The sequence below is a fragment of the Podarcis raffonei genome, chromosome 13, assembly GCF_027172205.1.
Source record: "Podarcis raffonei isolate rPodRaf1 chromosome 13, rPodRaf1.pri, whole genome shotgun sequence".
Lineage (NCBI taxonomy): Eukaryota > Metazoa > Chordata > Lepidosauria > Squamata > Lacertidae > Podarcis > Podarcis raffonei.
The window spans coordinates 32,936,949-33,003,955 of record NC_070614.1 but is presented as its reverse complement, the minus strand read 5'-3'; the positions used below and the strand labels follow the sequence as shown (position 1 = coordinate 33,003,955).

Below are 67,007 nucleotides of genomic sequence, written 5' to 3'. Positions count from 1 at the left end.
TTTAATAATAATAAGGCTGCCTGCTTTCCAGACTGAGGATACATTTGATGAGCTTGCAGCATTAACACCCAAACAGCTCTCTCTCTCTTCCCTCATTAGGTTTTGAGGCAGGGGGCAAACACAAAGCCTTGGACTCTTTGCACAAAGAGCAAGTCAAGCTGCCATGTCTTCCCAGCCCCAGATAAGACCAGACTGGACCCTGGCCTGCTGTTCTCCTTCCACTCAGGATGACATCACCTCCAGCCGGGGATTAGGCAGCGGCCTGCCCCCATCTTTGGGAAGCATCTTGAGCTCATAGTTTCTATGACAACACACCTGTGCTTGGCCAGCTCTTTTCAGTAATGCAAGGAGATGCTTAACAGACTTGGCTCAGGCAATTAATTTAACAAAGAGAACCAATTCAACTATTTCCGGCAGTTCCTTCTCTCCTACAGTATCCCACCATACAGATTCTGAAGTCTCTCAGCTTCAGATTGCTGCCTTCCATGTCTTGAAAAGTGACAGAAACACCAATGGCGAGGGGCAAATCTAATGTGTTTGGTCCCCACTGCCCCCTCTCACGTGTTGTAATGCTTGAATGTGGTTACAGTGATCAATGCTGGCATGTAGAAAACAAGTTACAGTGACCTCCATGTGTGGCCATATCATATTTACTGCCATGATCAAACTGTTTCTCTTTCACACATACGCTCATAATGGTCAGGTAGAAAAAGGGACAAACAAAATGGTTATTTGTGGGGAGAGGGGATTAGATGGGACAGAAGCAGTGATGTGTGAATTTGCCTTCTTTATTCGACCCACAGAATTCAGATTGCTTTTAACACATGGAGTCAGAGAGCACAAAGTATCCATTGCCCTCACTATGTGAGTGGCCTCACATAAAGTAAAATGAGTAAACCACCCAAGCTGAAACGCTTTGATTAAAACTTTCTAATCTGTATTGAGAAACAGCCCCAAACTCTGGTCTAACTTTGTGAGTGGCATTTACTGTAACTTGTGTTTACCTGAATGCCGTTCTTGCCATTTAGTGTCGGTTCCCAAAGGGGCTCCTCCCCCAAAGCGGAAACCAAGCCAAGATCCTGCAATTAGGCTTAATTGTCAGAGGCACCACTGGCGACAGGCTCAATTAAAAGGTGTTGTCAGGTGCACAAACTAAGTTTGGAATGAACTTTGCCAAATAGCTGATTATCAGGTACGGCAGCTCTCCAGTCCCTTAGACACAGCTGCTGCCTCTCAGCCATCTCCGTTTAATAATACCAACAAGCAAATGACACAGCTGGTGTCAGAAGGGAAACACAGAAGCATTCAGGGCAGAGGAGGGGGGAGTTTCAAACTTTTTCTAGTGTGTGTGATTTCTCATGGTATACTCTGTACTCCGAAACGCAGGCAAAAAAATATTGCTAGACATTAACCTGGTGCAATTGTAGAAAGCCAAACTAAAAAAAGGCCTTCATAGTGTGAATGAATGTTTGGGCCTGTTTGGCATTACAAATCAATTGAAACAGCAAGTGCTTTAAGCCTAATCTACACACACACATAAAACCCCTCACTTGTGACTTGCTATAGCAGAGCTTTCCAGTCTTTTCATGTTGGTGACACACTTTTTAGACATGCATCATTTCGCAACACAGTAATTCAGGTTTACTAGCAAACCGGAGTTTAACTAACCCCTTTCCAGCTCCAGGAGTAGTGCAGGGAGTGTTTCGCGACTCACCTGCACACTGCAGCTGACACACTAACATGTCATGACACACAGTCTGGAAAGCTCTGTGCTATAGCTAGAGGGCTAGCAAATGTCCAATTGAATGCGTACAAGGGCCAGGATTGACCTCGGCTGGAATTTAGAGGACTGCACTGTGAAATAGCAGCAGTAGCATCCTCTGAGTGGTAGTGCTATACTTGTCAGGATAGGGGTGGGGTGAGGTGAGGTGGCAGCAAGGTCAGTGCAGCGGCTCCAAGTTGGTGGCAGGGCTCTGTGGGACTGCTGCCACCAACCTGAAGCTCTCCCAGCCTCACCACTGCTACATCCCTTTTGGGCCTAAGAAGCATAGAACCACTGCCACAAAGAGGACACTAGTGTTGCCCGCCTGCTATGAGCTGTTGCTGCTGTGAAGTTTGCTACAGATTTGGCATCACAATTATACTAAATCTGCCATCCTATACACACTTACCTGGGAGTAAGCTCTATTGAACTGTGTCTAGAACTACAGTGGTACCTCGGGTTACATACACTTCAGGTTACAGATTCCGCTAACCCAGAAATATTACCAGGTTAAGAACTTTGCTTCAGGATGAGAACAGAAATCGTGCAGCAGGAGGCCCCATTAGCTAAAGTGGCGCTTTAGGTTAAGAACAGTTTCAGGTTAAGAACGGACCTCCGGAACGAATTAAGTTCTTAACCTGAGGTACCACTGTATACCATAAGATTTCCCACCCCCGCCTCTGCTTAATACAACAGCACAGCAGACTGCATACAGCTAGTTATGGTCATAATTGTCAAATATACTACATTTCCTATGAAATCATATGCGCTCTCTTGCTCTCTCTTGCTCCCTCTCTGTCTTTCTCACAACCTAGCCTACTTTTCAGTGCCACTTGCTGTTCCCACGTTACAGAGGCCGAACAGATCTCCACTAGAAGTGGGGCATTGAATGTCACCAGTCCTGTGCTGTGGAGATTCAGCAACCACCCTTGCTTTTCATTCTCAGGCATCTCTCCAAGACCTTTTAATATAGACAGGTTTATGTAAGATAGACAGGTTTATGTGAGATATATATATATATATATATATATATATATATATATATATATATAAAAGCTACTCATTTTAATGGTCTTTTTTACCATTTTATGATGTTTCCCATTTTATTGTATGTATTGTTGCCCACTACCATGATATACAGTGGTACCTCGGGTTATAGATGCTTCAGGTTACAGACACTTCAGGTTACAGACTCCACTAACCCAGAAATAGTACCTCAGGTTAAGAACTTTGCTTCAGGATGAGAACAGAAATCGTGCTCCAGTGACGCAGCGGCAGCAGGAGGCCCCATTAGCTAAAGTGGTACCTCAGGTTAAGAACAGTTTCAGGTTAAGAACGGACCTCTGGAACGAATTAAGTACTTAACCCGAGGTACCACTGTATTTATCAACTGGTGATATTTAAATAGTTTTCTAAATAAATAAATATATTACTTCATTCTCACAGCCTGAAAACTTCCCTCCCATCTATAATACATCAGCAATCCTCTTTCACCATATAGTTTATTAATCATATCTTGACTCATTCTCGCCATGTATCTATTTATTATATTAATATATTAGTGTTCCACCTTTCTTCACCCATGGAGCTCAATACATAAGAATTATCCCTTTCTTTCTTTTTTTTACTTCTGTGTGAGGGCAGTTAGGCCCCGGGACAAAAGAGATGTGCTTGCCTTGATAAACATTCTACATTTATTGCACATAGTTACAATATACTTGTCATTTGTACTGGTGTACAATTACTTAGGTGTTCCAGTTTGCATGTGACTTCTACATGTGTGGATAGGCTTGCCTAAACAAACCTGTTTTAAGCAGGCGCTGAAAAGAATACAGCCTAGTGTCAATAAGCAGGTGGGTCCAAAATACAGGTGCTGGTGTGGCACAATAAAAATATCTATTCCTTCTAAGTGTATCATTGTGCTTCCATAGGAACTGATTGTTAGAGCATTTTCCTTTTTTTTTTTTTTTGACTGCCCAATAAATACCTGAAATACCTAAGAATGGTGTGATGTCTATGTGAAGGGAGACTGCAGTTTTGAGACAATGGCTAAGGAGAACTGAATTAGTGTAACACCCTGCTTGTGGTTAACGCTTAGCTGGAATGAAATATTCAACGCAGCAATAGAGAAATTAAAATAATAATTTATTTGTCAGACAAATAAATGATAGGCACAGTGGTATATGGTTACCAAAGCTCTGCCTGCCCTCCAGCCCTGTTGGCCAGCACTTATATTTCCTCAGCCCAGCCCCCTTGCTCTTCCTTTGGCTGCCTCTGTCCAATCAGCCTGGTTGAAATTCCTATTGGCTGTTTGCTAGAACCAATCATAAAAGATACACCCATTTCCTATTACCTTTTAAGGGAGACAAAGAGCTATATTTCCTTCTATCCATAAATGGCAGACAAGTAGCCATATATCTTACATTTGCCTCGACAAGGCACCTTAATTACCAGATCACCTTTTACCACTACATTCCAAAACAAATGGCTAAAACAGATGGCTCATGGTATTAAGTTCTATCTAAACAGTGATCTTGGGTTCACATTCTCACACACCATCAATGAAATAAGAATCTAACATAAGAATCTAACATTTCTTACTTTCTAGATCCTTTGCCTACTACATTAGGCCAACAAATATCATACATAACATAGCTTTTTTAAAAGAAAAGGCCTTTGCAGAGTAAAAAGGAACTCAGTAAAAAAAACAGCTTAAAAACCTCTTCAAATTACCCCCCTTTCCCAGCCACCCCCTTTCCCAGCTAGCTGCTTTTCCCATTAGCTCTTAAACCTTAGGAAAATATGGCTCTTTGTCTGATGGGAAGCACATGGTATTATTTTCTGTTAAACAATAAATCTTACTATTTACCAACTCTTAATTAGTGTTTTTGCAGCTTGATTGTATTCTGTAATATGTAGGGTCAGTGTAACCTTTGCTCCCAGCCTGTATTTCCCTTTTATGACTTTGAGAAACCTGTCTCCTGTTACTTGCTATAAATCAGAGGGGCCCTTGTCCAGGAGGATAAACAACTGCCAAAGTACTTAGCCACCTGCTTTTCTGCCTGGCATGAAACATTTGCAAATCTTTAAGCTCATTTTAAAATACAGGCCTTGATCAGATGCCTCATTAGGGTACTGTAAGCTAACATGGGTGGTGCTGTGGGTTAAACCACAGAGTCTAGGGCTTGTCGATCAGAATATTGGCGGTTCGAATCCCCGCGATGGAGTGAGCTCCCCTTGCTCGGTCCCTGCTCCTGCCAACCTAGCAGTTCGAAAGCATGTAAAAGTGCAAGTAGATCAATAGGTACCGCTCTGGTGGGAAGGTAAACAGCGTTTCCATGCACTGCTCTGGTTCGCCAGAAGCGGCGTAGTCATGCTGCCACATGACCCAGAAGCTGTACGGTGGCTCCCTCAGCCAATAAAGCGAGATGAGCGCCACAACCCCGGAGTCGTCCGTGACTGGACCTAATGGGTCCAGCTAAAAAAATTTGGGAGGCTGTGTGATGTGGGAGGTAGTATTAGAATTTGGCTGTTGAAGTTGCTCAGCTGTTATATTTGTAAATTAACATAAGAATTACAAAATGCAAATAAGCCTCCAATGACTCCTTTGCTAAAGGAACCAAATGTAAGCATCATGCCCCTGGAATCTCTCAACACTCAGAAAATAGCATTGAGTGTAACAATGCACCTTTTAAAAAATAAAGGTCTTACATTGCATTTCCTCTGGAAAGGCCAACTATAACCTCAGGACAATTCCAAAAGAAGCCCTGTTTCACCCGCATGCAATCTAATATTCTTTCTTCTGAAGCCTCTCGATACTGTTTGTGGTTAAAAAAAAACAAAAACCCCCAAAAACAGAGGAGACAGGTTGTGTATACCCAGGTAGGTCTTTTTAGTAAGCAAAATTCCAAACAGAGAGATAGCTCAAGTTACTACATCTCATTGAGGAAAATTCTCCCTTTCTACCCTGTATACCTGTCTGTTCCCTCAGTACTGGCAAAAGCCTTGTTTTCTTCTCCACCACCAAATGGAGTTAAATACCTCTGACTGTAGAGTTTCGAATGCTCTATTTTATTTGTTGCCCAGGTATTTTTTTTTCCGCAATTGTAACATAGGCAAACATCTACCTCCTGAAAATCCCAGTGAGATAACAGTAGGGATTATGAATTATGCCCCGCAAACCCTCCAAAGGAAAACCCTTCTCACACTTTTTACTCCTTTAAGAGGCATAGCAGCAACAGGCATTTTCAAATTGCAGAGACCAAAAATCACACCTGTTTAAGTTGTCTTTAAAAGTGCTTTTTATTATGTGGTTATATCAAAACCCTGACAGATAATTCAGAAAATTATTTCATACACATCTGATTAAGTGGTTTTACAAATCGAAGCCCCAAAATCAAGCTGTGCAGGAGATTATTATGCAAAGCAAAAGAAAAGAAGAAGAAAATCAATGTACAATTCTATACCCGCTTAGTTCCATTTAACTCAATGGGATTTACCTCTGTAAACAGATATACTATATATATATAGAGGATATGTAGATATAGGATTGTGCCGTTAATCTGCTTTAGCTGGTCTTCAATATTTATGCACATGTCTTTAGATTAAGGCTCAGCCAAAAATTATCTGGGTTGAAACTGGGGTTAGGGGGAGAGAACATTTCCACCACTTGCCACATGGCCCAAGGGGAAAACATAAGTCATTGTCATGTATTTTCATTCCCAGAGAATGTTGGGGGGGGGCAGAGGGAAAAAATTTGGCTGCCAGCCATACAGAGGGGCATTGCAACAAGCAGTGCATTTTCAGGGGGTACTCTAGTGTACGCAGTACCGCCACCTCTCTTTTTTTGTTTTTGTTAAAAAGTGTAACACTTACTGCAACAACTTCATGGTGAGTACTGGCACCTATTTTTCTAGAAAAAAAAGTACTGGCCACAAATAAGGCCTACATCCCCCACTCCCTTTGCCCTCTTTTTGCAATTCTCAAATAGTGGTGAAATATCTCTCCCCTCCCCACATTTTGCTACCTGTAAAAGGGAAAATAAAATTGCTGTGGAACATTTGGGGCAAGCATTCCTTCAGATTCTTGACCCTGCATCTACAAATATAGACATAGACAATGTGGAAAGGCCACAGAGATTCTTGCAAAGCGTAATTCTTGGCAGGCCACAACCTAACATCACTGGGATGATGAGGTCTCAGAAATACAGCACTGTGGAGGAAAAGACAGAAGATGCATTCAAAAGTTAGTAGGGCACACCCTGATGTGGTTTCAGTCTCACATTGCAAAGCTTTAGGGTTAGCAGAGAATGTGGCTAGTCCACCTACAAACTAAAATAATGTAGCTCTTGCTCCATGACAAGAGCTATTCTACATGTTTAGAAAGGGGGGAATTGTGTGCAACAAATGTGGAAAATAAAGGTGCACTTATTGAGCATTAGAAAACCTGATGATGGAGGAATGCCCTGAGGGAAACAATGGGCAAAATGCACAGGAATATGCTGTTAACCTGCCTGTAAGTGACTTCAGCAATGAAGTGTGGACTATTATAAACTATTTCTCTCCTCCTCCCTCTCTATCTGATGGCAGAGAGTCTGCAGGGAGGAGGAAGATTGGAGACTGCTGCCTGAAACAATGGTTTCATGAGTTTTTTATGGTGAGTTTGATAATGGAGACTATTGCTGTTATTCTTTACCCTTCCTTGAAAAACCAATAAAAAACTCTAGCTACTGTGAAATGTGGTGTTTGTCATAAACATAAGATTCAGAGGAGTCGAACAGTACAAACTGGGAGTTTGCAGGCCCTCCTTCCTTGGAGGTTTCTAAGCAGAGGTTGGATGGCCATCTGTCATGGATGCTTTAGTTGAGATTCCTGCATTGCAGGGAGTTGGACTAGATGACCCTTGGAGCCGACTCTACAATTCTGTGATTCTAGAATTGCAAAGTGTGGAGATGCATTTCCACAAGTACACAAGAAGAATGCAATCTGCTCTTGAGAAACGTGACATATCCCTCTAACAAAAGAACAACATGGGTTAAGATACAAGCCACATTCACACCATACATTCTTAAGCACCGTGATACCATTTTGAACAGTTGTGGCTTCCCCCAAGGAATTTGTGAAGCGTAGTTTGTTAGGGGTGCTGATAGTTGTCAGGATACTTCCATCCCCTACCCAGAGCTACAATTCCCAGAGAGGTTTAATCTCTCTTCCCAGGGAATGCTAGGAACTGTAGCTGAGGCCCTCATGCCAAATGTGACTCTGTGGATCTCTTTATCCAGTCATCCCTGGGCCACATTCCTCACCAGCCCTGCTCATGAGTGCTTTTGCCTTCCTGGAATGTGTACTTGAACTGGGCTGCTGGTACCTCTTGCTTGCCTGATGGAGGATCGAGAAGTGTGGTTATGGGTGTAGAAACCTCAAGTTTTTTGCATGGTTGGAATGGAGCCAAGTGAACAAAAGTAAGAGTCTCATCCATTGCAGCACGGCCCACTTATGCTCTTGAACCCTCCCATCACTGGTATACGGCCTCTAGAAGGTTTCCCAGGAGGAATGTGGCCCCATGGCCCCCACCTCTAACTATCTTCTTTTGCAGGCTAACCTTTCTTGTGCTAAGGAATCTAGGGATTCCAAAAACCACACCATATAGATCCATTTTAGTCATCCCCTCCACCACCAGCACCAAGTTTTAATTCCATCTCAGGCTGTCACGTACCTTGATGTCCAGGACAGGCTTGGTTATTATCCCAACCTATAGAATAGAGAGAGAGAAGTATTTTTCCCCCTTTAAACAACCATTCTCCCAATTCCCATCTTATAGTCTGAGAACCTTAGAAGGGGCAAGATTCTGTATTTCTGTCTCTCCAATTTGTCTAGTTCAGTGTTTCCCAAAGTGGGTGATACTGCCCCTTGAGGGGTGCTAGAACAATCCGGTGGGGGTGGTAGTAGCCTCAGGTTGGTGAATAAAAATAAGGGAGCTGTGGAAGGATAAAGAAAGAAGATAAGAAAATTTTGAAAAACTGTTCATACATGTTTCATCTGTTGCCTACCTGATGCCAACCACCAGGTCAATACCTCCCCTGAATCTGGCGGTCGTGCTGGAGGTGAGAGGTTTGGGTGAACCCTTTTTGGCCTTATCCAGGCCCAGGATGTAGATCACGGCTTGCCTGCCTATTGGGCCAATGGCAGGTGGTCTGTGACACCAGCCCCACCCCATGAGCTTTTAAATGCTTAAAGAAGGTAGATTTCCAGAGGCCACTAGAAAAACAATTTCTGAAAAGGGGGTAGTAGGCCAAAAAAGTGGGAACCTCTGGTCTAGTTCATAGTGGGAGGAGGATTTTAGAACTGATTATATACCCTATACAGAAAAGAAAACATGTTTTTCCTTCATCCATTTAGGATGGTATTGGATGAAGAAAAAAAATAACACATCCAATTTCTTCATGAAATTTACTTCTGCCCACCCACCCAACTACGCCAAACCCAGCCCAGACAGGGAGGGATGGGGAATTAGAACTGGTGCCCCACAAAATGAAAAGACCAGTAACTTCCATTTGGTTACCTTTCCCCTCAAAAGCACAGTTGTGGTAGCTGCAAGTCCCCACTGACTTGGCATCTACGGTCTGGCCATCTGGGGTGTCTTCAACTGACGTGACCTTGAAAATCTCATAGGGAGGGACCAACACCTCCTCTTCTTTCAAAAGTGACATCTTACTTATATCAATCCCCTCGCAGGTGAACAATTTGAAAAAGGTTACAGTCTGAAACACTTCAGCCACAATCGAGTTCTCTGATGTGGAAGTGAACTGCCCAAACCTGAAGAGGTCATTGATGGAAAACTTCACACCAGTTCCCCTGTAGACCTTAACACATTTGTGGTCCTTTCGTTTGAATGACAGGGTTGCCTGGGTTAAGAGGAAATGCAGGGACTTGAAAGGGTAGGCCTCATATTCCTTAGGCCCTTTTCCTGCTGTGCGGGTGGCAGCATTGAACTTCCTGTAGAGTGAAGGGTATGCTCCAGTGTATGCCCAGATAGCCACTTCAGAGAGCTCTTCCATATTCTTGGGGTATAACTTGGACTGGTTCTCCTGCCAATTAAACAGTCCTTCCTCCCATGCTTCCTTATAGATCTCAGACATATTCAGCTCACTTAGCATGAGAGACTTCAGGATGCTCTGCATGCTCGCCAGGCAGCCTTCGTACTTGTCATCGAGGGAGTAATGTGCCATGTTCAATATCGGTTGGGATCTATTTGTTGACATTTCACTGGAGCCAGCCTGGAGCAAATTGATAATTGCATCAGGTGAGTCATATGGCCTCTCAGAAAACATGTATGACAGTTTGCTGTTCACAACACAAGGCTCCCAATCCATTATGCAGACAAGAGGCTGCATCCTATGCATTGTTGGCTGAATGGTGAATCACCTCCACCACGTGGCCTCACCTCAAGCAGAGAATGGATGAGCTTAAAATGTTCAAACAGGCTGGCCTCATTTGAATCAGGAGCAGGAGACTGGTCCAACCCAAAATGGGCTTTGGAAAGGGTAATATGCAGAGGAGAGCAGGAGCCTGAGCCTCTCCTTGTTTGTAATTTACATGCTCTGTATATCATTACTTAATGGGATGCAGCATTATTAAAAGCCCCATGATCCCTGGAAGATAATAATGCACATCACACATCACACACAGCCAAGGAGAGGTCTTGCATGCATATCATGTTTAGGAACTGTAGATTATATTTGGAGACACATTGACGGGTCTCTGTGGTGTTGCCTCAGCTTTGGAACTCCCTACCCCTTGAAATCCAGGTGATGTCTACATTGTATTCCGTTAAACACCAGCTTGGAACATGGTTTTTTGTGATTGCTGTTGAGGTTCACCTCTGATATACTTTGGCCATATATTTTTATGGGTTTTATAGATGTGATTTGATTAATTTACTGAAGTTGTGTACTTCATCCGGAGATCTTCAGATTAAAGGAGCAATACAAATGCTTTAAACAAATAAATAATGTACAGTCAAGGAGATACCTTGCTGCTGCTCTGTTTTTCCAAATTATGTGCCCTGCATGTAATTTCCTGCCAAGAATCAGGGGCTTGTAATCCAGCACGGTGATGTGTATTCCATTAGGAAATGATGTGTGACGCACCAGGTACAGCTGAGGTTAGACTTCTCATCTTCTCATCCACCCTCCACTATCAACTCCTATATCTCCCTTGTCTGAGAAAAGTGGGGGCATGACAGCAGCATAGGTGGTGAGAATTTGACTTGAAAAAAAGTCCCGTTAGACAGCCTGCTCATTCCTAACAACACCACCCAGACAGCTTCAAAAAAACAAAACAAAGGCTATTGTCTTAGTTTGGTCAGTAGTCATATAATGCAAAAAGAAAAAAGAAAGAGGCGTGGGACATATAAGCTGAGACAGCTCACAACTGCATACTCCATTCTCTTTCTAAATTCTGTTTGTCTCTCAATTTCACCATCTTTAAGAATCAGTTGTGAGTAAAACAGAATAAGACTCTGGAAGAGCAAGCATTTGATCACATATTAATCCAATGGCAAGATATAGGGAACTTTTGCTGAACCCATGGACCTTCTTGCAAGGCCTAAGTGCCCATAGCCATCTCCTTAGCACTGCCAAGATTTACCACAGTAGATTCCTTCCAAACTTGGGGCCACCCTTGGGTTAGAGAAAGCCTAGCTTTCTCTAATTCAGGAGTGGGGGATCTTTGGCCCTCCAGATGCTGCTGAACTACAACTCCCATCAGTCCAAGCAAATATGGTCTGTAGCCAGGAATGATGGAAGTTGTAGTTCAGCAACATATGAGGGGCCAAAGGTTCTCTGCACCTCCTCTAATTAGTCATTCTTTGTTCATCAATAGCCACACAAAGCAGGGAAGGACATAGGACTTACCTCGGCAGTCCCTTGAGCAGATGACACAATGAAAGCAACTAGCAGAAATGTAACATGCTGTGGGTTCTCCATCCTGATGCCCCACAGTATGTCCACAGTTGTACAAGAACTGTGTCAGATAATGTAAGTTGACTGGAGCAGTGGATATCTTTGAGGCTTTCACCTATCTGGAAATCCTGACCCAAACTGAAGGGACAGTATTGTGACAAATGAGGATCTTCCCTCTTTGCCTTCCAAATGTAGCTTCATGGTGCTATAAAGCTGCAGTACAGCTCATATGACACAAGTTAGAGCCGTTAGGAAGATTACAAGATAGGTAGAGCATGTGTGCTGATAAAGCCACTTCCTCATGACATGGGGACATTGTATATTATCTCAGTGGTCTCTGACCATGTGCTTGTCCGTGTTTTCAGAAGTACTTGATGCTGCTCCCTAAAATGGCTCCTTTGCACCATCATGGCTGAGGCCTACTCCAAGTTAATGCAAGCAAAATGGTAGTGAGGCAGCGAACCATTTCTTTCAATTAGCCAGTCCATCAATACTTTTATTATGGTCGTAAGACCATAATAGGTCAAAATTCAGGTCAAAATACATAAAGCAAATAGCTGTATACAAAATATGCAATTTCTCCAATTTAACTAAGATAGTCAGCTTCATATGGGCATGCCAGTTAGGAAAGGTTAATTCACCTGTTTGGTGATCTGTTGGACCTGATAAACGATACATTGTCATTCTTTCATCCAGACACCCTGGCAAACTAGTCAGAAGAGGGTAAGTTATATGACATGTCACATTGGAATAAAACGTAGTATATAAACTCATGAACTCCCACCTTATTGGGGCACAATCAATTTGGAAATTGAATATTCAAAAATCTGCTGATTTATTTATTTATATAGGCTTATACACTGCACAATAAACAAAGTATCTTGGTGGTAAGAATCACAGCCATAAACCAGCATCAGAATGCTTAGTAAACGTCTTGACACTGATACACAATAACTGGTGGTTGAGCTATATAAACAGAATTGTCTTAAATAGGCTTTTGAAACAAACTACTGATGGTGCCTGCTTAACATTAATAGGCAAAGACTGCCACAATCTAGGTGCACTGCAGACACACTAAGTACCCCATTTTTTGTAGAAGCGAAGGGAACGCAATGTGGTATCCTTAATAGTAATTAAAAGGTTTTCTCCTTTGGCATTTTGGTAAAAGAATTGCTGTGTTTCCATGTATCATGTGGTTCACTGGCGATAAAAAGTTTACATTTCAGGCGGAAGTTACTGTTGTGGAATCACCTTGTTAAATACAAACATAGGGGAGGCAGGTGCACTCTGTGCATGCTCATGGGATATATTTCTGACACTTGTAATTCTTAATCATTTCTCCACTGTGTCAAGTTAAACTCCTTAGGCTGCGTCACACTTTGATGTAGAATATTGCCTGCATGTTTTCTTTCTCAGTCAGTGAACTTTTAAAAACAAACAAATCATGCATTGGTTGGCATATATAGTTGTATTGCATTAGATCAGGCCCCCAACCTGCGGCCCTCCAGATGTTTTGGCCTACAACTCCCATGATCCCTAGCTAACAGGACCAGTGGTCAGGGATGATGGGAATTGTAGTCCAAAACATCTGGAGGGCCAAAGGTTGGGGTTGCCTGCATTATATTAAGTCCTCCATTTTACATGTACCTTATCACAAATTTATTCTTGTCATTTATTGGTCCATGACTTTGTTATTTCTCTTGAGTGGCGATTTTAACACTGATTTTCCGGGGCCTACCTTATCCCACAACACAACACAACACAACACAGGATTGCTATGTTTGCATGTATTGGATGCTTTCTCTCTCTCTCTCTCTCTCTCTCTCTCTCTCTCTTACACACACACACACACACACATGCCTCTGGTAACACCTCCAAATCTGTTAACATATCAGCACATCATCTCATGGGGTGCATAGAGGGTAGTGATTTTAAAACGGTCACTGAGATGGACAGATTGCCACTATCACTTAAGCCATTATGCTTACCCGTTCCTCCTCCTTCTGTTTCCTTTGTTGATTTCTATCCGGGGGGGGGGGGATTGGAGGGCAAGGTAGAGATCTAAATTTCCCCCCTAGAAAGTTACAGTGGAAGTAGCTAAACTGTGGCTGACCAGATGTTGCTGGACTATGACTTGCATTAGCCCCAGCCAAAATGTTCAGGAATGAAGAGAGTGGTAGTCCAGCAACTCTTTGGTTCCTTGGGCACAACTGCTGCCTCTCACACACTTTTGTTTAATAACATCCACTGGCAAGCATCACAGCTGCTAACAGACGGCAGCCATAGAAACAATCAGGGCAGAGCTGAATGGTGTGGAGAAAATGGAGGGGATCAAACAAGATGTGCATACAAGGCCTGTTCCAGCTTTGGGGGGACCGTCAGCCAAGTTCTCACAAATACCTGCAGTGACACTATGTCAGGGACATTGTGTGACATTGAAATGGTGGCTTGCAAACTCAGATACCGGAACAAGTGTCAGTGCCAGGGGGCTGGGCCTGCGTGCACTTGTTTATTAAAGAATTGCTGGCCCATTTGAGTATAACAGGGGATGGAGGAAATCTATCAAAGGGGGCACCTAAGGAATGGGAATGACACTGACTCCACCTTTCCCACTCATTCTTCCACCACCTTACCTTGCCACTGATTTGGGATGCTTTAGTCATTTTCCCTCAGCCCAGGCAGCAATGTTCTAAGGAGCACCAAGTTGTTTGTGTCTATTGACAATTTTATATTTCCCAGTGTTGCTCTAAAGCAGAGGTGAGGGATCCTGTAGCCAGGGGCGCCAATTATAGGGGCTTCACCCACAATATTTTTGTTCTGGATGCTCAGCACCCACACTGCAGGGCCCCCACACACACAACTTCCAAGGTCTTGCAAGGTCTCAGAACCTGACTTCCAGTGGCACCAGAAGTCAGGTTCCGAGGCCAGGGGGCAGGCGTGACGTCATGATGTCATGTCGTAATGTGATGTCACACCCACTGGCCACCCATAACCTGGGGCCCAAGTTGGCTCTCCTACCTGTGGCCCTCCAGGTAGGAGGATGCAATTCCCATCACCCCCAGTCAACTTGGGCTGCCCAAATAGCATTTGGCCTGTCAGGTACAGTTTTCCTCTGGTCAATATTGTCTCTTGAATTGACCAGTGGCAGCCTGTACCTGACAAGCCAAATGCTATTTGAATGAAGAAAATTTCAGAAGGTGGAGAAGGAATCCTACAGCAAAGGCCAGAACTCTGGAGATTTGATTAGGTACCCTATCATTGTCAAAATTACTGTTCTCGTGTTGACCACCTGATGTCAGTAAATTATTCACAAGGCCAACATTATCCACACCTGAAGGATGCTATTTAAAAAAAGCCTGTTGTTTAGAACCAAATCCAGGGGTAGACAGCATTTTGTGTGGTCCTTTCCCCTTTATATTTCAGGCTTGATTTTTTCAAGTTGATACCCCCGTGGTCTATAACACAGAAATACATACCTGTGACTCAAGCACATTTGATTACATCTGTAGGTGCAAAGCTATCAGTGAGAATTGTTTCAAAAGGCACCTGCACTGAGCCTAAACATCCAGTCATCCTGAGTGGAAAATGTGAAAAGGTGAAGATAATTTGTTGTGCTGAGGCATTGACTGACAGGAGGTAACAAAATGGAAACAAAGGCACTACAGCAGGCAGAAGAGACTCTTAACTGGCCAGTCTTTCCTTCTATAACCTGACAAAACTGATGCAGGACAGATAATATTTCATAGATGGAAACATGGGGCTTCACATATGGAGGGGATGTTTTGCCTTCCAGAGGGCGCTGCCACTCGTGTTGCTGCTTTTTCTGCTGTGCCATAGTATATACAATGCACATTCTATTAATTGCAGCATATACACCAACCCAATCCCTATTCCTCATGAATTTTATCACCCAGGAGACCTTGTTATTGGTGACATTGCTGCTCACATCTTCTTCTTTTATGAGACTCCCTTTTTCAAGGAACAGCCAAGACAGACTATGATTGGCAAACCGGTGTAAGGAAATACTTTCTCCCTTCGTTTTCCTTCTGTAAAAATGTTACACTCTTGATATCTGAGAGCAGAAAATCATTTAAGCACTATGGTACTTGAGAAACACTTGGTCTAGCCTTCAGGGTGAAAAGTAGTGTTCCAGGGGACATTTAGTTTGTTCTGTCATTTTATTTTATTTCTCCTGCTTTTTTCCTTTACCATCTGGCACATTTTATGAAGAATTTCTCTTACAGACCCTGTGCATTTTTAAGGGGCTGATGCAGAAAAGCCTGTCTCAAATTACTCTTTGATGCACCATTCTTGCACTTTAAGAACATTGACGAAATGGAGTGTGTCCAGAGGAGGGCAAACAGGATGGTGAGAGGTTATTGCATAGGCCTTATAATCAATAGATTTTATTGCATTAGCCGTGTGGCCATAGCATGATATACATAGAAATAACAACATAAAATGGGGGTGGGGAGGTAAAGGTAGATATCGTCCTGGGCAAATACTTAAAGGGGGGGGGGAGAAGAAAAAAAAGAGAAAAAAAAGAGATAACAGAAGCAACAGGGGATTTAAAACATCGAGTGACCGATAGTACAAAAACAAAAAGACAAAAAACTGCTGAGGCTGGAGGAGGATCGTTAAAGGGGTCCTTCAGCTCCTCAGATTTGTCCTAGCTCCATTGTCCTTGTACAATAAAGCTACTTGGAACTTCGTTCGATTGTGCAGCGTATCGACTGCAGCTGTGGTGTTAAAAAAGAAGTTAGTGCCGCTTTCCTCTTCATCACACTGAGCAGGAAGTTAGCTGTCATCTCGGTAATCCAACAGTCAGAATCCTGCAAAAAAAGGGACACTATCCAGGGCTGGATTGGGAGATGAAGCTTGTTCATGAGAGGAGTTAAAAACCGAGATCTTTCATCTGTCCAGTTGGGACAGAAGAGCATTACATGTTCCATAGTCTCCAGAGCCGTGTCATTACAGGTGCATGTTCTGTTTGCAATGGGGACTCTGGAATAACGACCCGACAGAACTGCTGTAGGAAAACAGTTGAGACGGGCACAGGTAAAGGCCCTTCGCTTAGCCTCCGAAGAAATTGTGAAGCAGTATAGAGGGATTCCTTCAGGGGGAGGAATAGCTAGGGCTAGGCCTGAACACAGCCCTCTTGCATCGGCAGCTGTGTTAGAGAAGTCAAGTTGCTGTAGCTTCTTTTTAATTGAAGGTAGGGCCGCCGGACTGATACACTCTAATTTAAGAACAGTTTTGCAATTCAGATTGAAAAGAGAGCGGAGTTTGAGGTTAATTGTAGTTTTCCAGGGGGAATTATGAATATCTCTTAGGATCAGATTGGAAAAACCACCTCTAATTCGAGCATCCGATGCTAGTAGGTGGGAGCTATAGGAAATGGCTCGACACCATGCTCGTTTTACAATTGAGGGCTGGGCGAACTCAAGTCGTAGGGCTGCACCTGAGACGCATCTCGGGACACCGGAAAGAGATCTCAGAAACATATGAAGTGGGTGATCCAAGTTACCTGATATTGCTGTAGTCCATACTTCACAGCCATATAATAATTTAGGAACAACTTTGGCATTAAATATTTGAATTGCTGCTGGAAGGTGTTTGCCGCCCTTCTGGTGGTAAAATCGGACAATGGCATTGGAGGTCGTGGTTGCGGCGAAAAAGGCAGATTGTAGATGGGTGGTCCAGGAGAGATTATAAATGAATATTAAGCCTAGATATTTAAAGGCTTTTACCTTTTCTAAGTAGCCACCTGTGATCTTAAGCGGCTCCAGCTTGAGTTTGCGGGAACGAGTGAAGTGAAGGACTTTCGATTTTTTATAATTAATATTAAGAGCTTCCGCCTTACAATAGGCGATAAATGCATTAACTGCATTTGCTAGGTCCGCAGCTGTTCTGGATAAGATGACGGCATCATCTGCATAGAAAAGGGAAGCAACGGGGTGGCCTGCTAAGTGGGGAGGATACTTAGTTGCTAGCTTCAAAGGGGGAATTGCATCATGAAGATAAAGACAAAACACTGCACCACCACTAGAGACCTGCCTCTCCACACATTCCCTGGAACACTGCCCCCCCCATCCCTCTCACTTGCCTCACCTCCTCTCCACTCTGAGCCACACAGGGCTTCCTGACCTTTCCTAACCAGCATCTGTTTTGCTGGGAACACTTGAAAGAGCTGGGTATTTTTAGCCTGAAGCATAGGAACAAACACAAAAATAATTGAAAAAAATAATTGAAAAAATTCAAATGGTTTGCGTGCACTGCATCATGTGATAAATACCTGTCTCCCCACCCCACCCCGCTCATATCTTATTGAAGTTGGCACCTCTGGCCAGAAGAAGAGAAGATTATAGGGAAACATGACAGCTGACTTCAAGTATCTGAAAGGCTTTCATTCCCTGTAGCTCAAAGGGCAGGCTCAAATTTGTAGAGAAGTAAACTTTTGGCTGAATACTAGTCGAAACCTCCTAACAATAAAGGCTGTCTGATACTGTAATCAAATATCTTATGTGCAGTGGGCAGTAGGCTGAGTTAAATTATTTCCAGGGTCTCTCAACTCCTTCCTCTAACTCTGTCTCCTCCATTTATTCATTAATTTCAGAACATTAAAAAAGGAGTTGTGAAATTACGTGGTGGGTGTGGGTGTGTGGGTGTGTAGCTTCCTATTGTAGTAAGTTAAGTGCCCTCAAACAGATAGAAAACAGTAAGTAACTATTTCCATGGCATTGTTAGCTGCCAGCTGCCACAGGACAAAAAAGCTATTAAAAGCACAGTTAAAGCAGGCACATCAAAAGTTCGCAACTCTACTGTTCTGCAAAAGCCTTCAAGTACATTTTTAAACATTGCTTGGCTAAACCACTAGTAATTCTCATTGCAGTTCAGTGCCAAAGAAATACCAGCACATCTTGGCCTTGGCATTTGCCATAAAAGAGATCAATGAGAATCCCAGCCTCCTACCAAATGTCACTTTGGGCTTCCATGTCCTCAACAGCTACTACGTTGCAAAGACAACTTTTAAAGCCACCCTCAGCCTGCTTTCCACACCACATAGGTTTGTTCCCAACTTCAAGTGTGATACTCAGAACCATTTAATTGCTGCCATTGGAGGGCTTGTTTCTGAAACCACTGCCAATATGGCCACCATCTATACCACCTACAAGACTCCACAGGTAGGCCATATGCAAAAGCTATGGATATTTCTCAACTGTGGCACATAATCCAGTCATCCAATGATAAAATTAATTATTAAGATGTTTATTCATTTCCCTGGAATTGTGACTGAAATGACCCTGGTCACTCTGGTAGATGATCTACACCAGAATTACAACAGAGGGGAATCAGACCTTATGATCCCCAGTTTTTTCTGGTGCAGCAGTCACAGAAGGTGGTGCTGGGAAACCACTCTTCCAAACCCATGGACCTATGGGTGTTACAAGGATCAGTTTTGTCTCCCGGGATTTTACAAATTTACATGAAGCCTTAAGGACCACCTTCTTCCTTGAACCTGTTTGAAGAATGCATTCAACACTGGAGACTCTGTTTCAGGCCTCCTCATTGCAGGATGAGCAGCAGATGGACCTGAGGCAAAGCTCCTTTTCTCTTATGGCATCAAAGCCCTGGAATGGCTTCCCAAAGCAGAGGTCCTAGCTGGTGGTTAAAGGGAATGTAACTGTCAAAATGCAAGGTTGATCTTTAAGGAGTAGAAAATTATCAATCTGTAGTTGTAGATTCTGACCTGAATGGCTGAATTTTGTATTCTTCAAGACACATAAAAAGCAAAGGCAGCTGTGTTGGGAAGGCGGGGACCTTCATTCTCCATAACTGAAGGTCTCACAGGGGCAAGACCTACCAAAGAAGAGTAGCTGTGCTCATGAGGCCTGACACTGCTATGCAGATCCTGTTTTTTCTCATAATAAAGAGTTCACTTCTTTCATGTGATTTACGGCTGATTTGCTCCTGATACAAACTGGATTTTTGCAGTTTTATCTTTTATAAATTGTGTTGGGAGGGCTTTTCCCTGAAAGTACTTTAAATAAACAAGCCTTCATTTTAAAAAAAAGAGGCCAGTTTTTATCTTTTATGTAGCAGAGCAGAGCATAGATGATTGAAAACGAATAAGGAAACATGTTCTTGGAATGCAACTGAAAGATTCTAACCTATTTCTTTCAGCTAACTTATGGATCATTTTCTCCAGTCCAAGGTGACAAAACACTATTCCCTTTCTTGAACCAGATGGTCCCAAATGAAGCCTACCAGTACAGAGGGATTGCCCGCTTACTTAAGCATTTTGCATGGACCTGGATTGGACTCGTTGCTGTGGATGATGACAATGGAGAAAACTTTTTGCAGACAGTGATGCCCATGCTATCCCAGAACGGCATCTGCTGTGCTTTCATATTAAGAACTCCAAAGCGAACTTACATGCAAGAAATGTTAGAGTCATTGCTAACTCTGCTAGATCAATATCCAGTCCTCACGGACAGGAAAGTCAGTGTCTGTCTCGTATATGGAGAACCTCCAGCTATGCAAGTTTTGAGAATGCTGTTGTTTACAGCAGAAATGTCTGACTTGCCACCTCTGGGTAAAGTATGGGTTGTTACATCTCAGTGGGAATTTGCTTCTTTATCCGCTCAAAGGATTTGGGATACAACCCCCTTCCATGGTGCTTTATCCTTCACAGTTCACTCCAATGAGCCACCAGGATTCCAAACATTTCTTCAAATTGTAAGACCTTCCTGGTCTAAAGAAGATGGGTTCATCCATGATTTCTGGGAGCAAGCATTTGGCTGTAGGTTGAAACATTCTGATGGGTACAGTCAAGTCTGCACTGAGGAAGAGAAGCTGGAGAGCATCCCTGCAGTTTTGTTTGAAATGAACATGATTGGCCATAGCTACAATGTCTACAATTCTGTCTATGCTGTGGCACATGCATTGCATGCCACATATGTATCCAGATCCAAAAACAGGAGATTTAAAAAAGGACAGAGGCTGATGTTTCAGAAGATACAGCCATGGGAGGTAACTGAACACACATTTGTACTTTAAAAAGAAGTAGGGTAGAATATTAACTAGACAAGGACGGAACTCTGATCTCAAACTCTGCACAAAATAAATCCTCCAAAATCATGCTAACACATTTTCCAAGTTAATGTGTTTAACTAATGTCAGTTTAATGATCAAATTGCTGTTGTTCTTGTAATACAATTAAGGAAAACTATATGAAGGTTTTCTATAGATGGTATCTAACACCAAGCAGACTTGGCTTAATGTATTAAAAAAAAACCCTCAGATAAATGTTGGAAATGCAGTTAAGTGGTGGGTACAACATACCACGTTTGGTGGACATGCAGAAAGATGAGGGAGTTTGGGGATCTAATTTATAACGAATTAAAAAGGATGTTTAAAATCTCATTCCCCAAAAAAACCCCAGAAACATTCCTTTGGGAATTGTGGGAAATGAGATTCCAAAAGATTTAAAGAAAGTATTCATGTACACCACCACCACAGCAAGAGTTGTGATTGCACAGAACTGGAAAAGGGAATGTTTACCGACCAAAAAAGATTGTTTGGTCAAATTAATGGAGTACGCGGAGATGGGCAAGTTGACTGGGCAGATAAGAGATCAAACAAAACAAAAATTTTAAAAAGATTGGAACATATTCAAACAATATTTGAAATATTATCATGGGGAAATTGAAATTTTGACTGGTTTAGAATAACTTCTGTAAGAAAAAATACTAAAATATAGTGGAGAAACAGGAAAACAAACTCATAGACGTGTTAAGAGAGGCATTCAAATAAGAAAAACTGAGGACCCAAGTAAGAAGGGCAGGGAAGTCAAGTATAAAAGGAATATGAATGAATCAAGCAATTAAGCACAAGTTTTTGTTTTTATTTTCTTTATTATTATTATTTAGAAATACATGTTTAGCCATAGGAAAACTGACATGTTATAATGTAATTCTATGAATGTAAATTAAAAGAAACCAATAAAGATGATTTGTGCATTATATATTTATATATATATATATATATATATATATATATATATATATATATATGCTGTTGTTCATACTTTCATCTCAAGCCAGTGTTCTAGCAAAATAATTTAGGTTTAGCTAAGCCAGGACTTTATATAAACTTCACTGTAAAGATTTCAACAAGTTCTTCCTTTATTTTCTTGTTCATCCTAGATTAATCACTTTTTGAGAAGCATTTTGTTCAACAACAGTGCTGGAGACACTATACAGTTTGATGAAAATAGAGAATTAGTTGCTGGTTTTGATGTTACAAACTGGGTGACTTTCCCAAATAGCTCTTTTGTTAGAGTAAAAGTTGGACAACTGGAACCTGAAGCTCCTGCAGGCAAAGAACTAATCATTAATGATGACCAGATTGTCTGGCATAGGAACTTTAATCACGTAAGACACAGCTGCAAATGTTTTTAATCTACCAAATAATTGCAGAAAGTTCAGTTCGGGCCAATTCAGTCGTCTTCTTGAGGCTTGATTTCTGCTGTGTATCAGTTGTGAAACCATAGCTCCTGCACTTGTTTGTAAAAGAAGTAAAAGAACATGAGATGCGTTAACTCAATAATGTTGGCATTGGACTAATTAAAGCAGTGAGGTTCTTGGATCACAATGAAACAAACACCTCGTCAAGATTTGTTTTCTTGATGCTAATTACCATTTTGTTTATGGACAGGAACTGCCACTTTCTGTGTGCAATGACAACTGCTATCCTGGTTACAGAAGGAAAGAGAAGGAGGGAGAGAAATTTTGCTGCTATGATTGTGCTCCATGTCCAGAAGGGATGATTTCTGGCCAGAAGGGTAGGAGAAATAATGCACACTGGTTAAAAACAAAAATGGCATAACCTAATATTCTGGTTGTTAGAGTGGTATCAAGGCTATTATTAATTAGACAACTTGTCTTTGAGTGCAAGTTTTTTGTTCCACAAATTGCTGGTGTATGTCTGGGGATGGAGTACAAATTGCAACCCTGGTGTGGGGTTGTTGGGAGTTTAACCTTTTGCTTCCTGCTGCTTTCCTGATCTGGATCAGACTCTTATGCCTGAAATTTGCACTCAAGGTGGATGCAGAACCAATAATAAGTGAAATCCACTAATTCGCTGTGGAGACCGTAGCTGCATAATGGGATAATGAAGATAGCATCAAAATGAAAACTTAGACCCTTGTCCTGGACCAGCATCTAGAACATAAGGGTACATGAAACACCTGGGATCCTGAGAGTGATCTATTTCAGGATCTGATGCCTTTGACGCTAAATGTGAAAATAACCCCAAATGTATGTTAACAGCGGACTATACATTTTTTTCATGCCTACCCTCTCTGCCATCCACATTCCACTCCCCCATCTTGAATTTTATACTGGAAACTTGTCAATGCAGAAACCCTTCCTTCTCTCAGGGCTCTGTAAAGAGCCAGGCAGATCATCTATGCTAAATAAATCAGAATGCTAATGAAAGATGCTTCAAATTATAACATTCATTTTTATAATGTATTTTTTTCTGTAAATATTATTTTTTTAAAAAAACCAGTAACACAACATTTCGAAGGCAGCAGCTCTGTCAAAGACATACAATCTACATTTACATCTAGTTTGTATTGGTTATACGTCATATAGCAACTGCCAATTCAGTTATTCATTTTGATGATGTTAAACAAAGTCTTGAAATATTTCTCTTCCTGTTTTCAGATGTAGATGTCTGTGAAAATTGTCCAGAAGATCAGCATCCGAATGTTGACCAAAATCAATGCATTCCCAAAGTTCTAAGCTACCTGTCTTACGAAGAAACATTAGGGATCATCTTAGCTATTTTGGCTGCTTCTTTGTCTTTGGTCACTTCTTTAGTGCTTGGAACTTTTATTAAGCACAGGGACACTCCCATAGTCAAAGCCAACAACCGAACCCTCACCTACATCCTCCTTATCTCCCTCCTCCTTTGCTTCCTCTGCTCCTTGCTCTTCATTGGACAGCCTGGACACGTGACCTGCCTTCTCCGGCAAATGACTTTTGGCATAATCTTTTCTGTGGCCCTTTCCTCAGTGTTGGCAAAGACCATCACTGTGGTTCTGGCATTCATGGCAACCAAACCAGGAGCCAGGATGAGGAAATGGGTAGGGAAAAGGCTGACGAACTCAGTTGTCTTTTCTGGCTCCTTTATTCAAGCTGGCATTTGTATGATTTGGTTAAGTACTTCTCCACCATTTCCAGATACAGACATGCATTCACTGAGTGGGGCAATTTTAGCAGAATGTAATGAGGGATCAGCTTCCATGTTTTACTGTATCCTGGGCTATATGGGCTTCCTTGCAGTTGTCAGCCTCACTGTGGCTTTCCTAGCCAGGAAGTTACCTGACAGCTTCAATGAAGCTAAGTTCATCACTTTCAGCATGTTGGTGTTTTGCAGTGTTTGGTTGTCCTTTGTTCCAACCTACCTGAGCACCAAAGGAAAATACATGGTGGCTGTGGAGATCTTCTCCATCTTATGCTCCAGTGCTGGTTTACTGGGTTGCATTTTTACCCCAAAATGCTACATCATTGTGCTGAGGCCAGAGCTTAACAACAGAGAGCAGCTAATAAGAAGAAAATAATCAACAAATACGTATGCACCTCTCTTCTCCATTTGTTTATAGTTTGGGGAAACAATTTCCAAAGACTGCAGATCCTGTGGTTCATTGTGGAAAACCTTCATGGTCAAAGAAGTGATAAGTACTATAAGATAGGGTTGCCGTATTTCAAACAGTGAAAAGTTGTTGAGCTTTTTTGGCAATGTTTTTGAGCTTTTGGGGTGAAATCGCTTACAAAATTGCTGGTTTTGAGCTATTTTTATGGAAAAACGGCGCTGCCAACATGGGTTGCCATACGTCCAAATTTCCCCAGACATTTTCCTGGTTTCCAACCGCACACTGCTGCCGACTGCCATATTTCGGATATGTTTGGGAAATTCTGGAAATATGGCAACCCTAAAGTGAGAAAATCCATCGAGAACAAACACTGCATGCATTTCAGAACGTATATGAGCGTGAAACTGACTTGTGCTGTAATCAGGGCCACCCCAACACGTTTTGTTGCTTGAGGTAGAAAAGCAATTAATACCCCCCCACACCCCCACAAGGTCAGGATGCACAGTACCCAAGACTGACCAAGGTTTTTTGACCTCGGATAGAAACCCAGCCAGGACCTTTCCCTGCATGTGAAAACACAATAATTATCAGTGGAACCTTTGCTCACAACCACAATCCGTTCCGTAGGCCCATCCGGAAGTCGAAATGGGTCACTGGGAGAGGCGCTGTTGTGTGCTGGTGCGGGCAATGATTGCCTACTTTTGCACATGTGCAAACGGCAATTGCCACTCCTGCGCATGCGCATGTGCAAACGGCGGCAAACCCACCAGTTACTTCCAGGTTTGCCACGAACGTTGGGCGAAATGGATGCTAGCGGAGGCGGATGTAAGAAGAGGTTTGACTGTATAACAATTTGTTTTTCATGGGTTTGTAGTCAGTTTCCTGCTATGGCCAGCTGCTTCAATTCAGCCTTTCTACATATCATTTTAGACGCTGAACGCTGTTTGTGAACTAGGCATCATATAGATTCACCTGACCACATAGCCGAAACTGCTTGCCAGTTTGCAGAGCTGCAGTCCTAGCTTTCCAACACCAGTGCCACCATCCATGGGTTACTGGCGGCATGGGAAGAGGTGGGAGAGCTGAGAGTGGCATTGTGGTATTGTATTGATCTTTATTACGGCCATTGGCCCATCACAGTGGCATTGTGGTGCTTCCCCACTGCTCCTAACTGACCACACAAGTGCATGTGCCCATCATCCCCCCCCCATGATAACAGTGTTTTTCTTTAGTACACATGGCCAAATATTAAGATATTTGGCCATGTGTACTAAAGAAAAACACTGTTATCATGGGGGGGGGATGATGGGCAAAGTGGGAGTGGGCCCTTTTACACAGCGAGCTCAGTCCTTCTGTGGTTAAATGGTACGGTATTGTTCCTCTTTTGCAGGGGGAGGGGGCAAGAGGGGGATTTTTATCTCTTAAATCACTAACCAAGAGTGTAAGAGAGCAAAGATACAGAGTGTAAGCAAGGAGCAAAGCAAACTTTATGCTCATTTGGGGGTCTTCCCCCTTTTTTAGTGTGCTGGGGAATTTGTGCAGTTGGAAAACCTGCTTTTTAAAAAACCCAGGTATAAAACATTTCCTGCACATGGAAAACTAGGTGTCTAGGTGGAAAAGCAGGCTAGAACACTAACCTCCAACCTCCAACTCACTCTGAGGATGGGAAAATGGTTAGTGTATGTAGGAGTGTTCAGTCATGTGAGCAATTAATTCATATGTAACTTTTCCTGGATTTCATGTGCTCTGGCATTCAAACTGTTAACAGAGAATGCAAAAGAGTTGACAACTCACCCCACTACTCCCCTGAAAACTAATTCCCTGGACTTTCTTAATTAACCAAAAAGATTCAGTGAGTGAATTTTCTCCACTGGGACCAAAACTGGTGCTGACTGGGAAATGTTGAGCTGGCTAACAATGCCCTTTGGAGATGTTAGAAAGCTGTCTTCTCCATGCTGATAAATTATGGTAAATATTACACTGAGGGCTTGGGAAAGAGCTCTTGCTGGGATAGATGGTAGCATTTCCCACTGTAACATTGGTCACAGAAGCATCGCATCGCATATGGAGTTGTGCTAAGGAGCAGTTCAGCTGAAAAGAAGGTAGAAGGCTTCCATTGCTATGGCATTCTGCTAGGGCAGTCTTCCATAATCTGGTCTCCTCCTCCACATGTTGTTGGGCTCCAACTCCCATCAACCCCAGCCAGCATGGCCAAAGTTCAGGAACGATGGGAGTCAGAGTCCAGGCTAGGGGGCTTTTTTTAAAACAAGAACTGCACATATCTGCAGGTTCAGAAAGCCAGGGTAATGTAGTGGTTAGAGTGTTGGACTAGGACCTAAGAGAGCCATGTTCAAATCTCCATTCCAAGCTAATTCAGCTTTCCCCACTCTTTGTCTCCATGTTAGTTTGGTTTTCTTTGGAGGGGACCCCATATAGCAGGCAAGAAATCACATTCTATTTGGGTTTGAATTTTAAAATTTCAGATTAGCATCCTAAAGGCACAGAAACTCTGAATGCATGTACCATCAACACTATTATACTATTTTCAACAATAAATCAAAACAGCTTAGTATTGCTATACAGTCATATCTCATGTTGCTTTGTGCTCTTACGGACTTTCAGCTTACGAATGCAGCAAACCCGGAAGTGTTTACTTCCAGGTTCGTCGCCTGTGCACACGCAGAAGCACTCAGTTGTGCTGCGCACATGCACTGAAGAGGCGCTCTAGTTGCGGACTTTTTGGGATACGAACAGCACCCCGAAACTGCTTAAGTCCACAACTAGAGGTACCACTGTAGCTGCTAAGGGGCTTTATAAATTTAGTATTCTCCTATGGAACCTCACAGGGACCCAGGGTGGCGCTGTGGGTTAAACTACAGAGTCTAGGACTTGCCGATCAGAAGATCGGCGGTTTGAATCCCCACGATGGGGTGAGTTCCCGTTGCTCGGTCCCAGTTCCTGCCAACCTAGCAGTTTGAAAGCACGTCAAAGTGCAAGTAGATAAATAGGTACCGCTCTGGCGGGAAGGTAAACAGCGTTCCTGTGCACTGCTCTGGTTCACCAGAAGCGGCTTAGTCATGCTGGCCACATGACCCGGAAGCTGTACGCTGGCTCCCTCAGCCAATAAAGCGAGATGAGCACCGCAACCCCAGAGTCGGTCACAACTGGACCTAATGGTCAGGGGTCCCTTTACCTTTACCTTATGTAACCTCACAGCAAGATATGTAGATGAGCGACATATTAATTCCAGTACAGTACATTATAAAAATGCTCCATTTCTCAATAAATTGATTGTCTGCCTGTAAGGCAGGACATGACTCTTGATTTCCCCAGTAAACTAAATTAACCTGTATACAGGAAGGAAAAAGGATAACAAATGGCTCAGCTCTACCTGGATAGAATTCATCAGGGGTTTTGAGTAAGAATGAGTAAGATTTTTATTTAGGAGAAAGATCATATTTGATTGGCAGAGAATACGTTTTACACGCAAAAGATCCTTGGCATCACCAAAGTAAGATGTTTTAGCACTGAAATGTCAAATGGAACCAATATGGAGGCCAATGGCGTCCGGCACTCTTCTTAGCTGCGTCACTGCTGTCCGTGCCGGTAATAATCTCTTCCCAGCCTCTTTGGCCTTTGTAGCAGAGTTTACACAGCGGAGGAAACTGCTGCTTGTGTGGCCAATAAATCAGACTGCACGCAGGCTTTCCTCTTATCTCCAACAGTCTTTAATGAGTAGAATAACATCGTATGTCAGCCCGGAGAAAAACCAGACATGATCTCCGCTTCTCGGTCAAAACCGAAAGAGAAAAACACACAGAGAAACACTCCCCTCTGTAAACATAGCCACGCCTCAGAATGTGAGACGTCACTCAGAACTTCTTAACCCTGTAAGTTCTGGTTCTCCTAACACCCCCTCTCGTCTCGCATCCTGAGGGACAGTGTGAGGACACATCTACAGACCTCTTTGAGTTCAACTCCTTTCCCATTGCCTCTTGCCCCTTCCTGGCTTCTGTCTCAGGCAACTGTTGAACCTCCTCACAAATCCCAGGTTCGCACTGTGCGAAACCAACCCACGCATTGGTGACCTGAAACCTCTCAGGTGGAATTCCCTTTGTTGCCCGAGATGACCGCCTGGGCACAAACTGGGGTGCTCCTCCTGACCCACTGGGGCCAGCTTGTGCGTCTTCCTCATCAGAAGACTCCCCCTCTGACTTGACACGTCTGTGAGCTTTCTCCATTATGCGAACAGGAGATGAGGGCTCACTCTTGGACACTCTTTTAACAACCTGTGGAGACGCCCTACTCTGTTCAGGGACCTGGTCTCCACCAGCAGGTTCAGGCTCTGGCTCTCCCTCCTCCTCAGAGTCAGACAGACAATCTGAGTGAACGTCAGGGCTCGCTTTGCGCCTTGCCCAACCATCCTGCTCATAGAACTCAGCCTGTTTACTGACCAGAAGCTTGGTCTGATCACCTTCTGGATATGCGAACCTCCATCCCTTTGTCGCAGGCTCATATCCACAGAAGATCATTTCCTGGTACCTTGGACCACCCTCTTGCTGCAACCACTTTGGTACAGGCACCATGGCCCTGCAACCAAAAGTGCGAAAGAAATGCACAAGCGGCTTCTGTCGATGAAGCAGGAAATACGGGGTGTCACCTACCACTGAATTGTAGCACCTGTTCATCGTGAAATTGGCCGTCTTTACCGCCTCCCCCCAAAAACTTTGAGGCAAACCAGAGTCATCCAGTAGAATCTCTGATGCTCGAACCAGAGCTTTACTCCTAAGCTCTGCCACGCCACTCTCCTGAGGAGAAGTCACTTTGTGACGTATCCCTCTCTGGCGAAAGAAACCCTTTAGAGCAGACCCAGTGACCTCTGAACCTCGGTCACACTTGAACCCCTGCACCTTGGTGGAGAACCTTAGTTCCACCTCAGCAACCCAATCTTTGATCAGTTGCGTTGCCTCATCCTTCGTTCTCAGCGTGAACGCCCAGGAGTTCCTAGTAAAATCATCTGTCAGCACCATCAGCCACTTGGCCTTGCCCAGACTTGGCTGTGGCATACCAAAAAGGTCTGCATGTACAAGCTCAAAAGGCTTTGTGGTTACTCTCTCCACCCTGGGATCATTAAATCCCTTGTTTCTGGCTTTCCTGCAAGCCTTGCAATTCAAAGGTTGACCACATTCTCTTACCCGGCACCCTTTGGTGCACTCTGATAACATCTGAACGTCCTCACAGGACCCATGTGACATCCTCTTGTGCCACACGCAAGCACACGACACATGAGTGTGATCAGTGGCTTTCCCAGCATTCCCCTCACCCTCCAGAGGTGTTTCCAGAACAAAGAGGTTGTTCTGATTTCTCTCAACACTTACCAGTTGCTTCCCCCCTCTGGAAATTGTACAGACATTCTTTTCAAAACAAACCTTATACCCCTCCTGTAAGAGACATGATACAGATAAAAGACAATGTTTTATCTCAGGCACGACGTAGACCTCTAGCTCCGCCTGCAAGAAAGAAACAAACACATTTCCAACAGTGGTTAAATGTCTCTGTGACCCATTAGCAAAAACAACTGTTTTCCCAGTTGAAACAGCCCTGCAGTTCCACATTTGTCCATCAGGTGGCGCTGTCATCAGGTGATGACTGGCTCCAGAGTCTATGATCCAACGCAGCACTCTCTCCTCACTGGAGTTGCCCCTAAGCATTGCCATGGCAACAATCTTCTCGCTGCCCCCATCCTTGGAGCCTCTGCAGATGTCCTCTCTGGTTGTCACGGCAACAGACTCCCCCCGGCAGGAAGACTTGCCCACGACCTTCACAGCTTCCGTAGATGCAACTCTCTCAGTTGCCTTGGAGACCGGACGTATCTCAGCGTTCCCACACGACTCCATAGCTCTTATCTCTCCTTGCTGCAGGTGGCCGGCCTTGAAGCCTTTAGCTCTTTGCAGCTTCCCAGGCTCACGACGTAAACAGCTCTTGGCAGCTTTTGGAGCTTTCAGAGGCATCTCTGAGCTTTCACTGCTCACTGCCCCCCCACTACTCACGGGGCTCCCAGGACGTTTTCCTGCACCCCCTCTGGTGGGTAAAGGGCTCCCAACACTTGGCCTCTCTCCTGGCTCCTCACACAGACACGTTGCAGCATCCAAACCGCCCCCAGGCTCAGCATTGCCAGCAACAGCAACAGTAACAGCAACAGTCCCTTCGCCCCCCCGTGAGGGCTCACAGCTCTTCCCAGCTGTGTGTCGGCTCTCAAGAATGTGGCCGGCGCCATCTTGCCTCTCCCCTTCGGATGCAGCCCCATCTTGGCCCTTGCTTCCCACCCAAGCTTCACGGAGTGCTAGCCAAGCAGCCTCAGGCCTTTCAGCATCCAGGACAACCGGCACCAGATGTGCATCCACATTCTCTGCCAAAAAAGCAAGCACACGCTTCTCAACTTCACTTTGCTCTGCAGCTCTTTCAGTCTCTGCGTTCCCAGTTGCCTTCAGTGGGCGCTGTACAACATCCCACAGCTGCTCCCCAACTAGCCAAAACTCTGCTTGAAAACTCCACTGCAGCCAATTATGGCTAGTCAGTTTCTGGCATGGCAGCTTAAGCTGAGCCATTTTCCTTCTCCCCCGGGGCTGAGCCTACTCACGTAACAGAAGCTCCTCCTCAGCTGGCTTCTCCCACACGCAGGCACATCTCAGCAACAGCTTCCAAAGCTTGGCTGACCTCCCATAACCTATGGAGGCCAATGGCGTCCGGCACTCTTCTTAGCTGCGTCACTGCTGTCCGTGCCGGTAATAATCTCTTCCCAGCCTCTTTGGCCTTTGTAGCAGAGTTTACACAGCGGAGGAAACTGCTGCTTGTGTGGCCAATAAATCAGACTGCACGCAGGCTTTCCTCTTATCTCCAACAGTCTTTAATGAGTAGAATAACATCGTATGTCAGCCCGGAGAAAAACCAGACATGATCTCCGCTTCTCGGTCAAAACCGAAAGAGAAAAACACACAGAGAAACACTCCCCTCTGTAAACATAGCCACGCCTCAGAATGTGAGACGTCACTCAGAACTTCTTAACCCTGTAAGTTCTGGTTCTCCTAACAACCAATTCCACTCCCATCCCAAGTCAAAAGCTGGCATTCTTGGGCAGCCAAGGTTCCATATTTATTGTCCTGTTGAGTTCTGAGGAAGTAGATCCAAAGCTTCATACTGATTTATTATTTCTAAAGCTGGCCTTAATAGGAAATGTGTCCCTGTTGTTGCAGCATGTTCCAAATAGTCAGATACCTGGAGATTTCTTCAGGCTATTATCATCCTGTGATTGAAGATTATCAAAATTCTGGGGGCAAGGTGAACCTCAATACAAAGGGCAGTTTTTGTGCTAGTATAACAGGTTTCTCCCAATTCTTAACAACATGTATGGTTTGATTTCAGTTCCTTCAGTTCATGTGCAACTCTCTCTCTCTTTTTTCAATGTACATACAGCAATTGATAAAATACAGCAAAAAAAGACAAACTTGATGTGAACGTATCAAGGTTCTTTTAAAAAAATTGTATCAAGATTATTTCTGTGTGCTCTTTTACTGAACATTTGAGAAATATTTTTTTATGTTCTGTTTTCTTTTTGTGAGCTACTTTGTACACTGTTCTGCTGATACACGCACATGTGCCCCTGCACATTTCTAAAGCCCCATACAAAATATTATCTTGGTTTCGTCTTTGTTAGGGGTTTTATCAGTGCACACATGCAAAACAGTACAAAACGATTCTTGATACTGTCAAGCATGTAAGCGGGTCAAGATGGCTTTTTAAAAATATTATATCTGTTGGTAATGGGGGCAAGAGGAGAAAGGCGCAAATGAAATTACAGCAACTTATTCACCCACAGTGTTACTACTGTGACCTTAAATCGGAGGAGAAATTTGCAAGCACCCCAGTTAGGGGTTAGCTGTATCTCTCCCATATAATGTCCTAGTGGTCAGGTCAGATTTTGAACTCCATCTTGGGATGCACCATGTTTCACCCAGGTGGGCATGCTCAAAATCATACATGCACATGTTAATCAATGAGGAATAATGTTGCGTCAGTTGTTGGCCCTTAAGAGGCACTTCAGACACTTTATGGGTGGCAATTTTCCTTCACAGTGCTAGATATACAGTGTGTGTGTCTCTTTCTTTCTCTCTCTCTCTCTCTCTCTGTGTGTGTGTGTGTGTTCATACTGCTTTATTTTAAAAAAAGCACAACTCAAATTAGTGCACAAATAATAATAAAATGCATCATATACAATGAAGCAATGACATGCTGACAAAAAGCACATTTGCAGAAAGTGCTGTTTAATTTAAGTCCCAAATCAAGGAAATATTAACAACCTGATTTAGAAAAGATGTATAAATTATGATCTGCATGATATTAGGTGGATGCAGGAAGTTTTCATTACATTTAGTTTATTATTGAGACCAGCATTTGGAGGAAATAAACATTCATCTTTCCTGTGGCTGCCAAATCAGTATCTATAGTTCCATGATTCATCCCTGTACCTCTGTTTCTCCACAGATGGATGTTGGACAGGCCAAGCACTGGGAGAACCAGAGCACAGTGAATGAGTTCATCTTGTTGGGATACCAAGAATATCCTGCTGTCCTCTTTATTGCCTTCCTGGCCATATACATGGCAATATTACTGGGCAACGGTCTTATTGTGATGGTTACAACACTGGACCCTGCCTTACGTACCCCCATGTACTTCTTCCTGCGCAGTCTCTCAGGACTGGAGATGTGCTACACCTCAGTCACCCTTCCTAAAATGATGGCCAATCTAATCTCAGGGAACCTCTCCATCTCTCTACTAGCCTGTGCCTCACAGATGTTTTTCCTGCTTTTTCTGGGTGGGACCGAGTGCTTCCTACTGGCAGCCATGGCCTATGACCGCTATCTTGCCATCTGCCTGCCTCTCCGCTACATGACCATCATGAGCCATAAGGTGCGGGTGGGGATGGTAGTCAGCTCCTTTGCCATCAGCCTCCCTGTGCAGATGTTGCAAATTGGGTTCATCTTCTCCTTGCCTTTTTGTGGGCCCAATGAGATTGACCACTTCTTCTGCGACATCCCACCGATACTCAGCCTGGCATGTGCTGACCTGTATGCCAGCGAGTTGACTGTGTATACCAATAACTTTCTCTTTGTTATAATCCCCTTTTTCCTCATTTTGGCCTCCTATATACACATCACCAGAACCATCCTGCGCTTGCCATCAGCCACAGGACGCCAAAAGGCCTTCTCCACTTGCTCATCCCACCTTACTGTCGTCATTCTCTTTTATGGCTCTGCAACGGTCGTGTACCTGAGGCCCAAGACACCCGACTCTGTGAAAGTGGACAAGTTGCTTTCCCTGCTCTACACAGTCATCATTCCCCTCTGCAACCCGCTTATTTACACCCTGAGGAACAGGGAAGTGAAGGCAGCCATTAGGAAGCTATTAGGAAGGAAATAGGTTGGCACAGGCGTCCACTGAATCCACTATCAAAATCTCACCATACTAATATTTGGCATTTCCTTACTTGTTCAAAGGATTTCATATGCATTAGTCTACAACAACCCTACAAACGAATTGAGTATTATTTCCCCCTTATAAAAGATTGGGTTGGAGGGGTAGAAGCTGAGAGAGAGACAAATGGTAAGTTCATAGATTGGGGTTGATACATCTCTTGATTTCAGTTCTCTCAAGTTATCATTTTTCCTATCCTAAATTTCTGCAGCAATTTGCCCCCCACCCCATTTAAGGAATCCTTCTGAAAATTCATCAGCATGTTAGTGTGAATTTATCCTGATAAACTCATTTTTTTCGTTTTGTTCATATTTTGAAAGTTCGCATTTTTGTAAGCAAGTTAATTTGAATAAATTACTACAGATAAATTACTACAGATTATGAGATTTAGATGAGGTAGTATTGTGAATTTTCAGCAGAACAATTTTAGCAGAACAATTGTGAATTTTCAGCAGAACAATTTTAGATATATATTCGTGGACAAATAATTTTAAAAAGGGTTTCTTTCATTTGTTTTTTTTTTAATTTTGGTTTTAAGAAATGAACAATGCAGGTGTGTAATAAGCCTTAACCTCGGTGAACTGAAAAGAGATTTGTAATTGTCTGTCTGGTCCTGAAATGGAAACTGAAATAAAGAAATCTATGATTTAAAAAATACGAATTTGTAATGTCTGCTTCCTTGTTATTCAGTGTATTTTTTATTGTAAAAATGAAAAATTTGTCTTCAGAACTGTAAAACTTGGGGGTGGGTTATTGGTCACTTTATTGCTTATAAGGGTTAACAGGTCTTTGGAAGACTGCTGGAAACCTAGAGAACACCCACACAGAAAAGAGAAAGCTAGGAACAATCACATATGTCAGTTGCACAATGCAACACACACACAGGGCTGGCCCACCCATGAGCCAAGGTAAGGTGACTGCCTCAAGCAGCAGGATCTACAGGGGCAGCAGATCTGGCCTCCAGGGAATGATTGCCTGCTGCTGCCACAGCAGCCACCATGGCAACAACAGCTGTGCTGTGCTCTTTGGAGAGTAGATCTGCCTCCTTCTCCACAGCCCTCCTCCATGCTGGCTCTACAGTGGTCTATTAGTGAATCGGAGGTACTGTTGGTCCATCCGCAGCCCTAGGGAGGAAGCAGAAGGGGCTTTAGGATATCCTGAGCTCTGCACCTGCCTGACATGGTTCAGAGTGGGCCTTGCTCTTAGTGGGGGGGGGCTGTGATTGTTGCCAAGCTTATGGATATTGATGATCCTGGAAACCAGGGATACCTACGGTAATTTGTGGCCCTCTGATGCTGCTGAACTCTATTTTCCATCAGCCTCAGGAAGCATGGCCATCAGGGGTGATGGTCATCTCAACCTAACATGGCTAAAGTCCAGAACCCCCCAAATTGGCTTGATTCAGTTTGGGTTGCAGTCAAATCTGGTACCTAGCCCTATCTAAAACCATCCCTGCAAACTGAACAAATGCACAATGAAATGGCAAAATAAGTATAAAATAATGCACGTTTGAGGCAGATCATTCAACTTTACGTATTCAGCAATGGGTCTGAACTAGTGGTGACTTACCAAGAAAGAGGGCATGGTGGATTGAAACATGAATTCAGGGTTTCATGACAGACAAGAATGGCAAATTGCTTGTGAGGGATTGTTAGGGAAAGCAATGAAATTGCTTGAGAATGAAATTGTCTCAAACAGCAGGTACAAGGCAGACAAAAGAAAACACTCCTTCACACATTGCATAAAGTATCTATGGAACTCCCTACCACATGATCTTGAGGTGGCTATTAGCTTATCTGGCTTTAACAAGCAGTTATATCAGTTCATGGATGGTAATAGTTTAAGTGGCTATTGAATATATGGATATAACACTGTAACGCTGTGATCTAAACCAGGCATAGGTGAACTCGGCCCTCCATATGTTTTGGGACTACAACTCCCATTATCCCTAGCTAACAGAACCAGTGGTCAGGGATAATGGGAATTATAGCCTCAAAACATCTGGAGGGCCGAGTTTGCCTATGCCTGGTCCAAACCACTGAGCCTCCTGGGCTTGCCGATCAGAAGGTTGGCGGTTTGAATCCCCGCCATGGGGTGAGCTCCTGTTGCTCTTTCCCAGCTCCTGCCAACCTAGCAGTTCAAAAGCATGCCAGTGCAAGCAGATAAATAGGTACCACTGTGGCGGGATGGTGAACGGTGTTTCCATAAACTCTTGTTTCCATCTCAGTGATCCATTGCACCAGAAGCGGTTTAGTCCTGCTGGCCACATGACCTGGAAAGCTGTCTGCGGACAAACGTGGGCTCCCTCGACCTGAAAGTGAGATGAGCGCCACAACCCTATAGTCACCTTTACCTTATCTTTACCTAGTCACTGTGAACCAGCTGCTGGAGGGGAAACCATTATTGCCTTCAAATGCTGCTAGACTGGGCTGGATGGAACTTAGGACTGATCCAGTGGGGCTCTTCTGATGCTCTTGATTTAAAATGTACTTCTTTCTCTGCTGTTTACCCAATGGAATGAGCATATTATTCCCACTGGAATCCTACCACTGCTACAGTTGATGCTGATCTTGGGTTGGCTAACAACGACCTTTGGTGGCAAAGTTAGTTAGCAGCCAACTGCTCTCTGACACTCCCCACATCAGCAATAGGCATTTGGGAGAGCACTGCTTCCCATGCTAAAGCTAAAGGGTGTTAAGAGTCCCCTACTCTGACCCCGGCAAGGGAAAGACAGCCGCCTGGCAAGAGCTGTGGACAGCAGAAACGCAGCTGCAAAGAAGGTAACACTTAAGATAGCTTAAGAGTACCATAATTCTATAATAATTCTATAATAATTTCTCCATAACGATAAATTAGGGGAGGGACATCATTCAGCTGTAGAAATGTTCACTTGGGTATCTGACTTACCTATATTATCTCTGTCTGTTTGCTCTCTATCTTTCAGCCTCTTGTCACCAAAAAATTCAGCTACTTTTCATTGTTCTTGCTTGTCCTATTTCTGTGGTTCCCAAACTCTCCCCGCCCCCCCCCCCCACACACACACACCACTTGAAAATTTATGAGGGTCTTGGTGGGCCATTTAATATTTTTTTCTGCCCCTTATAGCATTTGTGATGCTTTGTGCTAGATGCTTTGAGTGATCTTTAATTGTACTTTTGTTGTTCGTTTTATCTCTTTTCTTTGTAATCCAATAAACACAGTATTAGAATAAAATACAATGAAAAATCAATGTGAATTTTTAATGTGGGCGCACCACAGACTGCCTGACAGAAGCTTGCAGAGCAATGGAAATCCTCGTACCACAGAACTAGTACTTCCTTGTTCATGCAGGAGGGAAAAGCAGATTCATGAAGCCAGTTTCTTGGGTGACTTTGGAACAGTCCTTATTGCTCAAAGTAGGGTTTACCTCACAGGTTTGTTGTTGTACTAAAATGCAAACATCCTTAGTATTGCTTTCAGGGCAAGACTTGGTTGGCAACGTTTATTTTATTTTATTAATTTACTTACTTGCTGTATTTATGTATTGCCTTTCTGCCAAGGCACCCAACAGAATGAGGAGGAGCCGCCCGCCCCCCAACAAACTAAGGTGGGATTAATTTTGAAGTAATCAAAGGGCCTCCTCCACTGATCATAGATCTCAAGATTTTTGGGGGGAGGCAAGCTTAAAGGTACATAGTTCCCTCTGCAGACATTATCATTTTATTTTTATTGTATTTTATTCTCACAACAAACCTGGGCCATTAAGTCAGGAGCCTAAAATTCACACAATTGCATCAACGCATATTGCATGTGCATGAATTTTGAATGAAAGGTGAGATACAGAAATATTTGCTATTAATGGAAAGAAAGCAGGGAATTTTAGGCTACGGAGTCCACGCAGCTAAACATGATTAAAAACAAACAAACCAGTCCGTCTTCTAAGAATACACTACAATACAGTTTTCAGAAGACGTTTGAAAGAACGCAGGGAAATCAGACATTCCCCCTTTTAACCTATATTCAGGAAACATGTAAAAAAATTTAAAAATTATCCAGGCTTGTGACTAATAATTTTATGAAGCTGACCATAGATTATAGTGCTGCTTTGAATTCTTTTACACAACATTTTTATTGTTGTGAGTTACCCTGGGCTCTCTTTGGGGAAGAAGGGTGAGTTAGAATTTGAAATAATTAATAAATAAGTGTCAAACAGGCAGATGCAGAAGCCCTGTCCTCTTTTGCACCTGACCACCCTTCTCTGCATCACCTTGAACCCTAATCCACAACAATTGCATGAGCTACTTTTAATCTTTCTTCAATCACATATATCCATCTTCTTTTTCTGTTTCACTCTTCCTCTCTGTTTTTGTTCTTCTCTCCCCCTTTTTTGTATTTCTTCTATTCCCCCTGCCGCACACTCACAGTGCAATCGTACATGTCTACTCAGGAGTAAGCTCCATTGGGTTCAACCACACCTACAGCGTCAGATTTAGGGTGATTTTGGCAGTTTCCCCACCACCACCACACACACACACACACACACACACACACACACACGACACAGAACTAAGAGGGCTCAAAATTGAGAAGATCCATAATTGAGAAGATCCATTTTGGGGCACCAGATTTTGGCCTTGCAAAGGGCACCATGTTGTGAAAGATGACCAAAGTCTGCCTCTGGTCGACTTTACCATTTACTCTTGGGTAAATGGATTGTTTAGCCCTTGGTTGTTGGATTATTTCTCCTCTCCTCAATAAATTGTCACTGCAAAGGACAGATGATCTCTATCCAGTCTCTAGTAGGAGGAGACAGGCACTTTTACCCTTTGTCACCCACCTCTGTACTACCTGATCCTGATCCAGAAACTGGATCTGAGACTTACAAATGCCTCACTTGCCTCTGCAGATGGATGCTGAGCAGGCCAGACGCTGGAAGAACCAAAGCACAGTGAAGGAATTCATGTTGCTGGGATACCAAGGACATCCTGTCCTCCTTTTTTCTGCCTTCCTGGCCATCTACCTGGCCATATTACTGGGCAATGGCCTTATTGTGGTGGTGACAACGCTGGACCCTGCTCTCCATACCCCCATGTACTTCTTCTTGCGCAGCCTCTCAGGGTTGGAGATCTGCTACACTTCAGTCACCCTTCCTAAAATGATGGCCAATCTTATCTTAGGGGACCTCTCTATCTCACTGATAGCCTGCGCTGCACAAATGTTCTTTATGCTCTTCCTGGGTGCCACAGAATGCCTCCTGCTAGTGGCCATGGCCTACGACCGCTATCTTGCCATCTGCCAGCCTCTCCATTACATGACCATCATGAGCCACAAGGTGCGGGTGGGGATGGTGGTCAGTTCCTTTGCCATCAGCCTTGTGGTGCACTTGTTGCAAATTGGGTTTGTCTTCTCCTTGCCTTTTTGTGGGCCCAATGAGATTGACCACTTCTTCTGCGACATCCCACCCATATTTCGCCTGGCATGTGCCGACCTGTATGCCAACGAGTTGGCTGTGTATGCAGAGAACATCCTCATGGTGGTGCTCCCCTTTTCCCTCATAGTGGCCTCCTATGCCCACATCACCAGAAACATCCTGCGCATGCCATCAGGCACAGGACGCCAGAAGGCCTTCTCCACTTGCTCGTCCCACCTGATTGTGGTCAGTCTCTTCTATGGCTCAGGGATGCTTGTGTACTTGCACCCACAGACAGAGGATTCCCTCAAAGTTGACAAGTTCCTTTCTCTTTTCTACACAGTCATTGTCCCCCTTTGCAATCCCCTCATCTACACTCTCAGGAACAGGGAAGTGAAGGTTGCCCTCACAAAACTGTTGTGTAAGAAAAGAGCTTTTGAGGTGGGCACAGGGTAATCAACTTTCATCCATTTCTTAAACCTTTAAAATAAGCCCTATCTCCCATTTTAGGGGATCCTGTAAGTCTCCCTGGGTGTATCCAACTAAGTCCTACTACGAGTAGACTCATTGAGATCAGTAGACCCAAGTCATTTCCATTAATTTCATTGTGTCTCCTCTGAGAAGGACTAACAATTATTACAACCAAAAAGGGTGTTGTTCTTTATAAGAAAACCAGAACGTATAACTAAAGTTTCAGGAAACTCTTATTTACCTACATGCCTGGCTCCTTTTGTCTTCTGCTCTACTCCCCTGAATAAATGATTTTTTTATTAAACTAATTTTGGATTTCCACTAGGATGTTCAGATGTTCCTCCCTACATCATGCTGATATAACTACCCTATATGGCTATAGCACATTTGGGGACGGGCCTGTGGAAAAGGTAGAGGGCACTGGGAAACTCCCTTCCCAATATAAGTCTGTGAACCCAACTATCTGGCCTACTACATGTTTAGAAAACTGTTGTGGGGTCCCATATCAAAGGTGAAGAATAAGGGCTTGCTGAGAATGCTCACACACACTGTGGATGTATAAATCTGTCAGTTTCAGTGTCTCTCAGTTTCCTCTTTTTCCAATCAATTTCAATTTCACCATCAGTTGGCAATTTCTTTGTTTAGAAATTCCAGTGAAAATTCATACACATATTTCAGTTTATTTCTGATATATGTATTTTTGTAGGAGGTTTTGTCTAATTCACACATATTTCAAGCAATTTCCTCTAATCTGTATTTTTGTGGATTATATGCACCATATATGCATATTAATGTCAGAACACGCCCGGGGGTCCACATAGCCCCCGGGTTGAGACAAACCTCTCCGGGCATCTTCCTAATGCAGCGCAGCCTGGGCATGCACCAGTGACACATATCAGAAGACCATGTGCATGCTCACTCAACAGAGTATAGCAGAAACAAAGTGGAGCTTTGGTGTGTGCATTCTAAGTATATATTAAGCAATATATACAGGACAAAGCTATCATGGCAACTCTCTCCTTTCTTCACCAAGTACAATAGAGCAGAAGAGATAAGACTGACTTCCGTTCTCACACTTTCCAAGCCTGGAAAGTAAACACAGACATGTGATGTAACCATCACATATCCAGCAACGCAGGAGTGAAATGCTGACAATTATATGTACTATATTATATGCACTATATATGCACACACTCCCCTAAAATGCACTTTTTAATCTTTTGCTGCTGTTGGAGAACTGCAGTGCAAAATTCAGAGAAGTGCGAATTTTGAAGGGTAGCAGTGTTGCAGTTCATGTATTGGTTCAGGAATTGTGAACTGGGCACAGGGCACATTCAAATGAGTTTCTCCCTGATCCCTACCTCCACCATACCTGGGAGCAGTACAGGGCACATGTGACCCTGTCTTATAACAATTCTGCCAGGAATCCTCTGGGGATATTCACATTTCCAATAGCTTAACATTACGTTTGAGGCCTGGGTGGGACATCCACTCTCCATAACAACAGAGCCAGCCCTATGATCACACTATGATTCATGCTAAGTTGGTGCAGAATAGTGATTCTGCTACAGGAGCCTTTGGACCATGGGACCAAACACCTAGGATTTTTACATCCCTACATGTTCTCAACACAAACTGTATTTCCAATGTTTAGCATGATTAGCACATTTGCTCCTATGGGACTCCCCACAGCCACCTTCCTGTTCCATCCTGCACATGAATGGCAACTCTATATATACCTTGGGAAAGTGTGGTTGCTAGGCAAGGACACAGGTAGAGGCTTCCTGCCCTGGTTCTTGCAGGAGAAACTAACCCAGTGCTTGGCACAGCGGCACCTCAGCTGCAAAGCAGGTAAATGTTCTTCCTTCCCTGTGCCAATTCAGTTGGGTTAGTTAGGGAACAGACCTCTAGGGAAGATAACCCAAATCAGGTTGGTAAGAATAATAGATGTGGAAATAGAAAATGTAGCCTAGGATAGTAGATGGTGGACCTGAATTTGAGTTGAGTTACATGTTGAAATGTGGAGGAGAGCTTTGCAGGAAAGGTGAAGCAGCCACAGCACTGACAAATGATTACCTGAAACAATTTATGTTGCTCATTGACATATGATCACTTTTGAATGTATTCTGCTCTTCAGGATCCGAATTGTCCTTGCATTGTGAGGAGGTAAGGTGAAGTGATTACTTCTAGGGAGTTTGGGAATTTAGGACACTTTCACTGTTTTGTGGGTGGGATTCAAGGCATTCTGGCAACTTCAGCCTGTCACTCAGTTTCATCAGTTAAAACTCTGCCAGCAAGATCAGTTAATTTTGAGTGAAGAAGAGCTGCCTCTTATCTTTACGAACCTACTGTCAATCACTTTCACTGAGTGAACCAACTCTGTGTGTTATAAGAGAAGTCCTGTCTTGTGGCATCTAACCTAGGGGTGGGGAACCTGTGGCTCTCCATATCTTGCTGGACACCAGTTCTCAACATTTCTGACCATTGGCCATGTTGGCTGGGGCTGATATGATGCCCAACAAAATCTGAAGGGCCACAGGAAGGGATGTGGGTGGCGGGGGTGAGAGACGGAATTCAATTCAGTTTGTATTTATGGGCAAACCTACATGATTCTCACTTTCTCAAACAATAACAGTTATCCTTCAAAATTCACACTTTTCCAAATTTTGCAAGGTGGTCCTCTACCAAAGTAATACGTACAAAAATCTATATACTGGGGTAAAGTGTACATAATAATCCATATATTAGTGAAACCAGTATACAAAATTGTATTCCATTACACAAATAGCTTTGAAGAAGTGTATATCAGGCAAAATTGAATACAAAATGTGCATGTTTGGTGAAAATTTCCCTTAAAATGGTGATGAGTTTTCATGAGATCGATGATAGATAGATGATAGATAGATGATAGATAGATAGATGATAGATAGATAGATAGATAGATAGATAAGAACTGAACTTAAGATTGGGGAAATGAAACTGTGAGAAACAAAATTTGACAGTTTTACCCATCTCTAGCCACAGGGTTCCCATTCCTGATTTCAATAAAGAAAAAATAGGATAGTTTTTTAAAGGGCTGGTTGTGTTGCATTGCCAGCTGAAACCTTCGGTATGAGCATCACTCACCCCCTTTCTTGTTAAAATTATAGTCACCCCATCTTAGGATTCTTCCCACAATCCATCATCAGTCATCCCAAATTAAGAACACCTAGAGCTAGATCCAAGTCACTGAATCTAGAGGTCATCTTTGCCAGTGAGAAATGCAACCGTCCTGTGAATCGTTCATTCTTATGGGAGAAAACCAAGTTCATTGGAATGGGAGGAATTGAGATCAGTTGAAGTAATTAATCATGTGAGAGTGGTTTCTTTCCATCCCATCCCTGACATTATTCTTTCATTTAAATTGAGCTGTCAGCAAAGAAGGGCACAGGTGTGAGTAGATGTGCCTTTCTTCTTCTTCTTTCTAAAACACAAGCACTTGCTACTAGAAAACATCTTGAAGCCAGAAGTTTCACCCGGCCATTAATTTGTGGACACTGGAGTTTATGGAAGGTTGAACCTCCTATATTCTTACCACCTCAAAAATGAAAGACAGATTAGGCAGAGTGGGGTCTCAGTACTTGCCCATGGTCTTCCTGTAACATCAAAAATATTAAGATCCTACTGCTCTATCAATTCAGTAAGTGGTAGCAGCTATAAGTTGTTGGTATATTTTAAGATAGGGTTTGCATCCAAGTGGTAAGGCTCAGGCAATCCTAAAGCCATTTTATATTGGCTTTTGACACATCAGGGTAAAGAGAGACTCTGAAGGACACCAGGGCATGTCAGATTCAGCTAGTGGCATACTCTAGGCAAGCATATGGGTTTGTCTGTGTTTGCATGACAGACAGCCTGGACAGACTGAGATCTTCATCTCATTTCAGGATACGGCAGCCTCCCAGCATACATTTCTTGCCTCTGTTCTTCTCTAGATGGAAGTTGACCTGGCCAGACACTGGGGGCACGCAGGGAAATCAGACATTCCCCCTTTTAACCTATATTCAGGAAACATGTAAAAAAAATTATTAAAATTATACAGGCTTGTGACTAATAATTTTATGAAGCTGACCATAGATTATAGTGCTGCTTTGAATTCTGTTACACAACATTTTTATTGTTGTGAGTTACCCTGGGCTCTCTTTGGGGAAGAAGGGTGAGTTAGAATTTGAAATAATTAATAAATAAGTGTCAAACAGGCAGATGCAGAAGCCCTGTCCTCTTTTGCACCTGACCACCCTTCTCTGCATCACCTTGAACCCTAATCCACAACAATTGCATGAGCTACTTTTAATCTTTCTTCAATCACATATATCCACCTTCTTTTTCTGTTTCACTCTTCCTCTCTGTTTTTGTTCTTCTCTCCCCCTTTTTTGTATTTCTTCTATTCCCCCTGCCGCACACTCACAGTGCAATCGTACATGTCTACTCAGGAGTAAGCTCCATTGGGTTCAACCACACCTACAGCGTCAGATTTAGGGTGATTTTGGCAGTTTCCCCACCACCACCACCACACACACACACACACACACACACACACACACACGACACAGAACTAAGAGGGCTCAAAATTGAGAAGATCCATAATTGAGAAGATCCATTTTGGGGCACCAGATTTTGGCCTTGCAAAGGGCACCATGTTGTGAAAGATGACCAAAGTCTGCCTCTGGTCGACTTTACCATTTACTCTTGGGTAAATGGATTGTTTAGCCCTTGGTTGTTGGATTATTTCTCCTCTCCTCAATAAATTGTCACTGCAAAGGACAGATGATCTCTATCCAGTCTCTAGTAGGAGGAGACAGGCACTTTTACCCTTTGTCACCCACCTCTGTACTACCTGATCCTGATCCAGAAACTGGATCTGAGACTTACAAATGCCTCACTTGCCTCTGCAGATGGATGCTGAGCAGGCCAGACGCTGGAAGAACCAAAGCACAGTGAAGGAATTCATGTTGCTGGGATACCAAGGACATCCTGTCCTCCTTTTTTCTGCCTTCCTGGCCATCTACCTGGCCATATTACTGGGCAATGGCCTTATTGTGGTGGTGACAACGCTGGACCCTGCTCTCCATACCCCCATGTACTTCTTCTTGCGCAGCCTCTCAGGGTTGGAGATCTGCTACACTTCAGTCACCCTTCCTAAAATGATGGCCAATCTTATCTTAGGGGACCTCTCTATCTCACTGATAGCCTGCGCTGCACAAATGTTCTTTATGCTCTTCCTGGGTGTCACAGAATGCCTCCTGCTAGTGGCCATGGCCTACGACCGCTATCTTGCCATCTGCCAGCCTCTCCATTACATGACCATCATGAGCCATAAGGTGCGGGTGGGGATGGTGGTCAGTTCCTTTGCCATTAGCCTTGTGGTGCACTTGTTGCAAATTGGGTTTGTCTTCTCCTTGCCTTTTTGTGGGCCCAATGAGATTGACCACTTCTTCTGCGACATCCCACCCATATTTCGCCTGGCATGTGCCGACCTGTATGCCAACGAGTTGGCTGTGTATGCAGAGAACATCCTTGTGGTGGTGCTCCCCTTTTTCCTCATAGTGACCTCCTATGCCCACATCACCAGAACCATCCTGCGCATGCCATCAGGCACAGGACGCCAGAAGGCCTTCTCCACTTGTTCATCCCACCTGATTGTGGTCAGTCTCTTCTATGGCTCAGGGATGCTTGTGTACTTGCACCCACAGACAGAGGACTCCTTGAAAGTTGACAAGTTCCTCTCTCTTTTCTACACAGTCATCATCCCCCTTTGCAATCCGCTCATCTACACTCTCAGGAACAGGGAGGTGAAGGTTGCCCTCACAAAACTGTTGTGTAGGAAAAGAGCTTTTGAGGTGGGCACAGGGTAATCAACTTCCATCCATTTCTTAAACCTTTAAAATAATCCCTATCTCCCAAAATTCAAATTGCCTTTTAGGGGATCCTGTAAGTCTCCCTGGGTGTATCCAACTAAGTCCTACTACGAGTAGACTCATTGAGATTAGTAGACCCAAGTCATTTCTATTAATTTCGTTGTGTCTCCTCTGAGAAGGACTAACAATTATTACAACCAAAAAGGGTGTTGTTCTTTATAAGAAGAAAACCAGAACGAATAACTAAAGTTTCAGGGAACTCTTATTTACCTACATGCCTGGCTCCTTTTGTCTTCTGCTCTGCTCCCCTGAATAAATGATTTTTTTATTAAACTAATTTTGGATTTCCACTAGGATGTTCAGATGTTCCTCCCTACATCATGCTGATATAACTACCCTATATGGCTATAGCACATTTGGGGACGGGCCTGTGGAAAAGGTAGAGGGCACTGGGAAACTCCCTTCCCAATATAAGTGTGTGAACCTAACTATCTGGCCTACTACATGTTTAGAAAACTGTTGTGGGGTCCCATATCAAAGGTGAAGAATAAGGGCTTGCTGAGAATGCTCACACACACTGTGGATGTATAAATCTGTCAGTTTCAGTTTCTCTCGGTTTCCTCTTTTTTCAACCAATTTCAATTTCAATTTCTTTGTTTAGAAATTCCAGTGAAAATTCATACACATATTTCAGCTTATTTCTGATATATGTATTTTTGTAGGAGGTTTTGTCTAATTCACACATATTTCAAGCAATTTCCTCTAATCTGTATTTTTGTGGATTATATGCACCATATATGCATATTAATGTCAGAACACGCCCGGGGGTCCACATAGCCCCCGGGTTGAGACAAACCTCTCCGGGCATCTTCCTAATGCAGCGCAGCCTGGGCATGCACCAGTGACACATATCAGAAGACCATGTGCATGCTCACTCAACAGAGTATAGCAGAAACAAAGTGGAGCTTTGGTGTGTGCATTCTAAATATTTATTAAGCAATATATACAGGACAAAGCAATCATGGCGACTCTCTCCTTTCTTCTCTGAGAGAGAGAGAGAAGACAAAAGTACAATAGAGCGGAAGGGATAAGACTGACTTCCGTTCTCACACTTTCCAAGCCTGGAAAGTAAACACAGACATGTGATGTAACCATCACATATCCAGCAACGGAGGAGTGAAATGCTGACAATTATATGTACTATATTATATGCACTATATATGCACACACTCCCCTAAAATGCACTTTTTAATCTTTTGTTGCTGTTGGAGAACTGCACTGCAAAATTCAGAGAAGTGCGAATTTTGAAGGGTAGCAGTGTTGCAGTTCATGTATTGGTTCAGGAATTGTGAACTGGGCACAGGGCACATTCAAATGAGTTTCTCCCTGATCCCTACCTCCACCATACCTGGGAGGAGTACAGGGCACATGTTGTTGAATGGTTTCTTTAAATGTAAATGTTCATCTTTGTTCCACTTGATGTGTATGTCTTTAAGGGCCCAGAGCAAGGGCCAGAGCAAAATAACGAGACCCAGCTTTACAGCTGTGAAACATAGCAGGTGCTGCTGAGTTGTATTGATTAAGCTGTGTTGGCAATTGGGTGTAGTATATAAGGAGCAGCACCTAGCTCTCCCATTACCCTGGGGGATGGGTTGGTGGTTGGGTCTGGTTTGGTTGTTAATGTATTTAGTGTAAAAGGAGTTTTTGTTTTTCTTATTAAAACCTTGTTTAAGTTATTTTTGAGTCCTTTCTTTTTAATGCATGGTCTCCCCAGCAAGCTCTCTGCAGCGTTACCATACTGCAAACAGCCAACACATGTGACCCTGTCTTATAACAATTCTGCCAGGAATCCTCTGGGGATATTCACATTTCCAATAGCTTAACATTACGTTTGAGGCCTGGGTGGGACATCCACTCTCCATAACAACAGAGCCAGCCCTATGATCACACTATGATTCATGCTAAGTTGGTGCAGAATAGTGATTCTGCTACAGGAGCCTTTGGACCATGGGACCAAACACCTAGGATTTTTACATCCCTACGTGTTCTCAACACAAACTGTATTTCCAATGTTTAGCATGATTAGCACATTTGCTCCTATGGGACTCCCCACAGCCACCTTCCTGTTCCATCCTGCACATGAATGGCAACTCTATATATACCTTGGGAAAGTGTGGTTGCTAGGCAAGGACACAGGTAGAGGCTTCCTGCCCTGGTTCTTGCAGGAGAAACTAACCCAGTGCTTGGCACAGCGGCACCTCAGCTGCAAAGCAGGTAAATGTTCTTCCTTCCCTGTGCCAATTCAGTTGGGTTAGTTAGGGAACAGACCTCTAGGGAAGATAACCCAAATCAGGTTGGTAAGAATAATGGAAGTGGAAATAGAAAATGTAGCCTAGGATAGTAGATGGTGGACCTGAATTTTAGTTGAGTTACATGTTGAAATGTGGAGGAGAGCTTTGCAGGAAAGGTGAAGCAGCCACAGCACTGACAAATGATTACCTGAAACAATTTATGTTGCTCATTGACATATGATCACTTTTGAATGTATTCTGCTCTTCAGGATCCGAATTGTCCTTGCATTGTGAGGAGGTAAGGTGAAGTGATTACTTCTAGGGAGTTTGGGAATTTAGGACACTTTCACTGTTTTGTGGGTGGGATTCAAGGCATTCTGGCAACTTCAGCCTGTCACTCAGTTTCATCAGTTAAAACTCTGCCAGCAAGATCAGTTAATTTTGAGTGAAGAAGAGCTGCCTCTTATCTTTACGAACCTACTGTCAATCACTTTCACTGGGTGAACCAACTCTGTATGTTATCAGAGAAGTCCTGTCTTGTGGCATCTAACCTAGGGGTGGGGAACCTGTGGCTCTCCATATCTTGCTGGACACCAGTTCTCAACATTTCTGACCATTGGCCATGTTGGCTGGGGCTGATGTGATGCCCAACAAAATCTGAAGGGCCACAGGAAGGGATGTGGGTGGCGGGGGTGAGAGACGGAATTCAATTCAGTTTGTATTTATGGGCAAACCTACATGATTGTCACTTTCTCAAACAATAACAGTTATCCTTCAAAATTCACCCTTTTCCAAATTTTGCAAGGTGGTCCTCTACCAAAGTAATATGTACAAAAATCTATATACTGGGGTAAAGTGTACATAATAATCCATATATTAGTGAAACCAGCATGCAAAATTGTATTCCATTACACCTAATAGCTTTGAAGAAGTGTATATCAGGCAAAATTGAATACAAAATGTGAATGTTAGGTGAAAATTCCCCTTAAAATGGTGATGAGTTTTCATGAGATCAATGATAGATAGATGATAGATAGATAGATAGATAGATAAGAACTGAACATAAGATTGGGAAAATGAAACTGTGAGAAACAAAATTTGACAGTTTTACCCATCTCTAGCCACAGGGTTCCCATTCCTGATTTCAATAAAGAAAAAATAGGATAGTTTTTTAAAGGGCTGGTTGTGTTGCATTGCCAGCTGAAACCTTCGGTATGAGCATCACTCACCCCCTTTCTTGTTAAAATTATAGTCACCCCATCTTAGGATTCTTCCCACAATCCATCATCAGTCATCCCAAATTAAGTACACCTAGAGCTAGATCCAAGTCACTGAATCTAGAGGTCATCTTTGCCAGTGAGAAATGCAACTGTCCTATGATTCGTTCATTCTTATGGGAGAAAACCAAGTGCGTTGGAATGGGAGGAATTGAGATCAGTTGAAGTAATTAATTATGTGAGAGTGGTTTCTTTCCATCCCATCCCTGACATTATTCTTTCATTTAAATTGAGCTGTCAGCAAAGAAGGGCACAGGTGTGAGTAGATGTGCCTTTCTTCTTCTTCTTTCTAAAATACAAGCACTTGCTACTAGAAAATATCCTGAAGCCAGAAGTTTCACCCGGCCACTAAATTGCGGACACTGGAGTTTATGGAAGGTTGAACCTCCTATATTCTTACCACCTCAAAAATGAAAGACAGATTAGGCAGAGTGGGGTCTCAGTACTTGGCCATGGTCTTCCTGTAACATCAAAAATATTAAGATCCTACTGCTCTATTAATTCAGTAAGTGGTAGCAGCTATAAGTTGCTGGTATATTTTAGGATAGGATTTGCATCCAAGTGGTAAGGCTCAGGCCTTTTTATATTGGCTTTTGACACATCAGGGTAAAGAGAGACTCTGAAGGACACCAGGGCATGTCAGATTCAGCTAGTGGCATACTCTAGGCAAGCATATGGGTTTGTCTGTGTTTGCATGACAGACAGCCTGGACAGAGTGAGATCTTCATCTCATTTCAGGATACGGCAGCCTCCCAGCATACATATCTTGCCTTTGTTCTTCTATAGATGGATGCTGACCTGGCCAGACACTGGGGGAACCAGAGCGCTGTGACTGAGTTTGTCTTGCTGGGATACCATAAGTACCCTGCCCTCCTCTTCTTCACCTTCCTGACTGTCTATCTGACTATCCTACTAGGCAACGGTCTGATCATGGCAGTGACAACATGGGACCCTGCCCTTCAAACTCCAATGTACTTTTTTCTGAGAAGCTTATCGGGGCTAGAGTTGTGTTACACCTCTGTCACTCTTCCCAAGATGATGGCCAGTCTGGCCACTGGGCAGCGCTCCATTTCCATTCCAGCCTGCGCCTCACAGATGTTTTTCCTGCTTTTTCTGGGTGGGACTGAGTGCTTCCTACTGGCAGCCATGGCCTATGACCGCTATCTTGCCATTTGCCTGCCTCTCCGCTACATGACAATCATGAGCCATAAAGTCCGGGTGGGGCTGGTGATTGGCTCATTTGCCCTCAGTCTCCCAATGCAACTGGTGCAAATTGGACTCATCTTCTCCCTGCCTTTCTGTGGTTCCAATGAGATGGACCACTTCTTCTGCGACATCCCACCAGTACTCAGTCTGGCATGTGCGGATCTCTATGCCAATGAGTTGACGAGCTATATTGAGGATGTGGTCTTTGTTGTGGGACCATTTGTAGTCATCCTGGCTTCCTATGTGTACATCACCAGGGCTATACTGCGCATGCCATCAGCCACAGGACGCCAGAAGGCCTTTTCCACCTGTTCATCTCACGTAACAGTGGTCTGTCTCTTCTATGGCTCTGCAACACTTGTGTACTTCCTCCCCAAGACCCCTGACTCTGTGAAGATCGACAAGTTCCTCTCTCTTTTCTACACGGTCATCATTCCCCTTTGCAACCCTCTCATCTACACTCTGAGGAACAGGGAGGTGCAGGCTGCCCTCCAAAGGATCTTTAACAGCAAGTGGCAGTTCAAAGTAGGCATGGAGATCGGCTGAGAAATCAGATGAATATCTTGCAGTCTGTCTAAAACTGGCAGATACTTGTTATATAATCTTTTTGGTCATGACCCCTTCGTTATCTTTGGAGTTTTCACACCCAGGAGGTGTGCGGAAACTCTTAAATGCAATTTTACAACATTTTCCACTCATCTTAACTTCTCAGTTATAGCCGCTTTCCTTTACTTTTTCAGTACAGCAGCATCTGCAGGGCAACAGGTTTCCCAGCCTTGCCCCAATAGGTATAAATAAGATATACCTTGGAAGTTGAACGCCTTGGCTCCCAAACAAATTAGCTCCCGAACGAGTGAAACTCGGAAGTGAGTGTTCCGGTCAGAAGCCACACTTTGGTTTCCGAACATTTTGAAAGTCAAACAGACTTCCGGAATGGATTCAGTTCAACTTCCAAGGTACGACTGTAGATGCAATAATTAAATAAAGCAATAAAGGTGTGGATTTATTTACACATACAATGGGTGGAGGCAGAAAGCTTTAATATTGCCACCCAGCAAAAGCCATTGCCCCTCATCAGATCTCCAAGGGGTGCGTCCCTTTGAGAAGAAGGCACCCTGGTGATCTCAAAGGAATGCACCAAAGCGCCTCAGTGGGCCTCGCAGAGGGGGAAGAGGCGGCCCCCATCTGCGGAGTGGAGCAAAAGGTAAGTGTGGCTAAGCCCTAACACCTTTTCTAACTCAGTGGTGGGAGAAATGAAAGCATGGGACAAGCGGAAAACCTCTTGGATACTGAAGTAACGCAAGTGTGGACAAGTCCTAGAGTAACAACTTTTCAAAATGTGCCAAAATCATTCTGAGCACAAGGGGGAGCTGTAAACCAGTTTATCAGATTAAGAAGCTATTCTTGGATCATCAACTGATCTTCCTGAGAGCACTGGGCTGCATTGTGGAATTCCTTGAGTCTCCTCCGAATTAATGAAAATGACTGTAGACTCTGTTCTGATTAGTTCAGCTTGGCTCAGCGTAGAGAAGAGAAAGGAGCTTATCTTGCAAGTAAGGACATCCTTTCATAAGATAAGGTCCTGGCTGAGTCCCTCTCTTTTGCATTCTCAAACCTACCACCTTTATTTCTCGCTTGAGCAAAAATTGAACCCGGCTGTATCCTCATTCCATCCAGATTCCTAAACTGCCTTGTTTTGTGTTTAATTGTTTTTATTAAAGATTTCCTTGGGTTCCAAAAGTTCATACAGCACCTCTGCATTCTGTTCATAGAGTCCTTAGTGCAGATCAGTTATATTTGATGTGAGACACTAATGTCATAGACAGTCTAACTTGCCTTGTTCTGTTGCATCCTGAACCTGTCTGGGGCAGAATGTTGCTTTGCACACTCTCCCCCATTGCATCTCAGGTCCTTCTGGATAGACAGGGCTCAAATCTCCCTGCTTCTTATTCATTCATAGCTATGCCTGAATGAATTGGCATAAGGGACATCATTGGGGGAACTGGAGAAGAAGCATAGGGTTAACCACAATGCTGGGATGTCTGTTGTGTGGAAACATATCACTTGCTATTATCATCACCATTGGCTTTTATTTGTACATCTCATTGGCTTTTTACAGTTGTATTCTCAACAGTTAATAAACATACATTTTTTTCTAAAAGGAAGATGACACTTTTCAGGAGCCCTTTTATAGACTCAGGCACAACTGCTGTTGTGTAACAAGAAGTGAAGAGTCAGCCCTGCTCCATCACTCCTCATTCCTTTTTGGCTTCGTTGCAGGTCCCATGTAGGCGAGTGTATTTTCCAGTCCTCTTACAAATTTGCGAACCTCTTTAGTGGCTCAAAGCTCATTTAAGGGTTCAAATCTCCCTGCTTCTTATTCATTCATAGCTATGCCTGCATGGATTGACATAAGGGGAGCTGGAGAAGAAGCATAGGGTTAATCACAATGCTGGGGTGTCTGTTGTGTGGAAATGTATCACTTGCTATTATCATCATCATTGACAACTACTACTACTACTACTACTAATAATAATAATAATAATAATAATACATAATGTATTCCCATACAAACAGACACCAAAGCTTTGTGTTCATTTGTGCTGCCTGAAAGCTTATTTTAGGGTGCAAACCCTTCCCTTTTTCCTATTTTCATGACTATAGTGGCAAGGGGGAAATGGGGTACATTTATTTTATTATAAAATTTATATCCAGCCCTTCAGTCTAGATATGTGGGCGCCATTATAAGAGAACAAGGGAGGTGTTCATGGTGAGTTCCAGCACCTCTATTTCTAGAAAAAGAGCACTGAGTATAATTATGTTAAAATAGGTGTTGTGTAGCTTTTACATGTTTCCCATCTCAGAGCTTATCAACACTTCCTTTTGTCCCACTGTTTCCTCCCAGGTAAAGCCACTCTTTAGTACTTAATTGGAGCAAACAGCAATTCGGGTTTAACCCAAATTGCCATTTGTTCTGATCTATCGTTAAAAGAGCGGGTTTTGCATTGGAGAGGAGTGGGGCAGATGGTTTTAATTATTTAGATAAAGCAATACCATGCTGCAATTTTAAGTGTGCCCTCTTAAGAACTGGTACTGAATGGGGGCGAGTGAGCATCCTTATGGGCTTGCCTTTGGGCCCAGGCAATGCAATGTTTAAGTGGGAGAATATAATATGATATTAAGTGCTGTGTGGAACCTCCATTTTTAATTGCACCTCCAGCTGGTAGTGGAACAGCAGTGCCTCAGCAGGGCAAAAGGGCCCAGGAGAAGGAGAGTCAAGAGGAGAGCAGAGTTGGCACTTGAGAGACGGGAACCACCACTGGAGGAGGTGTTCTTTTCCATGGTGCGTTGAATCCAGTCCATGTAGGAGGTGACCCGGGTGTGGACTCCAGGACGGTTGGGCTGCGAACAACCCAACCCAAAGCTCACCACTCCAGCCAGGAACCAAGTGTCATTCAGCTTGCAGGACAGAGGCCCCCCAGAGTCACCCTGGAAGGAGAAAGTCGTTAGGAAATGGGGACACTCAAGTGAAGAAAATCGAGCATTCAAATATGTTAAGTCAGGGCTGCACATATGAGAAGCCTTATGAGGAACGGTTGAAGGAGCTGAGTATGTTTAGCCTGGGGAAGAGGAGACCGAGAGGAGATATGATAGCCATTTTCAAATATCTAAAGGGCTGCCATATGGAAGAGGGAGCAAGCTTGTTTTCTCCTGTTCTGGAGGTTGGGACTCGAACCAATGGCTTCAAGTTACAAGAAAGGAGATTCCTATTAGACATCAGAAAAAGAACTTTCTGACAGTAAGAGCTGTTTGACAGTGGAACAGTCTCCATCTGGGAGGGTGCGGACTCCTTCCTTGGAGGTTTCTAAGTAGAGATTGGATGGGCATCTGTCATGGATGCTTCAGTTGAGATTTCTGCATTGCAGGAGGTGGAACCTGATGACCCTTGAGGTCATCTACAGTTCTAACTACATTTTTAACCTGAGGTGAAGGACAAGACGACACCTTGTGCCCATTCCATGTACAGAAACCAACTGGACTTGCAGTTGAATCTTACTTCAACATTAGTGACAGGATATCATCCTCCACAGCACCTGAGGGCAACCCCTCACTGTCAAATGGATGGCACATTGACCAGCACTTGAGCTGTGCAGGTAACAGATCCTTACCTCATGTTTATGCCAAACTTATTTCTCTGTAACCAATTTAAAGTTGTGGCATTCATTTATCTCAACATCTGGCTTTTGGCTGTTGGCTACTTGTCCCCTCCCTACTTTACTGTATTGCTTGGGCCTGCAAGGGCAGCACAGAAAACCTATTGCTTCTTAATTACTGTAAGGGGAGCAGCTCCAGCCTGTTTTGCAGCTTACTAATGAAAACCTACCACAACAAAGATGGGTGAGTGCACACTAATCCTAAAAAATGAAAAGGAGGGGTGGAAATTATTAATAATGGTGTCATTTGAAGCATAAAAGCCAATGTGTTGCAGTGGAGCTAGTGTGCTGGAATTTATCTAGGGCAACTCAAGTTCAAAGATCTGCTCAATATTGCAGCTACCTGGCTGACCCTGGGCAAGTGGCCTCCCGCTCCTCCCTCCCCTGAACTGACAGGTGTCTTGTGCAGATGAAACTGACAAAGGGGGCAAGGCCTGCATGAACTTTCTGGTAGAAGGGATTGGTTACAAATGTAATAAATGGGATTTAAAGGGGGGGAATGCACTGTCAGTCTGTCCAGAAATAAGAGTATTCCAACTGCCATCGTTGCCTATCTGAAAGAAGAACTGAGCAGCCCTGTCCTCTTGGCCTTAACATTGTCTTCTTGCTCTCTTCCCAGATCTGATAGAGTTCCCCTCGACCCTCCTCATCCCTTCTTCCTTGTGTGTTATGTCTTTTGGATTCTAATCCTGAGAGCAGGGACTGTCCTACTACTTGGCTAAAGGACGAGGTCTCAATTCTTTAAATAAATAAGGACTGGCTGAATGAGGGGTGATCTGAGAGCAAACATAACACGTACTAACAGCATTCTTTTACACACAAACCCACCCACCCCACCATCAAAATACACAAATATGGAATCTTCTGCCCTTGATCCATCGCCTGTTCCACAAATCTTACCTGGCAAGAGTCCTTCTTTCCTTCTGGGTACCCAGCGCAGATCATATCATCATAGATCAGCTTGTAGCCCTTTGGCACAGTGTCAGTGTCAGAACTGGAGTCATTGTGGTACATTTGGTCACACTTGTCAACGTCTAGGATTGGCACCTCCAGCTCCTGCAGGATCCGAGTGAGGAAGGGGGCTGGTAGGAGAAAAAGGAATGGGACAGTTTGAAGAAACTAGCCTGCCGTACAAAGGGAAAATTCAGCATTGCACCCTCTGCCCACTTTTGCATGTGTTCCCACTCACCATCTTGGAGGTGGCCTCAGAGGGAATGTGGCCCTTGGGGGGAACAAGATTCCCCACCTTGGGGTTCAGGGAGTCCTTCTGGTCGAACTCTTATATGTACAGAATCATTTAAGAACTCCTTGGGGAATTGATGTCTCACTTGGATTGTATCCAAGGGTGATCAGCGGGACAGAGCTGTGCTCTGAACCAGGCAAGGAAGGACGTCAGCAACATAGCTAATCAGGAAGTACTGTTGAGTATATGTCCAACATCTCACTTTTATCATCCACTCAGGCAAGTAAGAAGCATTAACAAAGTCCGAGTACATATTCCAGCCAGGCAATAACACTCAAGGAAGGTGCAATGCAGGGCAGATGAAGGCCGTGGCTCCAGAGGGCGTGTGGCTGGGGAGGGTCCTGAGAGCCAGATCTACACTGGCCTATTTAATGTTATTTCCCCCTATTAGAACGATATTAGATTTGTTGTTCTACAACATCACAGGGCATCCTTGTTAATTAAAATGTTTATTCCCTTTGGGGGGTGGGGTCAAATGTAAGTAATACCCAGTCACACCATTTTCTAAAATGCTGTTTCTTTCCCTGCTGGTGGTTGCTCTGCTCCACCCTCTGATATAGCAGCATAAAACGATTAAAGAGTAAGCAATAAAAAAAGACGAGGCAATAATGCATTATGAATGTAAAAAGTAGGACGTCATGTGTCCATCTACATTATCAAAACAATTCCTTAACCCTTCCTTAACATTAAAAACCATGAGTGTATATCTGACCCTGGAGGACATTTGTCACCTGTACTTGAGATTCCCTATATGTCAAATCATCCCTCCCCCTTACAAAAAGCCATTTGTCAATATCCAACAGTCAAAAGGAATAGGTGCCCTGGCCCCTAGTTCCACCTTCTTGGTTATGATTTCACAATTGAGTCTATTACATTTTGTTCATCCAGTTTCCTATTTCAAAACTAGTTCCTAACACATCCTGCACTCCCCGCTCTGTTCCATCCCATAATCCTCCACCCCCAGCCAACCCCCGAAGCAACATCATCTCCTATAAATACACCCCGGAATGAGCAGATTCATGCTTACCTTCTGGGTAGAGGTCACCCCAGCCAGTGACCCAGCACGACATCCCCACAGGGAAAGCATCAGGGTCTGAAGCATTGGGCAGGCAGATGGGCAAAATGGTCCGAGAGAAATTCACCGGCTCCTCCAGCCGTACCAGTGCAATGTCAGCGCTGAGCCCATCTCCAGCATAATACGGGTGCACTATGATCTGGCTGACAGCAGCTGGGACCATGGTGTGTGCTGGTTTGGGGAGCTCATATTCTCCCAGGTGAATTCGGTACCGAAATGGATTCAGCGACCTGTGGTGGGAGTCAAGAAAAATGATCTGCAGGGAGAAGGCCTGAGCTTGATGCCTTCCTCAGTTAAGAGGTTACTTAGTTAAGCCTTTGGAAAGGCACTACTGTTCAGTCTAATCCATCTCACATGTGGTTGTGAGGCTAGGATGGATTAATAATAGTAAAACACTTTATATGCTGGAAAACATTTATGCCTGCTTGATCCCAGTCAAGTTGACTCAGAACTAAGTCCCAATGATTTCAGTGAGATTTATTTGCAGATAAATGTGAAAATGGAACAATTGCTTATTTGTTTGTTTATATATTGCCCACCCTGCACCCTATGGTCTCAGGGTAGGTCACAACATTAAAACACAATATTATAAACAGTTTGAAACAACTTACAATCACAAAAATAAGGTGGATACTTATGATATATGGTCCTTATGAGTATAGTAATTCAGCAGTCAAAGGTGTATTAAATGAGTGCACATTTTTGAAGTATTTGAAGAGTACTTAGCATTTATAATATGTTTTATAAAAGCGCTTCACATATATTCTCCCAGTAATGCTTAAAACAACCCTTTGAGGTAGACAAGAGGCCAAGGCTGAGGGAATCACTAGCTTATCCATCAAGTTCTTAGCTAAATTGGACTGCTTGGCTTAGCAGCTGCTTGAACCACTACACCACAACATATAAAGCATAAGCCTAAAAACCATTTAAACACCAAACAATCAAGGAAAAGTTGATCCGGTTTGGCAGCATGGTAGAGATAACTCTGTACTTTGTTGACGTACTATATAACTACAATTTGCACTTGATACTGTTTACTGACTCAGTAATTAACATCAGTGCTGCACTGCCACCTCTTTTTTGCTGCCCATAGAAACCAGCATTTTTGTCAAGATACAACTACTGGCACCTCAATTCTTTTTTTACTGAGCACTGATTAAAAGAGATCCTCATAACCAATCCCAGAAACTGTTTCTTATCAGAAACCATATTTCTGGTTTACAAAAGATTGCAGGTTGGATCCAGCTTTGGTCTTGCGTAGAGTAAAGCCATTCAAATCAATGGGACATAAGAAAGCACGTCCTACTGGTTTCAGTTTGGAAATTCCAGTTTACAAATTATTATGCCATTTTGGTATTTGGCAACATGCGGTTGGGCCACTGACACTGACCCCGATTCTGTCTCTCCCTCCACCTAGTACTGCATTGGGGTCACTTTAAACGCAGGCTGAATCAAATTACTCCCCCATCCCTTTGTAGAAGACAAAAGACATTTTCTACTCACCCTTCAAAACAATGAGCAGCTGTCAACACCCACTGGGGTGAGATGAGGCTTCCACCACACACATGTAGCCTGTTTTCTCGTATGCTGACCTGCCATGGCCATTCACCTTCCTCAGCCTTCTGCCCCCCAACGATCCGAGGGGAGTGTACTATGGGTCGGCCACAGGCTGCAGAAAAGCAGATGGAAGAGCAGAGGTATGGTTAATGAACCCCTTCAGTTAAGTGTGTTCACGGCCACCCCATATCACATGCAAGCCCCACAATGTTGCCTTGAAATATTATTGTCATATTTCAAGCAGAGTTGGGGAACCTCCAGGACATGGGAATAGCACAGGTCCCCCTTGAGCCCATCAGGTCATTCCCCACAAACAGCCACCTGCCCCACACCTGCTGTCAGACTTTACCTTGGGTGTGGGACAGGTAAGGATGCTGCTACTAAAGAGCAATTGACAATTTTAAGTGAGCTCCTGGTTGTTTCTTTGCAAATGGGGCTCCTTGTTGGTGCCTTAAAATTTTAAAGGGTAGGTCTGCAGCAAGGCTTCTTCTGTTGTTGGATGCATTAAACCCCTGCTCATACATACACACAAGATCAGATGTTTCTGGGCAACTGCAAACCAACCAAATTAAAGGGGGGCATTGCCAGTTGGCACAGAATTCTTAATCCCCAATCAGTGATGGCACCAGGGCAGGACATCTGGGTGAGCAGCCCAGTCCCACTTCACTATGTCAAGACTAACCCCCTGGACTTTGGAGCAGAGGCTCAGCCCCACCCCGAAGCCGGTGAGGTCTCTGATCACAGTGGGGCTGGCTTACCACTTTTTGATGTAACTGAACTTATACACATTACCATCTAAAGAGGGGCCCCCGCATAAGATCTTTAAGTCCATAGTCTAAAAATTTGCTAACTGCACCGGTGCCATTGATGAGAGGATAAGATAGCATTTTTCACATATATATTTTTTCCAAAATTTCTTCAGTATAACTTTGCAGACCTGCAATTCTTTTTCACTCCAGATAATGAAACACTGTTGGCAAAGCCAAATCTATCATAATGTGTATACAGCACAACAATTAGGCAGATATGAGTAGTAATATCTGCAGTTAGATATGAGTAGTGATATCTGTAATTAGATAGATATTGGATGAGTGGAAAGAGGAACAGCTGGAGGAAGAGTGCAAGGAAGAGGGATAGAGAAAGCTAGACAAACAGAGAAGAAAATGAATGTGTGTGCATGGGAAAGAATGGGGGAATTAATGAACGGGAAGAATTTTCTATACAGATGGAAAATGTAGAAGTATGACTATGAGGTAAAGGTAAAGGACCCCAGGATGGTTAAGTCCATTCAAAGGCGACTATGGGGTGCAGCACTTATCTTGCTTCAGGCTGAGGGAGCCAGCATTTGTCCCCAGACAGCTTTCCGGGTCATGTGGCCAACATGACTAAACTGCTTCTGGCACAACAGAAGACCGTGACGGAAACCAGAGCACATAGAAAAGCTGTTTACCTTCCTGCCAGTGGTACCTATTTATCTACTTGCACTGGCATGCTTTTGAACTGCTAGGTTGGCAGGAGCTGGGACAGAGCAATGGGAGCTCACCCCATCGCAGTGATTTGAACCACCAACCTTCTTATCGGCAAGCCCAAGAGGCTCAGTGGTTTAGACCACAGTGCCACCCACATCCCATGTGTATGCATGATGGACAGATGGATGGATTGGAGACGGAATAAATGATGCACACAAAAACATTTTTAAACGTTGCCTCTCTGCACCAGGTAGGAACCACATAGTAATGTAGACAGATGTTTTTAGTCACTGTTCCATAGCTTATGGAATTCTCTTCCACTGGAGACGCACCATAACCATAACCAGAGCCCAAGCATCCTCCAGAAGATGTTTTAATAAGGCAATTTTGTCTGATTGTTTGGAATCCTCTTCCGCTGGGGACTCACTGTAAACAGAGCCCAAGCATCTTACGGAAGGTGTTTTAATAAGGCAATTCTGTCTGGTGGTTTGGTACAAGTCTTTCATGTCTTAAATTTTTACACATGTTGGCACCTGTCCAAAGTCTAAAGGGCAGGGTGGTTTCTGACTGCAAGTAATTAATGCAAAACAAATTATGCAAAACACAAAACAAAATCATGGCTGTTGTGGGAAAAGAGAGAGAGATGTGGAAGGTATGTGGGCGAATAGGTGTAGATTGAATCATTTGATGGAGGTGTGCGGTAAATATTAGGTCACACACAGTGTCAGATATGTAAATAAGGGGATTTCATAGGAAAATATGGATGATTAGGCGCTCATGGGGAAAACATATTGTAGTTCTTCCAATAGGTATTATGTGCTCTCAGACATGTTCACTTAATGCACCCATAAGCTACACAACATCCACACACAGCCCCTCCTGATTCCCACACATAGACCCTCCTGATTCCCCTTCTGTTTATGGGAGGTGTGCGGGTGGGAGAGAGAGAGAGAGAGAGAGAGAGAGAGAGAGAGAGAGGCCTCCATGGAGGAAAACCAATTGTATGTGGGTGGTGAGGAACCCAGAGCAGAGTTTCAACCTGTCTTCTTATGCATGTGTTTCCTTCCTATTGTTTTGTAGAACGAAGCGCATGCAACTATGCTCACTGGTAGAGCTGGTATGCTAGTTGCCATTGACTGTACCCACCATAATCTTCCCTTTTAAAAAGTAGAGAGAGGAGAGAAAAAATTGAGGAAGAGACTCAGGTAGTTAGGAATATTCCTGTTGATACTAGATAAAGTTTTCCAGAACTCTTCATCAGGCGAGAGTCATTACACAAAGCAGGGAAGGAGGTGAGAGGAAAAGAAGAATAAAACCATTGCTTTTTCCGGGGGGTATTCAAGGGTACGCAGTACTGGCACCTCTTTTTTGTTGTTAAAAAGTGTGGAACTTACTGTAACAACTTCATAGTGAGTACCTGCACCTATTTTTCTAGGGGGGAAGCACTGAATAAAACATTATATTAAATATGCTTATATGCTATGTTTTGTTTATAATTTGTTCTTCTCTTGATGTAACCTGCCCCACCGCCTTAAATGAAGTGTGTCTGTGTGCCGAGAGAAAGAGATCTGTACACATGATGTTTTACAGACTACAGAAAGGCAAGTCCTTGCCCCAAGGAGCTTAGAATATATAATTCAACAGAGGGAAAACAGAAGAAGGCAAACGAACTGGAGCCAAAGGTCAATAGCGATAAACCGTGTGACAGTTTTAAGTTGTACATCACTTGCTACGTGCCCCTTAACTTTTCTATCCCCTCTCAACCCAAGCCAGTTACCATCCTATTATTAGGTCTGGCTATTATTTTCCAGGTGTGTTTTCTCACCTTTTTGAGCTGCAGTGTTTTCAGCACCTGTAAAAAGAAGAAGAAAATATGCAGTCAGAAGAGCAGAGAAAGAGACTATGGGCTTAAGAAGACAGAGTGCTCAAACAGTCAGGCTTTGCGTTGACTCACCAAGCACATTTCTGTAATGAGCACATGGGAATGCCAAACCTGGCCAGTGGAGAAATTGTTGCTGTGTCTGGAGCATAGCATGTCCAGGCTAATAAAAGCTACAGAGGAGTGCCTAAATGAGATTTCTTGTTCACCACTGCAATGGATCTGTTTCTAAGGTGCGATAACCAGCAACTTCAATCTCCACAGCATTCCATTACAGAAATGCGAGCAGAAAGGTAACCCAAAACTCCCACAGGACCTGCAGAGGTACAAACTGTTTCTGTCCAGCTGAATGTTTGTTACCAGAATATCATATGATAGAAGGAAAATCCAAAATGTTGTGCATTTAATGGCTATGAGGGGAAAAACAAAACCCTCCTGATTCCAAACTCTAGGGTACACCCATTTGTGTGTGTGTGCGCACACACAACTCCCAGATTTAGGATTGCTCCCTGTATTCTGGCTGGGCTCCTGGTTTGAAAACTACATAGCAGACAGAAATCATACAGATGAAATCTTCTGTGTCATGGTGCTTCCTTACCTGAAGAAAAGCTACACCTGTTGAACTTTTGCCAGCTGTGTAGTAGATAAAAAGGCACAGTAGCCCCAAAAGGATAGTGTGTTTTAAACTGTTTTTCGTAATGAATTTTAAATTGCTTCCACCCTCCCTGGGATCGTGAAAGGCAAGGAAGAAATCGAATTAATAATATTAATGATAACAACAACAACAATAATAATACTTAGAACCGAGAATATAGACTTTTCAGCTCCCTGGCTGCCCTGGTCTAACCCACTGGGAGGGAGGGAAACCTCACCTAACCCCATCTTCAGACAGAACCCAGAAGTCCAATCTCCTAAGTTCCTTCTTGTGATCCATTGTCCTCTTAAAACATCCTTGCTCCCCAATCACTCCACCTCCCCATTAGACTCTCTCTCTCAAACACACCTTCCCCTCCCATAGAACCCAGGCTTTTTCCTTCCAAAGGCAGGAACTGAAGGTCCAGGCAAGCAGGCAATCTTCTTCAGGCAAAAGACCAAGGACCCTTCCCACCTGTGACATGTACAAACACATCCCTCCCGGTCCACCACTCACCTCTCAGCAGCAGAAGCAGCAGCAAAAGCTGGGAGCAGCAAAGACTCCGCATGGTCCAGGAGCAGCTGCCCTGGATCATCTAGTTCTGATACCAACCAGAGAAGGGGGAGCAGAAAAAAGTGTGCTGGGCTGGGATGATGAGGCCACGTGTCCCTTTGACAGGATTGGTACACAGGAGAGAGAAAATGAGCAGCCTCTTGGCATCCCAGGTACCAGGGAAGCTGCCAAAGAGGTGAACCTGACCTGTTAGGTATTGTCCTCCACACTCCACCCACAGCTACTCAGTAGGGCCAGCCCAGCTGCCTACTCAGCAGGAAGACAAGCTATCTTAACCACAGCAATCCCCATATCCATCTCTCTGGAAGTGGAGAAGAGGCAGGTGGATTTTGAGAAATCTGAAAAGGGTGTGTATAGGATTGTAAGAAGCAAAGGAGAACTGGATTCAGTTCTGCTTACAGTTGGACATGGGACAGAAAAGTTCCACTGGTGCAGTTTGTCATTAAGGGTGTGTGTGTGTGAGAGAGAGAGAGAGAGAGAAATCTGCACATGAAATTTCCCCTTCAAGAATTACACAGACTTAATTTGTTTCCAAGCACAATTCTAATGTACTCAGCTTGAAAAGCCCTTCTCTGGCTTGGGAACTGGGTACCTGTGGGAGCTTATGTTATGTTGTGTCATTTTAACACATTTTATTAATTTCTTTCCAAGTTGATATCAAAGATTACAGGAAAATAAAATAAACAATAGTATCTTTCATTATAAAGAAACATTCATGGTTATGTGAAAACTACTTTCTTTGGTTAATATTTTTTATTAGTTTTCAATTACAATAATAGCCTCATTATAACAATGGCAAATTATAATACAATTCCTAATACAAATCATTCATATACCACCAAATTATATAATTTAGGTGCCCCCCCATATGCTAGAATTGATGGTTTGATTATTTACTTTGTTCCTGTGTTCCAAAATCTTATTGATTTCCTTTACAGTCCCATCATAATAGTAATCCCTTATACAACAGCTGCAATAGTTAAGTGAAAACTACTTTTAATGTGATAAAATCCATTCTAGTTATGCAACCCCTAAGTTTATATTCTATGACCTTTTAAATGTGATGGGGGGGCTAAAGAATTTTTGTTTTGTTATGTATTTTTTGTTCTTATTTTATATTTTTATGTTGTGGTCTTTGGGTGAAGGATGGTATACATATTTTAATAATAATAATAATAATAATAATAATAATAATAATAATAGTTAATAATAATAATAATAAATAAATAAATAATACAATACAGTGGTACCTCGGGTTACAGACACTTAAGGTTACAGAAGCTTCAGGTTACAGACTCCGCTAACCCAGATATAGTACCTCGGGTTAAGAACTTTGCTTCAGGATGAGAACAGAAATTGTGTGGCGACAGCGGGAGGCCCCATTAGCTAAAGTGGTACCTCAGGTTAAGAACAGTTTCAGGTTAAGAACGGACCTCCAGAACGAATTAAGTTCTTAACCTGAGGTACCACTGTAATAATAATAATAATAATAATAATAATAATAATAATAATAATTAATAATAATAATAATTTAAAATTACCTATAGACATCAAATTGTAGAAATTGTAGAAACTTTTAGGGAAAGTTGTATTTCTATGGTTTGATAGCTTTTAACATCAGTCTATTTTTGGATAATGACATAAAATTATACATCATTAGAAAGAAAATTTAATGCTGAATATAATGCAGCAAACTGTGCTGAATAGCCCTGTAGCAGATACAGCCGCTTATCACCAATTAATAATGTGGGAGACTCACCCCGCTATCTGCCCCCTATTAAATATAATGCATACCAATTCTCTGTACACCAATGGGATACAAAGTTTTACAAATTTGTGTGAGGGAAAACTTTGTGATTCGAGTCTCAGGCAGAAAATGATCAAACAAACAAGCAAAGTTTTATTAAACAAAAAGAAGTTTGTGAAACAAAGTGGGTTAGAAAATGTGTTCTTTCAGGTAGAAGTTAACTTATTTACTTTAACTAGCTAAAGATGTCTCAGGCTTAAACACAGTATTGCTCAAAATCAGTTTCTGCTACATAGTTATGGCAGTTAAATACTTTTAACACCATACAGCTTCCTTCACAAGAGGTAGCCTGTATTCCCACAAGTTCTACCTGTCTGGCTTCAGTCACAGCCCTCCCAGAACACTCCTGTCTATATATCTTTCACAGACCCTCAACACGGTCTCCCTATCGAAGCTGTGAGGCTCTGTCCTCTTGCTAAGGATAGTCTCCTCTCAGTATGGATGCTTAACTCAGGACCGGTTCTCCCTCAGTCAGATCCTACCCTACTCCCTATCTCTCCTCTTAAATCAAGCCCTATGTAACCAACTCCCTTAGAAACTGCTCCTTTTATACTCTCTCCCAAAGTGCTCTTGCTCCCCACCTCTGTGGCTAGCTGACTTTATAGGCAATCAGAGAGAGATTTTCCATCCCTCTGGTGGAGTCTCTGAGGGACTGCATCACCAGACTCTGACCCCACAAGCCCTGACCTGAATCCAAAAGAAAATTTGTGAGGCGAACAAGAATATTTTGATATATTGACATATCACCATGTTTAGCTGGTGATATATCGTGATACTGAAAACCAGTTATTGCCCAGCCCTACTCAGAGCTGACGTGTTGAGATGAATGGAATGAGTAAATGATGGCTAATCTACTGCATATTACCCAGATATCTACCTGTAGTTCCAAATCTATTTTCTGCCCACCTCTGCTCTAGAATTTGAATCTTGGCTGCTGGGTCACAGGTTCTAGGCCTTGGTTTGCCTCTCGTTTAGGCCAGAAAAGGACAGTCACTGTGCATCAAAATCAAATGGCTAGATTCTTTAGCTCCACAACAATTCTTTTTTCTTCTTCTTAAGATTGCAGTTCCTCCAGTTTCTCCTACAGTGAAAACTCAGCTTCCTCTGGGCTTATAGTCCACACCCTAGCCCCCATTTTCCTCCCACGGGAGCAAGAGAAAACCCGGTCACTGGAAAAGCCGGTTTCCCTGGAATTCCTCTGGTAAACAGCAGTGTAACTGAGATGTTTGTATCCCTGCTGCCAGCCACGCACTGTCAGGCATGTGAGTCACCACTCAGCACGCTTCCGGAAACACTTGACATACATTTGCACAAAAACGTGACCATTGTCTAAGAGAGGAGCATTAAACAATCAGTTTCGTTGTAATGTAATCCTTTGATGTAAAAATTGAGGTTTGGCTTTTGTTGCCCAACTCTCCATGGGACTCTAGAGTCCCCTAAGTCCATGATGGTCAGAGAAGAATGGATGGAGGCAAGATCCAGTGGAAAGCAAGGCAGATATTTATTCTTCTGTTGCAACAGAGATCCCTTCCCTCCTTCCAAGGAGGGAGGGACCTAGAACAAAAGTATGCAGGAACCTTTAAAGGCTTTTGACATTGTGCAACCTCCTTAGCCAAAGACCACTCCAAAATCATCATACATACATCATAGGAGGTAGTCTATGTTAGTTTCTGTTTCTCACTGAGCAGCTGCTTGCAGTCACAGGACTGTTTACATTCCACAGTCCAGATACTGTTGGATTCTCATGAGAAAGGGAGACGGGATGTGACGTTACTGGTTTCCTGTTTCCTTTGTTCTGTTCGTTTCTTTTGTTCAGTTGCTCTCTGCTTCTCATAGAGAGAACATGTATATTTCTTTGCTCTCTGCATAGCTTAGTAATAAAGCATAGCAAGTAGCCCATACTATCTCATCCTTCCATTGTGGACTTTGTTGTTTTAATGCTTGTCTACTATTTTGTAGACAAAATAGTCTACAGCAGAAATCCTGTCTGCCAGGATACCTGATAATAGTCACTGATTGCATTACCTGGGCAGCCTGGCCATTCTTTTAGTTCCTGAATCCAGGTCACAGGTTCACTCTATTCATACACAAATATGCCATTAAGACAGGT

At 43.3% G+C, this 67,007-nt stretch overlaps 7 protein-coding genes across 7 annotated transcripts; 5 read left to right on the top strand and 2 right to left on the bottom strand.

Annotated features, from left to right (window-relative positions):
• Window positions 1-6,959: 6,959 nt before the first annotated feature.
• On the bottom strand, window positions 6,960-11,884 carry LOC128398777 (erythroblast NAD(P)(+)--arginine ADP-ribosyltransferase-like). The gene is made up of 4 exons (XM_053360031.1): window positions 11,676-11,884; window positions 9,323-10,037; window positions 8,477-8,512; window positions 6,960-6,973 (listed from the first exon to the last, which is right to left on the bottom strand). The coding sequence occupies exons 1-4, from the start codon at window positions 11,745-11,747 to the stop codon at window positions 6,960-6,962; spliced, it is 837 nt and encodes a 278-aa protein (XP_053216006.1). The 5' UTR covers window positions 11,748-11,884.
• On the top strand, window positions 11,764-24,839 carry LOC128398775 (vomeronasal type-2 receptor 26-like). The gene is made up of 8 exons (XM_053360030.1): window positions 11,764-11,798; window positions 15,147-15,359; window positions 18,616-18,907; window positions 19,908-20,756; window positions 21,932-22,159; window positions 22,443-22,569; window positions 23,456-24,337; window positions 24,751-24,839. Exons 1-8 carry the CDS (start codon window positions 11,764-11,766, stop codon window positions 24,837-24,839), a joined length of 2,715 nt encoding a protein of 904 aa, XP_053216005.1.
• Window positions 24,840-32,928: 8,089 nt separating this feature from the next.
• Window positions 32,929-33,864, top strand: LOC128399971 (olfactory receptor 10A7-like). Its single transcript, XM_053361869.1, has one exon. The coding sequence runs from the start codon at window positions 32,929-32,931 to the stop codon at window positions 33,862-33,864; it is 936 nt and encodes a 311-aa protein (XP_053217844.1).
• Window positions 33,865-38,803: 4,939 nt separating this feature from the next.
• Window positions 38,804-39,763, top strand: LOC128398774 (olfactory receptor 10AG1-like). Its single transcript, XM_053360029.1, has one exon. It carries the CDS (start codon window positions 38,804-38,806, stop codon window positions 39,761-39,763), a length of 960 nt encoding a protein of 319 aa, XP_053216004.1.
• Window positions 39,764-44,688: 4,925 nt separating this feature from the next.
• On the top strand, window positions 44,689-45,669 carry LOC128398773 (olfactory receptor 10AG1-like). Its single transcript, XM_053360028.1, has one exon. The coding sequence runs from the start codon at window positions 44,689-44,691 to the stop codon at window positions 45,667-45,669; it is 981 nt and encodes a 326-aa protein (XP_053216003.1).
• A 4,357-nt stretch (window positions 45,670-50,026) lies between these two features.
• Window positions 50,027-50,992, top strand: LOC128398772 (olfactory receptor 10AG1-like). The gene has a single exon (XM_053360027.1). It carries the CDS (start codon window positions 50,027-50,029, stop codon window positions 50,990-50,992), a length of 966 nt encoding a protein of 321 aa, XP_053216002.1.
• A 2,275-nt stretch (window positions 50,993-53,267) lies between these two features.
• Window positions 53,268-63,085, bottom strand: LOC128398771 (serine protease 27-like). The gene is made up of 6 exons (XM_053360026.1): window positions 63,034-63,085; window positions 61,830-61,856; window positions 58,482-58,647; window positions 56,931-57,208; window positions 55,561-55,742; window positions 53,268-53,935 (listed from the first exon to the last, which is right to left on the bottom strand). Exons 1-6 carry the CDS (start codon window positions 63,083-63,085, stop codon window positions 53,651-53,653), a joined length of 990 nt encoding a protein of 329 aa, XP_053216001.1. The 3' UTR covers window positions 53,268-53,650.
• Window positions 63,086-67,007: the final 3,922 nt, after the last annotated feature.

Bases quoted from the DNA above. Each gene is read 5' to 3' on its own strand.
- LOC128398775 (XM_053360030.1), top strand. From the start codon at position 11,764: ATGTCCACAGTTGTACAAGAACTGTGTCAGATAAT. The intron at 20,757-21,931 runs GTAACTGAACAC...TGTTCATCCTAG, and splicing joins AGAAGATACAGCCATGGGAG to ATTAATCACTTTTTGAGAAG. The intron at 22,570-23,455 runs GTAGGAGAAATA...TCCTGTTTTCAG, and splicing joins GATGATTTCTGGCCAGAAGG to ATGTAGATGTCTGTGAAAAT.
- LOC128398772 (XM_053360027.1), top strand. From the start codon at position 50,027: ATGGATGCTGACCTGGCCAGACACTGGGGGAACCAGAGCGCTGTGACT.
- LOC128399971 (XM_053361869.1), top strand. From the start codon at position 32,929: ATGGATGTTGGACAGGCCAAGCACTGGGAGAACCAGAGCACAGTGAAT.
- LOC128398774 (XM_053360029.1), top strand. From the start codon at position 38,804: ATGGATGCTGAGCAGGCCAGACGCTGGAAGAACCAAAGCACAGTGAAG.
- LOC128398771 (XM_053360026.1), bottom strand. From the start codon at position 63,085: ATGCGGAGTCTTTGCTGCTCCCAGCTTTTGCTGCTGCTTCTGCTGCTG. The intron at 57,209-58,481 runs GTGAGTAGAAAA...CTCCCACCACAG, and splicing joins GCTGCTCATTGTTTTGAAGG to GTCGCTGAATCCATTTCGGT. The intron at 53,936-55,560 runs GTAAGATTTGTG...TTCTCCTTCCAG, and splicing joins GAAAGAAGGACTCTTGCCAG to GGTGACTCTGGGGGGCCTCT.
- LOC128398777 (XM_053360031.1), bottom strand. From the start codon at position 11,747: ATGGAGAACCCACAGCATGTTACATTTCTGCTAGTTGCTTTCATTGTG. The intron at 10,038-11,675 runs GTAAGTCCTATG...AATTTGCTCCAG, and splicing joins CTGCTCAAGGGACTGCCGAG to GCTGGCTCCAGTGAAATGTC. The intron at 8,513-9,322 runs GTAACCAAATGG...TCTATTCTATAG, and splicing joins CTGTGCTTTTGAGGGGAAAG to GTTGGGATAATAACCAAGCC.
- LOC128398773 (XM_053360028.1), top strand. From the start codon at position 44,689: ATGCCTCACTTGCCTCTGCAGATGGATGCTGAGCAGGCCAGACGCTGG.